Here is a 72,089-nt window from a genome sequence, read left to right as displayed (position 1 = left end):
TCCCAACTTCAAGAGAACCTTCTTTCCATTCCTGTCTCAACCACCTTTCACAAGGTCTTTTCTTCCTTCAGTTTCTCGAATTTCCTTCTGCTGTCCCAGATTTTGCTCCTTTCTAACTTGAAGGTCAGTATCTAAACCACTTCCTCAAAATGCTTTCTTATCACTACACAGCAAATTTCCCCTCAGTACACATTGTGCAGCCAAAGTATCCAGTGCCTCTTTCACCCCGGGCCTACTAGAAAGTCTCTCGTGAGACACAGTGTAAGTAGAAGTATGAAGTCAAAGAACTCCAGATTTTGGCAGCAGCTGCTGAGAATGTGCTGAAAATTCGGAAGTATTTTCATTCTCCAGAGGGAAGACAACTTTGTGACAGGCTTGGAGAAAAAAGGGAGCACTAAAAATCTTGTTACCAACAAGGAAGACAAGCTTTGTTAGTCTATTTTACTTTAACACTGCAATAGTCATAAAAGTTCTTGGGCAGCTATTTTGGGTTATCTGGATGTATCTGGTTATCTGGCTTTACACAGCCATCCACACCCCAAAAAGAGACTGTGATTTCAGAGAAACATTAACTACAGAAGACAACCCTCACTCCTCATTTGAACTTTACCAAAGGCTCTGCCAGGCCTGTGAAAACACAGAGGTTTCCCCTCCCACTAAAACACGCCTCTCTAAATAATTTTTGTATTATTTTCTCAAGCTCCAACTAAGCAGATACTTGGAGGGAGAACCATTCCAAAGGATGTAATAGTCAAGGCTCTTGAACATAAGCTTCTTCCTAGTAATCTAAATCTGGTTCCCGCAGTCCCTTTCCTATATCTCTTTATAAATTTGTGCTATGTAGATACCGTGATGGGTCACCATGTACAGCAAATGCAGTAACCTTGTTCCTAGGCTTTCATATTGGTTCTGGTAGTCTTTACCCTAACATGGAAAGGCATAACCAGGTCCAGCATCTATGTAAAGCTGGTCAAAGTCAACATGGAGACACTTTTTTAAAAATGAGAGTAATTAGCTATCAAAACAACACACCTAGGATCATAGTGGATTTTCAGTCTTTCACTGAAGGTTGTGTATCTTTCTAGAAACTATGCTACTCTGGGCAAACAACCACTCCATTCAACAGCTCTAGAGAGTTTTCTGAATATGTGCATTAGCAACTCTATGGACTGTATCTCTGGTATGTATTGTAAAGGATGTCAGATAAAATGTTCTTATGGTTCTTTGCATTTATTAAAAAAAGAAGAAAAATAACTTATTAAGCCACTTCTTGAGCAGCATTCCTACTGTAAAAATAATGAAATTAATCTTTTCACTGTAAATGTAGTTTATCAACATTTAGAGCAGAGACTCCCAAAAAATCTGCTTAGATACCACGGAAACGGAATTCCAGGGCACTGTGCTAGCTGTACAGTCAGTAATTGCAATGGCTTTTGTCTCATGCACCGGGCACTGTCGTCTCTCCTGAAGTAGGAGCAGAAGCTCTTGGCTATGGGTAGAATAACATAAAGATACTGATAGTCAAGCAACTAAATCTCCATATCCTCAGTGGAACAGTTAATAAGCACATCTTTCTGCCCTAAGCAGGGTAACTTGTATGCATGTGGGGATATCTGTACTAGATCTTACATAGGTTTAGAGAGGGAAGAGTTGAAAGTTTGAAAGCAAAAGCCTAACTTACAAAGGCAGTTCCCCAAAAGAAACAAAAAACCCCAAATGCCATTAATAACAAGATGTGACCAGCTTTGAACAGTTCCCTTATGTTGTGAGCTGTGCAGAATCGCGTTACAGGCCGTGAAGCACCAGCTCCTGAGCTGGTTTGTTCATTCATATCCCCTGTGGTCCAGTTAGACCTTTACAACTTGCTTGGCTTGGATCCTTGAAGAAAGTCCAGCTTCTAAAAATAAATTCCCACTGAAATCTAGATTAATAAATGCGTTTTAGAATATTAAGCTTACTATGCAGTACTATCTCGAGTGTCAGCGTACAGATGAATAAAGTATTCATGTTTAGTAAAACCCTTTATTTTAAAGACAATAAACTTTTGTACCTGAAAGAAGTGCCAGTTGAGCAGAATGACTGCAATCACTGGCTTCGTGAGACATCTAGTGGAAAAAAAGGCTATTGTCATGGATATTCAGTTACTCAGACACACTAATACAAGGAGTTAGATAATCCTACAAACACAACATTAAGCAGAATTGTTGTGAGAAACACAAGGGTACTTGCACCTGAGTGCCTGGGAGAAAAGTAATCTGCTACTTTGAGTGTGTTCCCCAGAGCACAAACTCTTTCCACTCTTCCATTGCAGCCTGGCAGCACAGGTGCAGTAAAAGACGCATTCCCTCTGCTAGCTGTGATCTTGCACCTTGTTATGTTACGTAAAAACAGTTGTGAAGGCAGAGCAGCCCAGATATCAGCATGGGTTGACAACGTCAGCATGTTACCAGAGTCTTGTACAGCCTCTACTCTGCTCTCACCTTTTCCTCTTTGATCCTATTGCTACTTCTCCCAGCCATAAGGATGTAGTAAGCTACAGTGGATTGCACTATAGATTTACCCAGTTCAAAGTGCCTCCCTAGAAGCAGGCCCTGAAGAGTTACAGGCCTTCATAGAATACCTTCCCAGCTTCCAGCTGTTTCTGGCTCAGAAACTGCTCTGCCAGAAATGTTACCTGTGTCAAAGAGCATTGTCTTCCATTCAAGTAATTAATCATATTTTTTAATCCATGTTAACTTTTGGCATTCACAGACCTATGCCAATGTTTTCCATACTTCAGTGCCTGTGATGAAATGCCTCCTTTTGACTTCTAGTCTGGCACTACCTTGTTTCATTTAATGTCTCCCAATTCTGGTATTATTATGAAAAAGAGTGGACCCTCATTCTACATACCTTCTCTGTATTGCTCACAGTTTTATAGCCACCTCTTATGTTAGCCCCTCTAATGCGTCATTTCTGCAGGCAGCAGAATCCTTGCCTGTTCAGTTGATCCTTGAACAGATGCTGTTGCAAATCTTTGCTCATTTTTGCCGCCCTTTGAAATATCTTCTCTTTTTTAGTTCTGTTGTCTTCTCAGTGACAGGAGTTCTGAACTGGGAACAGTGGTCAGGATACACTCACACCATTAATTTCTGTCGTAGCATAATAGTATTTCCTTTTTTGCTTACTTTTTCTTTCCTAGTAATTCTTACTATTCTATGCTTAACTGCCTCTGCAAAGTGAGCTGACATTTTCACAGAAATATGTTATGAATCTCCTTCCTGGGAGATAATAACTAGTGCGGAATCCATCACTGTGCCTGTTGTTTTTCTTCAAATGCATCTCTTCATATTTGGCAGCACTGGATTTCTCTAGGTATTGTATCCTTCAGCCTAACAACAGTATGAGATCTTTCTGCAAGGCAAGTAATCCGTCATAGCTGTTTCTTGGGTTTCCTGCCCTGACTAATCTATTATCATATGCAAAATTTGTCATCCCCTTCTCACTCCCTTTTTCTACATCATTTATGAGTATGTCAAATAGTACAGGTCCTAGGACAGAACCCCAAAGGACTGAAAAAACAGACTTTTATTCCTACTTTTTATTTCTACCTGTAACCAGGTCCATGAAGGACCTTTAATCTCATTCTGTCATACATCAGGGGGTTTTTTGACACTTTGAGAAATCTTGTCAAAAGTCTTTTGGAGACAAGCGCATGCTCAGATAACCAAGAGCTTCTTCAAAGAGTTCCAACACATCCCTGAGGTGCTATTTTCTTCCTGTAAAGTCACACCCATCCTTCTCCACTATGGCATGCAAATCCATGTCTCTACCACATCTAATTTTTTAACCCAGCTTCTATCAACTTTTCTATTAAGACTTACTAAGAGTCACTAGTCTGTTGTTGCTTGGTTCCTGTGCTGTGCTGTTAACATGCTTCCCAAATGCCAGATGTATATATCCCATGAAGTATTGTTAATTACCCACCTCCCAAGCACATGCAAGTGTAAGCTTCATGTCCATTATGCTAAAATGAGTCTGATGTGAACATGAGAGACAAAATGAAGATGAAAATGTCCTGCCTTTATAGCATTGTTCTTGTGAAGAAGAAGTAACATGAAGGCCATTTTGCCTTGGTGCCATGGAGTCCGGACTGAGTTCCCCTGTGCTCTCTGTTCTGTCATGCTTTTTTGTATCATCTCTCATCCCCAGTGGCTGCCCCAGGCAAGAGCAAACCCAGCCTTGCGGGACATACAACCCAAGAATAGAGGGCCAACAAAAACCATCTTCTACAGCCTTGAGACTAGGTTAGATTAAAGATGGGTATTCCTGTCTGAATGCACATTTGATACCTCTGGTCCTTTTAAGGCCCCCATCGCTTGTCTCTTAGAAATAACTTACTATTAAATCAATGACCATTGAGAACAATCACCACTCAGGACAGGAGCCTTTCCCTTGATTTCAGTAAGCTCATAAAATATACATCAGGTTAAACACAGGTAAATTAGAGCAAGGTAAAATGAGAGACCTGTTTCTGTTCTTGACCTTGCACAATTCTCCTTTCAGTCTTGTATATCCCAGTTCTCCTCTGCCAGTTCTCCTGCCCCTAAATCTCTCTTCAAACAATTCTTCTAGAACCATCTCAACCTTCACTGGAAATTCTGCAAAATTTCTCGAGTTCCCAGGGTAACATATGTGTTGGAATGCTCGCCTGTCTTCATGAAACAGCTAATAGTTGGGGATAGAGCCCTTAATTTTGTGTTTATTGTTCAATCAAGTTGCTACTCTACCCTTAATTGGTTTACTGGTGGACTTGGAAATGTTAGGTTAATGGTTGGACTGGATGATCTTAAAGGTCTTTTCAAACCTAAATGATTTCATGATTCTATGATTCTAAGTAAATGCAGGCAAGCAATTTATTTGTTTCTTATTTGAACAATACACCCTGCAAAGACCTTCCTCCCTTGCTTAAAAATACAGTTCATGAAACAGGACAGTTTACTTCATTTTTAATTACCACTGTACTACCCGAGGTTCACTAATAAACACTGATGCGTTAAGATTAAGCAAGAGCACAGCCTGAAAGATCAGCTTTGTATCATGCTTTGAAGGTTAACAACATCTGGCTTTGATGGACTGCCAGAGAAATTCTGGGACAGGTAACAGAGGCTGCCCTGCCTCCAGTTGTGAAAAATATTAATTTACAGACCACTAGCAGAAGAAGAGGAGAATAAAGCATGTTACATCTGCCTTCTTGCTACCAGTCACAAAAAAAAAAAAAGAAAAAAAAAATTGGCTGAGAGATGAATTCAAGTAGTTAATGGAGCACTGGTTGTAATAAGAAAAAGACATAAGAGGGTTTTTTAATGCTGTAAGTTAGCCACGCTACTGCTAGTGAAGGGGAATTCAGAACATGCCCTCATACATCAAATCTCTGCTATGTTGTTTATGAGCAGCAATTTGAGATCAGGATTGGATTTGCAGAGGTATGTGAATTGTAAACAGTTTGCAGAAATGGCAACCAAGATTCCAGCATGCTTACTGTAGGCCTGGAGAGGTTTGTGAGGCATTATTGTTCTTCAAACTTAATTACCAGGTACAGTTAAATCCTAGGCCAGATTTTTATCTTACATCATGCAAGGAAGGCTGAATTTGATATTTTGGAGGCATGTCAGTCAGTTGCTGGGAATATCATATGCATGGTCAGCATCAGCTATGCTCACTTATGCTATTTCAACACTGCTAAAGGAATCTCTCTAACATTTTGTGTTCTACGCTGAGATGAATTCAAATAACTATGGCGAGGTCCTTGCCTAGAGCTCTTTGCAGAGAACACTTCTCACTAATAAAGCTTCAGCAAGAAAGGAAAATAAGAGCTCTCTTATAATGCCTTGGAAGAAACAGAAATGATTTTATGCACTACTACAGTATCAAAACTTGTAAACTCACAAAGTATATGATTTAGAGAAGCAACAAGACTCATCTGCACAACGTGATCACTTCAATATCAGCAAGCGCAGGAGTTCAGACTTGCAGTTCACTGAAAGACCGCTAAGGAAAGCAGGCCTGTTGCTAGTGGGTCTAAGTTGCAAGTGAGAGGTTCCACCTATCAGAAAAGGCTGAAAATCATCATGGTGACATATTACCACACCAGGAATAAAAATTCAGATTGAGGTCAACGTTTTCAGTGTTCAGCATCCCAAGTTTTGGCTCAACACAAACTTGCAGCAATTTCTAAAGATACGAGCTGTCTAAGAAATTCAAACCATCATTCAGAATTTGGGTTGCACTGAGTACAGCTTTGACCAGAAGCGCTCTCAGCACTTCCCCTCTCTGTAAAAATCTACGCAAGTGTGCTACGGCAAGAATATTCAGTCAATAAATGGGGATTTGTAAGTTTAAAATAGCGCCAGCTGAAATAGTAGGCTAGCATCATGTAAACGTTTTTGTACTTTAAATTCTGATGTCAGGCATTTGGCCGTTAACGTGGCCAACATTTTTCCAAGCCACTTACATAACACAGGATAAGTACCGGACTTCACAAAGAAATGGAAAATGAATTTGACAACTGCAAATCGTTACGCCAAAGCAGCACGAAGAGACGCCTAAGCAGCCGTGCGCCCACACAGCTTCAGAACACCCAGTGGCCAAAGCCCTGGCGAGGTCCCCCGCACTCAGCCGAAGCGGGCAGAAGGGGTCCGAGGTTGGGCTTCCCCGCTGCACGCCACGGTTGCAGGGCCCTGCATGGGGTGCGCTCCCGCCCTGCCACCGGGGCCAGGGCCCGAAGAGGGGGCCGCAGGCCCGACGTCCCCTGCGGGCCACCCTCCCACCCTCCCTCCTTCCCTCGCCCCTCTCGCCTCAGCGTTCCCGCCTTCCCCCCGCCAACCTCCCCTTCCTGAGTGCTTTGACTTAACAGGGAGGGGCTGTTCGTGCTGGTTTCAAATGCTAGAGGCGTTCCCTCAAAAGACTGAAGCCTACATCAGGTGGGAGAAGTGGTGGAAAAAAAGGCAGTGTGAGAAAAGCAGACCCTGAGATAAAACAGTCAAAAAAGCCCAACAAGTCTGAGCGCACATCCAGAACCAGGGGTGGAGGGGTGAACAAGTGCAACAGCAGTTCAGCCTGGAGTGCTGTCTTCTCCACTCTTACTAGAAATAGAGACAAAACTAGAAAAAATATCTGAGCGGGAGTATTATTACAGAATTCTTGCAGATGTTAAGTTTTAAGGATGCCTGTTTCCAGCTACTTGTAAAACTTTTACCCTTTGTTCTCATTTTTCTTATATTCACTACGATAGGTTTTTCCTAAGAATCTGATTAGTTTCTGCTGACTATTAGATAGGAGTGCTTTCCAGATATTTTACATGAGGCTAAATAATTTCAAGATAGTTTGGGGTTTGACTTCCCATGGTTGAGATGCTCATAGTACTGACATGGGCTTTATTTTCATTATAACTTGTTTGAAATAAATGGAATTGTTCCAAATTAAAATTATTTTTTTTCAGAAAGAAAATCAGGTCTTTAGACCAGAAAAATAGAGTTAAAAGTTATTAGCAGGATTTTGTGTATTCTGTTCTGTTGCTCTGCTCAAGGAGCAGTCTGTCTGGGTCACAGAATTATGCCCTCCATGGTCCAATGTTTTTTAAATGTTAGGTTAATATATAGCTCTTGCAATTCACCGGAAAAGATACTGAAGATCAGAACGCCGTAATGCAATGATGTCTTCGGAAGTTCTTAAGGTTTTTTTCTCCACAAGTGAACCTAAAAATTAGTTATCAAAGGTGTTAATTGCCCTCTTTACTTCAACAGGTTGAGTCTGAAATCTGCTGTCAACACTTGACTTCATGAACTAATTTCAGTGCTGCTGCACTTAACCTCACACTGCCTAAAGTGCCAGAAGCACTACCTGCCAAAACATCTCCAGCTTCACCTCTCCATCTTTAGTGTTCTAGTTACTGCCTTGGAATAGGCAGTAACTAACAAAATTAGTTGCAAATATAAAATAAATAAATAAATAAAAATACCTGGGCTTACTACTACAATCAGACCAGTCTGGTGAAACATTGTGGAGAACCTACCTTAGATACAGTATTTCCATCAGGGATAGGGCTGAGAAAAGTATGAAGGATTATGCTTAATCTGAAAACCTGCATGTAATCTCACTGTAGTTTATCCTACAATTAGGTGCTTCCTAAACCTGTTTCTAATTTAAGAGCTCTGGACTTCTTACATCTTTGCAGAGACTGAGGTTGTAATAAAGACTGAAAGGAGTGTAAAAGCACAGTCCTAAATATATCAGGAATGTCAATAATGCAGTATGTAATTCCTTCAGTTAATACTGGCTTTCACAAATATTTGTGGTACCCATGCAGCTGAAGTCTCTTTGAAGAGAGAACAGAAGAAACACCGGATACAGCCCTTGTATGCATTGTCTTTCTCAGCCACACTGCCCACTCCAGTCAGTCTCAATTTTTTCAAATGCCAATTAACAGGTGTCAGAAATGCTACTTCTTACCCAGAGACTGATGTCTGCATAACAGCGATACTATCTTGGCAATCCAGCCTGCAGCATAAATATCATGGTGTTTGAGCCCTTGGGGCCTGTGGAGTTTACAACTATGCTGTCAAGATCTCTTCGTTGGGATAGTCCTTGAAGTCCCGCCAAGACGTAGGGGACTCCGGTGCTTTTATGTGCTCCCAAACACAGCTCTGGCTCCACGAGTCAACACTCTCGTCAGGCTGAGTGATGGTGTGAATCTCAACCCGCGAGCTGAGATTCCAGAGGGGAGTGTGACAGTGCATGCTTGCATGATGATGCCAGAGAAGCAGGTGACGCTGGCAGATAGCTGCAAGGAATAGTAACTGGGTGGCTTCTTGTTACATATCCTCAGAACTTCACAGGATGGAATTAGAGAGAGAGGAACAGTTATAAAATGAGGTTACAAAATCCGGATGTCCTGATCAATTCGAGACAGTTGTAAGGTACCTAACACTGCATGCACAAGCAAGAACAGCATTCAGCACTGGGTCAGGATCTGTTTGCATCATATTTTGACTAATCCAAGGATTAATCACATTGCAAGTCAATGAGCTGTTACACTCTTCCAGGCTCTCTAGAGACTGTCTGGAGTGAAAAGAAGGGGTTGGTATGTCAAAATGGTGACATGAAGAGGCGCAGAGCAAGTATGTTTTCCTTGTAATAAAAAACTACACAGGACCAAAGTATTTCAACACAGCTTGGGAAGAAAAACAAGAGTTAAAAGGGCAAAGTTTATCTCGGCCACATCCCGAAAAAATCAGGAGACTTGCATCAGTTCCGAATTTGGCCCTCTGCATATGCGATAAATGGAGAGGAAGAGCAGCAGTTTGGAGTCTGAAGCACTTCACTTCTGGTAGTTCTCAGGAATCCCCAGAGCCTTCAAAATTGACACAACTCTTGCAATACATGGCATCACTGACAGGTTTCTGTGCGTTACCCACATTTGTGCTGCTGTTAAGCCATAAATACTGAGATAGCATGCCTGCTTTTCACCTGGGCCAGAATTTAAAGGCAGGTCCAAACAGAGCATTGAAATGGCAGTGTTCATTCTGCTGACAGCTGGAGCTGATTTTGTAGTTATCCTCAAGCTCTACTGCCTACCACAAATACATGAGCTAAAATCTTTCAGCAGAACCATGGAAGCTCTGCTGAATGTCAGGTTGTTCTGTCACTGTCTTGGTTTTCAGACTATTTATCCAAGGCTAGCATTTAATCCTGTGACGATCTTTGCAGATGCCTGTGCCTGCACCAGTAACCAGCTGTGCAGTCCTAGAACAGTGGGAGACCACTCATTGCTTCTGAAAAGCTTTTCTTTTGTGGTTCACCACTAATACAAGGCACAGTATCCAGATGAGGCAAAAATCAACAGCAGAATCCATATCTGAGAGATATCATTAATGGACATATTGTTCCTTTCTCTGTGCTGACCTTCAGGAACAAATGCATTTAGATAAGTGTTCATTTGAAACAGTTTTGTAGTAAACAAGGCTGTTAAGTGTCACCAATGTCTTTTAAGACTCTATGAAATAAATCCATATTCAGGGTCAGTTCTGCAATTTACTCGATATCCTTAACCTCTGATAGAGCAAGACTGTTACAATGAAACACTTTTGACAGGATTGTCCAGACTCTTCATTAATGTTCAATACTGGAAGGTGCTGAGCACCCTTCTGTTCACTGGAAGTAGCAAAAATTGACATGAATTACAGGTTCAGAGCCAATATGCTGTGTTGCCTGATAAGATTCATTTTGAGCTCAATTCTGCAAGGTATTATCTATTTACTGGAAACCTATAGTTAAAACACGGAGTTGATGGTATTCAGTAGCCTGCCAGTGATTCTAGGCCCCTTGTAAAACTGAGCTCCTACGAAAAGCACTTTAAGTGCTGATCTTTTTACAAAAATGGAATCAAGAAAAGCTGAATTCATCTGTCAAAGTGGTTCCTCCATAAAGCAGCATTGAAAATTATTCAGTTAAGTTAAACCTATGAACTGAAACCAGTGTTGTACTACTCAAGGATAATGAAAGTTATACCAGGGTTGTGTACAGACACCTTTAAATTCCATTTAGAACTTTAAAAGGACTGGTTTTTGTCTTATTACATGGTTCCTAATGAAAGTCACATACTGTCAGACCCAGGATGGAGAGAAACATAGTTAGAGGATCCCTTCAGAGGTAAAGCAGGTTGGTACTACAACATCCTGTACCTTCAGTTCAGTCATTTCAGTCAATCAACATTTCAGTTGATGTTCATAGTAAACACATGTATGCTGATTGCTAAATATCGGCTTTTCCAAGTGACCATCACTCGATGGGTTACATTTATAGGATTCCAACTGAAAGTGTCCCCCCAGCACTGAGAGATGGAAGGATGAGGTTACAAGTTGACAGATTTAGCTAAACACAGATCTTCTGTGAAGTTCTGTGAACAGAAGATTTGGCCTCACAAAAACCCCTGGTCATGTGGTCCTGGAGTTACAGCAGTGATGCTGACACCAAGGACCTGCAGCGCTACTAGGCAGCACTGCATCTTCCTGCTGTCACTTGCTCTTGGGCTACCTCTGTGCCTGTCCAGCACAGCTCCGGAGCTTGGGTACATCCCAGCCACCAGCTTTGCTTTTACATCTGCAGTCAACAGAAGATTGCACTGTGCTGAAATACATGGAACAGAGCTCCTTCCTGCGGGAAGGATGTATTCAGTGTATTCCCTTCCATCTTTAAAGAATTTTATATGAAAAATATTTTTGGGTTTTGTTTTCTTAAAGATGTTTGCAGAGCAATCTGTGCTGCCCCTGAAATTCCTTTTATTTCCTCTTCAGAGTATATGTATTTATTAGCAAATTAAAAGCATTTCCTTAGGTTTCTTCATCACTACCAGATTGTATTCTGCTGTGTTGTGCTAAGTGAAGCATACTGAATGGAAATATTTTTAGAGAGAAGGCAAAACCATCAGCCCATTTCCTAGCACAGTGTCACTCACGTTTGAGCAGCTTATGGACTCAGGTAGCTGTCACCAGCAATCTGCTCTAATCCCATGCCTGTGTGGATCATAATCTCGGGCAGACAACTGCTACTGACACTGTTCACTGTATGGTGTGGTGACTCCATCCTGATGGCAGTGGGCAAATGATACCGCCACCCACAACCACCTGTTCTGCCCACGTGGCATCATGCTACCGAAGTGGTCTGTAGAGACATGGCAGCCACCTCCAAACACAGGACAATGTGCCCTCTGGAACAGGGCCACATCTGTCTGTTGTTATGCAAGTCAAGCATGCCAGTCTGGGTCTCAGTTCAGACATCCAATCTATAATGCAACCCAGACCATTAAAAATGTGTGCACCACAAGCTTGGAAATGCAGATGAACAAATGCAATGCCTGCAAGGCTGAAGGATCCATGGCTAATCTCCATTCAGGATCCTGCTTAGGCCTTGTAAATCCTGATTTTCTTCTCAAGCTGTCCCAGAACTTCAGAGGCTGCTTTATAAAACATTGTTTAGAATCATTATGCTCTTGCCTGCCAGAGCAGGCTAAAGCTGTGGTGGGGAGACACCACTGAGCAAGGTGAAGCTTCACCACAGGCACATAGCTCCCTGCCTTAAGATCCTTCAGATGGTCCTTCTGCCAAAAGAACTGGAAAAACTCTTTCCTTAGAGACATGGGAGTACTGTGACAGTCTCACCACACCATTCCAGATGTTCCCAAATGTAGGGCAAACTTGTTCTCAATATTAGGGCATGACCCAGAAATGTGTTATTACTTGGCTTTGTGCCTGCTACCATTGGATGCAATGCTGAACCTAAGTGGAAAATTCACATTATTAATATATTCCTACAGAAAAAGTTTGCAGGATTCTTGTTCGTTATGACTTATATTTCAGAAAAGTGAATACTGTAAGATACTAATAAGTGATTAAATTTTTTGTCCAGCTTCATTCACCCTATAACATACTTCGCACCACTCTATTGGAAGGGAAAGGAATACGAAACTATACGAGCTTCCAAAGTGAGCAGGTTTTACCTTCAGATACTTCAGGCTGTGGTTCCACCATTCGCAGAAACAAGCATGCAGGTTTTCTAGCACTGGCCAGAGGTGAAATGTGGATAGGGAGAGGAAAGCTGAAAGCTGAAGGTGAATGAGAAAGCAGAGAGGAGGAGTTGAGGACATCAGGAAGTTACGTCTGATGATTACTGAAACTGCACTGTACTCACTGGAGAGAAGCAAAGAAGTTCAGGATGTCTTTTATTCAGACACTGTTTCTAAAGTTTCAAATGCTATGCCTAGCTGAAATCTCTCTTTATCCAGCTGTGGCTGAACCTCTGTAAGATGGTATTAACCAGTGAGCATCACATTACTGCAATTAAACTGTCTGACATTACTTCCTCTGTGCAGGTGTGCAAGGTGCTCCTTTGAACCTATCCAACCCAGCTTGGTCTAAGCCTCAGCTCTCTGGGACACTGCCTTCCCTTAACAGCTGGAGCAATCCCAAAATTTAACCTTTCCTAAGAGTGAGTTAGGCCTAGGAGATTTTCTGGTCTAGGAATTTGATTCTGAAAACATCCAATCAGCTATGGAGTCTGGGATCTTTGGGCCATACCAGCTATTATTTGACACCACAGAGGAATGGTCAGCTGATGAATGGGTAAGAGTTTGCTTTAGGGTACTGTGACAGGGAACAATTACTTTTTTCTTACCAAGAAAAAAATCAGCCCTAGTGCAATCCTGCAATTGCCAACACAAGGAAATTCCTTCGCTTTCAAAGCCAGATGAAGTTTGGCAGTTTCAGAGTGGAGTTATTCTCTATACCATCTGCTTACTAAGCACGTTTCCATGGATAGCTAATGCAGAGCAGGAATGCAACATAAATCACACACTACTTCAGTATGCAGTATCTTCCTTGCCCAGACCAGCCCTCTGCTGAAATGGATGCCTTGCTGCAGTCAGCCTCAGCAGTTAGCTTATGTTAGAAAAGGTGATCAGGTCAGGAAAACAAACTGGCTAACTACAAAGCTAGCAAAAGCAGCCCAGTCCTCAGCTAGAGACAGGTCTAGACAGCGATGTATGCTTAGAATGCAAATTTAATCCTTATTAAGTAAATTAAAAAAAAAATACAACAATGGACTGGATTATCTGAGAGAAAAACAGGTACCATATCTACAGTATTAAAAAAACCCCAAACAAAACTCCATTCAAGATGAGGCTCTGACTCATTCTCTGCATCCAAAAATAAATATAAATCAAGCCTTTCTTTATCTAGTTCTGAATTATTACTGAGTGATCCACTGTGTGTAGTCTTACTGTGGTAGGCCATTTAACTTTCATTGCTTAGAACATGAAAAAAACCCCTCCTAATCCAATTTTCCTCCTAATCCAATTCAGAAATTTGCATTCAGTTCCCAGAAGTGTTCTATCCTTGAGCTTTAGGAAATGAAGAAAGTGTTTGAACTTTGGAAACTCGTTGCATCATTAGTTTTAGCGGAGGCACAATACAGTAATCATCACGAGTGCTGAAACGCTCATGTAGCTGGCATTTTATTAAAAAATGGAAAGATACAGATGGGCTAATCCCTGCAAAGTGCACATGCATCACCACAGATGACTTTTTATTCTTAGGCCATCGTGCCCAACAGAACAAATGTGTGGGCATTAATGATTTCCCCTGCAGTGTGCTCCACTAGGTCATCATCCCAGCACAGTGTTTATTTTGGTTGAGTAAAATGCTCTGGGCAAGTAACATCAAAGAATCTACAAGGGTGGTAGTTGGGGCTTTTTTCCATTCTAAAATGCACCCAAAGTGTCATTAGTATCTGTACACATGCTTGTGTGAGATAGCCCCTGACTGGTAAAATTAATGCACAGGCACTGAATGAATGCTTAGATCTCTTATAGAACTGCTGCTGTGATTTTCAGACATGCCTTCTGACCCTTCATAAGATATACAGCAGGTATCAGTTGTACTTAAGGATACCAGGTCTGTGAAAAGTGGAAACGTGAGTAAAACAGAGGTGCTGACTTTTTGTCTGACATCGTGGATGACACAAGCAGCCAGATCACTAAGTGAATAAACAGACCTTTTTATTTTCCCTGCAGCTATGTGAGCTCTGGTTATTTCTGACACACCTGCAAGGCCTCTGTGGAGCTTAAAATAAGTGTTTCATGGAGAAAGTTTGACTTAAATACACTTTTGCATGTGGGATCTGATTTTGGAAGAGATGGGGTAACGGTGCTATTAGAGAGACATCCCAAAGAACTGTAAGCTTGAATATGTACCAGTAAACATCAAATCCCTTGCTCATCAGGGAAAGTGCACGTGTGCACTCCTCATAAAAAAGCAGGGCTGTATATTAAACCAGACAAAACTCATGTATAGCTTCCCTTGCTCTCTATTTCTGAGAAAATTTAGATTAAAAGAGAGAATCTCTGGTTTACCCCATTGCCTATTCCACAAATAAAATCATCACCACCTGCATAAAGCAGCAGTTTCATTGCTCATTAAGAGCCTCTGGAAAGTACTGGTACTATAACCTACAGATAAGATGCTGCTTCTGCCCAGAGCCATCAGCCTGCATGGTGCACTACTCTTTCCAGCACAGTTCCTGGTCCAAGCAAGGGCAGTGGGTTGACCCCAGCTGGGGAACAGTTGTCTCTTCTCCTTCACTAGATGTTAGTTTGAAGGAGTTAACAGAGCCAAAAACAGCTGAGCTACTCAGGTTGGACTGTCCGTTCCTGAGTATGCCAGAGAACGTACCAGAGGGGCCTTCCTTCTAAGGAAAGATTATGACCCCAACATATCCAAAAAGATTTGGTGCCAGACAAATTTTCCACCTCCCCAGTCATAAGGGAAAAAATTTCCATTGGATTTGTTTATTACAAAGAGACCAATTATTTTTGCTTGTAGTAAAAGGCAGAAGCACCTTCACACATGTATTACTGAGTTCCAATTCCTTTAACATCCAGAGGCAAGCAGGCTGTTTAATGAGGTGACGGTTAACTAAACTTTGTTTACCCAATAAAGCCTCTGGGAAGCAGTTTGAGAGGCAAGAGGATTTAGGCTCATATCGGCTCAGGTGCAAATACTGTTGATGTTAACTATCCTCTCATCAGATAAAGATGTAAGCAAGGAATTTCAAATGTGCAATTTCTCCATTTTTGAATAGGCTATAGGTATTGTCAGGACCTGGAGCAATGGGGAGGGGGCCAAGCCTGGAAGTGTTGTTAGCTGCAAAATCATAGCCCTGCAAATTGTGGGCAGCCCACCATTTGGTCCCCTGTTCACCCTTAAAACTGTAACCAGTGTTTGCAAGAAATGTGAGGTCCCCGAGAGCCAGTGAATTCATTTAGTGCCAGTGAAGCCAGTAGGAGCTCTGCTGTCATTACAGACAAAGTGTCCTGCATAAGATTACTTAGTGTGGGTTTATTTAAAAAAACAAACAAACAAACAAACAAACAAACAAAACAACCCCAACCCAAAAAAACCCAAAACAAACCCCCTGTCTCTTATCTTCCCTTTTAAATACAGCCTGGCAATGACCTATCTCCATGGGAGGCAGGCAGCACTGCCTGCAAGACCAAACTGGTTGTGACTGAAGCTGGACAAGGAAAGGGAGGCTTAAGCCAACTGCAATATTCATTCCCCAGCACTTCTACTTCTCTTCCAATGTGTCTGTTATTAAGAACTTGGTATTTTCATAACAGCTGGATAATGGGCAGTGGGTGTTTCTGTGGCGACATATTAAGAGCTCAAAGATTAATGTGTCATTTTACTATTTCCATCCTGATATCTCTATGCTGATAAATGCTTGGCAATCTTGCCATCCCATTAGTAATATTAAATACTGTAAACCTGGGGTTTAGGGAGATATAAACCATTTTAAAATTGAATGTGACCAATAAAATGCTCTCTGGGCAGTTTTCCAATGCAAGCACTCTCCAAGCTCACTATCAAAATATGGAATAGAAAAGAGCTACTACATATTTCTTTCACAATCAAGGGTAAGAGACATGAGCTTTTGGGGTAGTTCTTTATGGACAAGCACAGAGATGGACATGCAGATATTTCTGATTTCAAATAATATTACAACACCAATCAGTAACGTTTGGAGGAGCTTCATTTCCCATCAATGTTGGATTGAATCTTTGGCAGATGGAAGCATATCTCTTATATCACTCTGTTCTGACAAACTCTGCTCCTCTCATCCATAAAAGATGGCATTGTTTTCTTCAAAGAAAACTCAGAGTAAAGTCCAACAAGCACTGAAAAGAGCTGAACAGGGACGGGGTGGGGTTATCTCTTTGACACAGAAGCCCTTCTTTTACCAGTACAAGGCTGAGATGAGTTAGTCACCAGCCTAATGAAGTCAATCCCTGTTCCAGTACACTTTCTCCAAGGTCATCCAATGAGTCAATGAGTGAACTGGGCTGAGAACACAGGAGTTGCGTTCTACAAGAGCAATAGTTCTACTACATTTGCCCAGGCTCTTGTAATTCTTACAGCTTTTTTTATGGGGAACATCGGCAGGCAGCCCAAAACAGGCATTATTTAAGAGCTCATGCAAAATAAGGTATGTAGCAGGTCAGCATCAGCAGACAGGGAGCAGAGAGGTGGGAGTGCTGCAGAGAGCTTTGGGAAAGGCACAGAAATTCACCCAAGACTCACAATGAACTTTATCATTTAAACATTTGCTGAAGGGAGAAAGAAAAAAAAGGATTCAACCCCCAAATGAATGGGACTAGAACATGACCCCAGGAAAGGTCATTAAAGCACAGAGGCACTTTTCCACTCTGTTTGGTTTAGACACTAGAATGCAATTGGGATGCTTGGCAGCTCTGAGCTTCTACAAGCACCTTAGTAGCATTACATGTAGATGTATATATCCTGCTGCCTTATGTCTCAGCCATAACAGGATCTTTTCTCTGCCCTGAATAAACAAAGCCTAATCTTTTCCCACATCATTTCTATTTCAGTAGAAATACACAGGTCTGGTTATTGGTCTTGACTTCAGTAAGCTGCTTTCCTCTATATATGGCCTGAGGCACACAAAATGCTGATCTTATTCTGGACACAATCTGAACCTGGACTCAAGATGACACAAGCAGAAGCAGATTTGCTCAGACCCACTTTGTAGGGGGACTTCCAAGGAAACATCAAAGAAAAAAGCAAGTGTTTTGAAGCAGCCCAGAGAGAACCCTGCAAAGCACTGACCACCCGTACCCGTAAGGTCTGATGGTGAGAGTGAATGTGTTGGGCATGGAGGTGAACTGTAGATGGCTTAGCAGCTCAGCTGTGCTTAAGTTTAAATAGCCAATACTTACCTTCTCCTCCCACTTACCTTCCCTTAGAGTCATGCATGGTCTTTACTTGAATGTATGGTAGAGTTTGTTGCACTAAGCTCTCAACAAATACAGTTTAGAAACACCACTCATGAGAATCAGAAAACAAGATACAACAAGAAATCTTCCACACAGATTCTAAGGCCACATAAGAAAACTTACAGGTTTGTGGATTGTCACAGGATATTAAAAGAATGAAAAGGATCACAGCAATGTGAGCATTAGCAAAGGTAAACATAGCTTCAATCCAAAAGTATCTTCAGAAAAGCTGCCAGTCTGGAAAAACATTACAATAAAATAGGAGGCCATGTGGACACTAACATGTGGGTCCTGACTCATCTATGTTCCCAGATGACTGCTTAAATGTGGAGCTTCTGGACATTTATAGAATCATAGAATCATTTAGGTTGGAAAAGACCTTTAAGATCATCCAGTCCAACCATTAACCTAACATTACCAAGTCCACACTAAATCAATTAAGGGTAGACGAGACTAAACCATGTCCCAAAGTGCCATGTCTACCCATTTTTTGAACGCTCCCAGGGATGGTGACTCCACCACCTCTCTGGGCAGCCTGTTCCAATGTTTGACTACCCTTTCCATGAAGAAATTTTTCCTAATTTAGATACAGTTAAATATCAATACCTTTGGCTGATTTCTCAAACCCACAAGATTCTAGGTGACCAGATATTCTCATTTCCAAATGCCACTCTTTAGGAAGGTCTCTTTACAGAGGCTTGTGGGAAAGAGTGTGGGGTGAGAAGCAGAGATGCTTACTCTTGTCCTCCACATATCCTTTCTCTAGGATATTCTACCACCCTCTGAAGATAACCACTGGGTTTCACCTATTCAGACAGCAGAGTAACCTGACTTAGCATCTGCTGTTGCCATTCAATAACTGTTTCCTCTCCTGTGTCCATAAGTCATTGTTAAATGAGGACGTGAACAAGGTGGCTTCCTATTTCTGTCCTCCTTCATGACCCATGAATATGAATTGCTTTGATGGCTGATTCAGCCTTTTTCCAGAAATAGGTGTCCCCTGTGTTGGCCTCTCCCAATCTCTTCCTGCCTTCTTTTAGAGCAGGACTGTGGAGGCCATGCTAGTGCTGGCACTACATGGGGAAGACATTGCAGGAGGTGAGTGGTCTCACTGCACACAAGAAGAGGACACACAAGGAGGCTTCTTACCTTACTATTCCCTCCTGAGGACAAGGGTGCCCAGGAGCCAGGTGAGCTCAGTCACAAGCCAGTCTCAGTCTGCTCTGCAAAACCAGCTCATGGCAGAATATATTCGATTAAAAACTGTGCAACACACTCAGCTGCCCACAAGTTGGCTGGGACTCAGGAAGTCCAAAAGCTGGGTTTAAAAACCTGTTCTCACAGCTTGAAAGTAGTGCTCTTAAACCCAGGGACAGTGTCAAATGGGGACTGATTAGCAGAAGTTCACCACTGATTTTGGAATGTAATTGCCTCATATCAGTAGAGGTTAATTTCAGTTAAATAGATCATAGTGTTATCCTTTAGGTCTGGGTAAGCTGATCTAAGATGAAGCTGCCAGTTCAGTGATTTAAAATTAGAGCAATACTCCCCCTCCTTCAGGCCCCCCAGCATCATTCTTGCTACCACATGCTAACCCCGCTGCAATCTGATGCTGTACCCGACCGAAAATTGCTATGCTCAAGTGGGAGGCAATGAGAACACAAGCACCACTGCTACAAAAGTCAAATAGAATTTGCTTTATTACAAAAAGGATGAACAAACATGAGGGTCTGTTTCTGTGGCACCATGACAGCCCTGTGCACATCTCCTATGTACCACCATTTCTTTGTAGGACAGGGATGTGCCCTCGCTTGAGGAAAAGGATAACTCCCCAAAGAGAGTGAAATACAACAGTTGTGAGGGGCTTTTACCATCTGGAAGATAGGAATGGGCACACAGGCACCAAAGGGCTGATAGAGGATAAGCACCCTTTCATTAAAACCAGATAGCTAAAGAAAGGGAGGAGAAATCCAAACAGCACACTCAACTACCTATCACCAATTACTAATAATCCAGCAGGATGAAAAGCAACTCTTGCTCAAATTTGTGGTGGTCTGATTCTCAAGGAAGGACAGGTCTGGTGCCCTTCTCCAACATATCAAAGCCCACATCCTCTGCTCCTCGGGGTTTGATCACCCCTGTCTGGAGATACTAACTCTGCCCATCTGCAAAATAGCAATGTCATGGCTGATGATATGGCCCTGTGGGCTTATCCCTTAAAACCCAAAAACTGAGTTTCAGCCAGGAGAGAACAAGACATTCTGGCTCTTGGGCAGAATTTGGGTGGTTCCTCATTGGCACAAAAAGCCTCTTCTTTTAAACATCAGAGCTCAGCATCCCCTACCTATGTATGCAGACACAGTACAGTAGAGCTGTATCCTAATGCTTCCCAGGTATATTAGACCAATATAACACAGATTCCACTGGCTTTTACAGCTCCTTTCCATTTCCTGCTGTCTTGTTATATGACAGGTCTTAAACTCTTCATAAACTCTAAGCCACATTTTAATCCAGAACAAACAGCTCCAGTGCACCAAAGATAAAAAGGCAGTAAGAGACCATGTCACACTGATTGGAATCAGCAAACTGTCACCCACCTACTGCTCATATGAAGTCAATCTCTGGGTTAACACATATGCAAAAAGCCCATCCAGCTTTTAAAACGATCAATAGCAGTCCATTTTCAATGATGACAGCTAGTAGCCCACTAGCAGTCCTAGATAAATCTCTTCCCTTCTCCCCTTGCCCTACCTAGAATTTGTAAACCACAAGCACTTGCTTTTATGCTCTGCATCATTTTTAAGGATGTAATTTTACCTTTCTCTGTACTGACTTAATTCTGGATCCTTGAAATAACTATTCATTTTTCTATGCCCTGCTAATGTTTTCCTCTTTGCTGAAACTTCTTCCCTAAGTCCCTTTAAAATGCTTATTTCCAAATGTTTTCCTGTCACCTGGTCTCACTCAAAACTTTACTAAATTCATCTTGAACTCCCTTGACTGAGTTATACTCTCATGGAGATCTGAGCAGAGAGATATATGCACTGCAGTTGGTAGAACAATATAAAACTGTCTTGAGAGAAGAGCCAGATGGAGATAGACCCAGGAATCTGAGCATATGAGGACACACTTACAGGCTTGACCCTGAGGGGTTTCAAAGAAGTTAATGCTGTCACTGGATTGAAAACTCTGTTTTATGCTAGTGGCACATAAAGCTTTTCACTCTTCTCTGTGGTCGCCTGCAACTTATCAATAAGCATTTACCATGCATCTTTCACATAAGTGACCTTCATACCCTCAGTTCAGCATGCACAGTAATGCCTTGTGCTGCAAGATGTATCTGTTGTTTAATAAAACTATTGTTAGCAGCAATCTGAGAAATGCATGATCGTGTCCTTTCCTTGGGGATCATGTCCTTTTTCTTCCTTTGTGCTGTAGAGGCTGAAGGGGATACAGCTAGGATGATTGGTAAACTTCCCTACAACTTATGTCAGAAAAGTTTTATCTGTGAACTTAGTTTTACCTTATAATACTTTGGTTTTACTACCCTCTTCACTTACAAATCAAAGTCCCTGCTCCCACCAAGAGAAAATTTGGCCCTCCCAGCACTATGTTATTCTAATGCCAAATGGAAGAGTTTCATGCGAGGAAGCAGCCAGAAATCTGTACATCATATCTAAAATGACATAACTCACAGCAGAGCTGGGCATTTCTCTTGTACTCTCAAAGCAGTTAGGGGGAAAAAGGTTTTGCTTTCTCCAAACTGTATCTGCTGTAAAGCAGTTGCTGCTGAATGTGTCTGGTGGGAAAATAGTTTCATACTGAGAATGAAAGACAGGCTGGCCACAGGTATGGGCCATCAGCAGTGCCAGAAACATGAACTATCAGCTAGACATAGCACAGCTTTGGGGTGTAGATTGGGTCCACTTTATCTGGGCAGCTTCCCCTAGGACTAGCCCTCAGAGAAGCCACCTACCATTTGCAAAGCAGAACAGCAAGGCACCAAGGGGCAGAACCTGCCTGCTGATCGTCCTGAGAAAAGCCTGCAATGTGACACTCCTGCCCTGCACAGCCTGTAGCAGCTCCTTTCCCTGTCGCCAGGGTCACATTTTCCTAAGGTGAACCCCAGTCAAAGCATGGAGCTGTGCCAACCTCAGCAGAATGTATGTTGTGTACTGTCACCTCCCAGCAGGACCTTCGTGGTGTGCAGCTGTACTGCTGTTCCTGTCTCCTAGCTATGGGTGTGCAAGACATTAGGAGGGCAAGACAGATTGCCCAAAGGCCCAGTCTTTACCCAGCAGTCCTCTGGGAGAGAGGAGACATACCTCTCTGCTCTCCTCTCCTTGTCCTGTTTCTGGGCACTGGAGGAGTCTGACCACAGCTTATTGTGATGAGGCTGTTTGAACTCAAAGCATGACTATTTCAGAGCCTGTCTCCCCTCAATAACGTCTGTGATGACTCTTCATCAAGCGTTGCACTTCAGTGCATGACTAAACATGCTAAAATCCATGAGGCAACAGATCATGCATTTGTGAGATGTTAAAAGGGAAAACGGCATGTCCACTCACTTGAAACAGGCAGTCCAAGCACATGCAGAAGAGAAGAGATGAGGACATTAAAGAGTTAATACAGACCAGTTAGGATACTATTTTTGGACTGTCCTCTGTGAAGAGACAGCAGATTTTCCCAGCACGTCAGTGACCTTCTCTTGCCTACACGTATCTAAGGCTGCGCACAAGTCTTTGCTCATGAGAATTATCACTGAAGCCTTTAAAAAGCCCATATACCCAAACATTACCTGGAAGATGGGACATTAAAAGGACAGGGTGAACGATTTTGTTAGTTGATTCATCACTAACACCGTTTTGGCATGTACTAGAGACATAAGATAATAAAATTTGTACGGCACTGTTTTATATCAGAGAAATTTACTGTTTGGGAAAGCTGCCGTGAGAACAGCTCTGAAGAGAGCTGCTGTGAGAGTGGTACCCACAGGAGGCCTGCAGCAGCCCAGCCCCAGCCCAGCAGCTCACCCAGGCTCTCTGCAGGCAGGGTGAGGACTGCCTCTTGCCTCTGCCGGGTGCAGGCAGCATCCCACCAGTAACAAACAAGGTGTTGCTCTTGAGGAACAGGCTGGGATCAAACACTGGGTTGATAATTAAGTAACTAATGTAATTGTCCAAGTACTATTGGACATGAATGATTTTAAGTCATTACTCAATTGTGATGGTTTCAGTTGGAAAGTCCTGGGTCCCATCACAGCAAAGAGCGGTGACTTACATCAGCTGTCCATGGAGCAGGGACAACTGTTGGGAGTTCAATGCAGGATGGCATTTTCAAAGGTGCCTATGCTATTTCAGAGACTAATGTAAGGAAGAAGCTGGCCCCAGTTACTCTGTATTTCCAGAGATCACCATTCAAGCTCAGTTTAGCAGGCTTCAAATTTGGTTTCTACAGGGTTTAAGTAGTATTATCCAGCAACCCCTCTGCATGCAAACAGCCCTTTCAAAGATTTGAAGATTTACATGTTTATAGAAAAATAATTCTTCCATTGCAGAATTCTGCATACTGAGTACATTGCATTGTTTGGTGATTCATTTTGCAATTTGTCTGGATGATGGATACAAAAGACTTCCAGCTGACCACACGCCTGGAGCTTCTCCTCCGCAACCCACGGTGGGTGGCAGCAGAGGCCCGGCAGACAGGGCAGAAGCAGCCTGAGTCACAGAGATGTTTATCGAGACAAGCAGATGTTGCAAAGGGTGACTTCTCGCGTTCTTTTGTCCTGTTTAAAAAAAAAAAAAAACCAAAGGCTTTCTTGTATGTAAAACAAGAGACAGAACCCATTGGCAAATACATTCCTGTTAAGCATCCTGTCCAAAAATGTTCATCTACTTGTAGCAATACGCATAACAGAGTCTGACTTGCTTGATGCTGAACACAAGTAGAGCCTGTAGAGGCTTGAAAGACACTGTACCTGCTATGCAATGGCAGGTATCTGCTTTTAAGCTTGCTATTTGATGCAGCCTGCAAAGTATTCAGTCTTTAGAAGAAATGTTATAGATGTCAATGATAAAAGTTGTCTCAGTGGGGACAACTGATCATCAGTAGCTAGAGATCAGGTGGCTGCTATCAGATGTTAGTAAAACATTCCCATTTCAGCATGGCACTGAAATTTTAATGACAGTTCTTCCTGCAACATCTGTAACACAGAGCACCTGTTAGAGGGAAACCTTCATTAAAGTCAGTGTCCATCAAAGATGAAGTCTTTGAAATGCCACTTAGCAGAACTAAGCACAGAGGTACGTGTTGTCTCACATGTACCTTCAGCATCCATGCTCCAAAGGTTTTGGCCATTTAAACACTTTTTCTCTGTTCCAAAAAATACATGGCCTCACCCACCTTGTGGGAAGCACAGCAACAATATTCTGCATTTTCACAAAGGACGAGATAAAGGCACTGTCTTTTCCTTCTAATTTGTCTTCCAACCCAGGGACCCTGCAGGCTGCTTTGATGTAAGCACTTGGAACATTCAGATCCCTGTACTAAAAACTGACTTCAACAACAAGTAGGATGGAAGAGTCTCCCAAGTATCTCTCCTGTTCCCAAAACCTGGTGGCACATCTGGGACTAGGCAGGCACAAAGGAAAACTGGTGGCTCAGTGAGCCACAGGGAGGTCAGTCAGACCCTAAACCAGCTTTTATACGGAGCTGGCTCAAGTTTACCAGTATGTTAATACATATTTTAGTGAATTATTTCCATATGATTTGTATGCTCATTTTTTCAGAATTGTCAATGTAATTTTCTTCTGGTTTTGTGGATAAAAGTTTCTAAAATCATATGAAAAGCACAATCTCCCCTGCCCCAAACTAAAGAAATTTCCTATTATAACTCCTCTTTACTGGGGTGCACGATCAAAGCCAGCTTTACAAAACACGTACTATAAAAACACTAGAACGATTAATAGAAATAGCAAGCATTAATTATCAAGCATTAGCAGTAATCCAAAGAGAAATATCATATGTCTTCACAAAACCCTATTTTTTTCATTAAAAATCCATCAGAATACACTGCAGCTTGCACAGATTTTAGTCAATTAAAATCCACTGGAGTAAGAAAGGACAAAAGAAATGTGATCTAAATTCACTAAACTTCTGCCTTTCAGTGTGGATGCCTAGTCTACACTAGTAGATTCATTCTGATCCCAGGATCAAGCACATTTTATTCTTTTAAGTATATAAAAATAATAAACTCATCAGAAAAAAAGAAAAAAAAACATAATTTGCTTGAAATTCTGTACGGCAACTCCCAATACTCAAGTATCTGGTGAACAGTTTTAATTCAAATGGTGCATTTGGAGGTGACTTTGTGGAAATCATGCTGTCAATGGCACTAGAGGGAAAAGGAGGTTTAAAATGATTTATACTCTGACTGTTCCTCTGGCTTTTGGGACCACAAATCACAATAAAAGTTTAACTCATTTATAAGGATAAAAACTTTGAACATTGCTTTTTTTTTTTTTAGACTCTCATATTAAAAGGTTTGTAGTGAAAGGAATAAAAAGCAAAAGCAACTCTCAATCCGTTCCTTGACTATTTAGGATGGATGTGCTGCCAAAGTCCAGCATTCTTTTTTAACTGCTTACACGTGTACCCCGGATGAGTTTATTGGTAAAACCTAGGTTTTATTCTTGGGGATATGGCTATAAATTAAAAATACAAAATAAAACGACAGCTTCCTCCTACTCTTGCATGTTAACTTAATCTACTAACTAAACTATTTTCCTTTCGAGCCTCTCTGTTTAAATTTGGCCACATAGGCTAAAAGTCCAAAGCTGATGGAGATAAGGGAACATTAGGAAAGGGTTTCAGTTAAGACTCAGTCAAATTGGAGTAGAGATCAACTGATGATAAATGAGTTAACAAATGGATTTTTGGAAAACATATATATTATTAAGCTGTCTCTGAACTTCAGGGTCCTTGGCACTTGACAATGTAAGGAATCTCAGGCTGTGCTCTTTCTGGAGCTGCCACAACCTTAAGAACTTTGTGCTTAATCAAAAGAAGAGTAAAGTTTTTAAAAACTAAACAATGGCTAAATTTTATTCATAATGCAATTCCATTTACTTTTCTGAAGTTAGCCTAGTAATGAATTGTAACCATATATTTCACTTAGAGGATTTATTGAGTGAAACTGAAAAGGTGGCTTCAAAACAGTCTATTGGGTCAGGTAACATGGGAAAGACCACAGAGTATTGGAAACGCAGCCATGGTCTCCTCAGCCTACTGTTTGCACATACCTAATAACACAAAAACCTCTCCTCCAAATTAACTATGGGAGCTTAGCCAAAACAGTGGTTGTAGTTAACTCCCTGAACAATTTCTGTAGGAATAGTGAATTCTACGCTACTTGAAGATTTTCACCAGGGTCCTTCAGACAGGTACACCTGAGTTGAAACAGAAGGTTGCATGCTTAAGACAAAAAGGGATTGGTTAAATTCTGTGACTTGTGCTAAGCAGGAGTTCACATATGGTCATCATGAATTTAGTAAAGATCATGGATACATGATGTGCTATGATTTTTTAAGACACAAACAGTTCAGGAAAACCGCTAGAGGCTGGCTTCATCTCTCCTACACCTTGTCCTCTGAATAGGTTCATCTAACTCCAGAACAATTCCCATCTATGTCATTGCCTTCTGAATTTTTCAGGGACATATGAAAGCTGACAAGACACAAAATTAAAATGAACTCAGAAAGAATCACATAGGATTTTCACCAGGGTAGCAAGAGAACAAGGCACAGAGTCTCCCATCATGAGGGAACATCTCTTTCCTGTGCTGGCCCCATGAACAATGGGCACATGTAGAGTTTTGGGGAACAGGAGCCAGAAGTTACACCACAGTCTTGCACAATGGCAGAATAAAATATTGGAGCTTTATTCTTCCAGAACAGTTACATGTGACCATTGAAATGTCAGGTACTTTTCTAACTCTAAACCATCTATGACATTTAAGTTAAAATAAAGTGTATTGACATCTATATCACGAAGTCACGATTAAACTTTAATGAAAGGCTTAAAATTTACCAGCAGAATGTATTTTTTGAATGGGTCACCCACATCAAAGACGCCATATTCCATCACAGAGAGAATATTTTAAAAATAACTTCCTAGATTTGCATCCTTCCAACAGATGATTCAGGAAGGGAGGAAAATTATACAGGGTTCAGCCTTGACAAGGGCAGAGCATTCTTCATTCTTGTGCTAATACTGCTGTTTGAAGAACAGATTAAATTGTGGAGGAGGACTGAGAAACAGAGGCAAGACACAAGAAAGAGTAAGCTTACTCTGAGTGAGGACACCTTTTAGATGTGCCAAAATTAATTGAGTGACTAATTAAGACAGTAATTCAAATTAGAACCAGCTGGTAGTTTAACATTCCTCAGACCCTTATTCAGCAAAATTTTTGAGTATTTGCTTGGTTTTAGTCCCACCAAAGTCAATTAACAATCAAAGAGCGGTTCAGAAAGTTTGAAACCTGAGAATCCTTTCCCCTATTTTTTTGGAGACTGATAAATTAAAGATTTCTGGGGCTTTGTCCTGGTGTTAGCTAGCTGGGTCCTGTGCAAAGGTTTTGCACAATGAAACCAAACCACCGCTACATCTTGTATAGCCTACGTATAAACACAGCAGTGCAACACATGGGGAAAAGTTTTGCCTCTGTGAATCATCCTGCTCACATGTTGTTTCCAATGGTGACCAGAGCCACCATTGGAGTGCAAGAAATCCATTCTACAGAGACTCAAATGCAGGAAAAGCTTCTTCCTTATCCATTTAAGGACTGGCAGGCACTTCATTGACATCTGAGACCTTAATAATAATAATAATAATCTCAACTAGTACAGTTATTTCAGATCATGAAGTTTATTTTGTTTCTAGACAACTTGAGGAAGTGAGTTCCAGTGATTAACTACACATCCTGGACCAGGATCTTAAACTTCTGGCTTTGCCCAAGCTGGCCACATCAGCATCAGTTCAGGGATCTTTTTTCGCATCAGTACAATGACCTTCTCCCTACAGAGACACACTAAAGCCAGGAAGCGGAGAAGGCAAGCAGGACTGCAAAACTCTCCTCTAAAAATCCCAGCATTAGTGCATAGCAGAAAGTCTCTTCCTCTAACAGAACCCTTCACAAGAGCTTTCAAGTGAGTCATGAGTCCTTTTTCCTTAACTGTTGCCAAGGACAAAATGCATCACAGTCACAGAAAAACTGAAGTGGTTGTTGGCAATACCAATGAACTCCAGAAGCTTTAGCAGAAAGTTAAAACCTCTCATACTACTGCAGATTAATAATCTGCATTCTCTTCTGCTATCTCAGACCAGGTGGAGTCACCCTTTCCTTTGATGGCCTCTTCAGGTCTTATTTTGGGCTTGGAGAAGGATTTGTGGTGATTTTCTGACACTGCTAACTTGCCAGAAATTTAGACACATCCTCACATTATCTCAAGCAGTTCAGGCATATCCTAAGAAATGTAGCCATTTGTGTATTGGAAAGGTTTTATTGCTGCTGTTTTGGGGAGATACCTTGTATTTGCCACAAAGTTGGTTTTTCTGATACATTCACAAAATTGCTGTATGTGGCTCCCCTGCTGCATTCCAAATAAAGGTTTATTGATGAATCTTTTTGATGCGCACAGGTTGCCATCATCTCAGAGCATGAGATAATGGATGTAGCTTGTGGAATATACTGTTATATATTTGGGAAATAAATCACACCCCAAGTTCCTTAATGTATATTGCACAGCAAGGCATGTGTGTCTTATCTCTTCTTGTACAAACATAGGCAAGATCTGCAAATATTCTTAGCAAAAGGGGAAAAACTTTGGGGGGAGGTAAAATTCCTTCTTGGCTTCCTGAAAAGTTTTGTATGAATTGTCTGAGCAATGATCTGCAATCCAGCAAACACCTTGCTTTTCCATAAGATTAAGCTCCTCAGGAGCATATTCTATTCTGAGAGCAGGGAGCAAGAAAGAAAATAACCTTGCAATATCCTTTAAGCCTTATCCAAACAAGAGTCAGGATTTTTTTAAAGTGACTAATGACTGTAGGTGCCTTGAGACTCCATAAAGAGGTCCGATTTCCAGGGCTTAAGGTGTTCCTGAAAATAGCAGCCTTGCTGGTGCCTCATGTTAGCCAATCTAACACGCAGGCACTCAAACTCACTAGATTTTTCCCTTATATCAACTTCTAATGCAACCTACTGGTGATACTATGTGGCAACTAATCTACAACCTTCATGCTTCAGAGACTCCTCCGTATTTCATTGCCAGCCCAAGACCAAAATATCTGTCCTGGTTGTTTGAATCAAAATTGCTGCAATCCAATTTGTCAGATAGGGAAATTTTGGAGACTCTCAAGACTGAGAGCTTCTCCACTTCTGAACCCCAACTGGGAAGAGGAGAAAATGAAGTGCTTTGCCCCTTTAGATGTCAAAGATAACCTCCAAGCTGTAAAACAATCAACTCATGTGTTACAGAGACCTCAAGCAGAGAGACTAAAGCAAAAACAACTAAGATGCTAATTTCAGCAATTGATCTCAAAGCCAGTGTTCACTTCAAAGGACACTCATGATCATTTGAGTGTTAACATTTCCAAACAACTTGTATAAAAAGAAATATCCTGTACTGGGTCAGACGACTTTTTGAAGGAGTGTAATTCATTCCGACTGATATACCAGAGAACATATGTTAAAAAAAAAACTCTGTGCAGCATATGAAATGTTATAATTAAAATAATGGAAGCCCACCCTCTAGGGTAAAAATGAATCTGCCTTTACCAATGATAGAAAACAGCAGTGCAGCATTTGGAACCAGAAAACTGACATTTCTCCACCACATTTTGAAAGGCACCCCCAGACCACTTCCCAGAGGGGTGGCTTGCCCATGAAGATTTCTCTTGCCAGTGTGCTCATCCCCTTGTGCCTTGGAGTTTTGTTCGCAACAGTAAGGCTGTAGGTGACTTAGGACAGCACTGGGCAAGGATAGTTTTACTGCAGATATTTCCAGATTGCTTGCAAGAGCTAGGAGGACAGGGGATGGGAGACATTCAGTGTTGCAACTGGAAATGTTTACAGCATAAAACTTCATGTACATTGGCCAACACAGCATGATCTCTTGCCTCATTTCTAACTGGAGAATTAGGATACCATGTGCTGTAACTGAAACTAAGGGAAACACGACCATGTCACCAATCACCCAGAGTCTGCATGTAGTGAGCTATGTTGTAGCTTTAAACATAGAAATTAGGTGTGACTTAGTCACTTGTATTCTGACTATCCATATAGTTTATTTTCCTTGTTATAGACGTGTACCTGGCAGGAGAAAGACGCCTGGAAACACAGCAAGAACATTATCCACTGATAGGTCAGTACTTGTCCACCACTTTTATCCAGTCTGCTTTTCTGCAGCTGAGCGGTTCATGCTAGAGGGTCTGTGGAGTCAGACCAGAGAGCAGATACTGGGCTGGATTCCTGTCAAACCCCACTAATAAGGGCACATTCACACTGGCCTGGGAGGAGGCCAGGCATCAGACCCACTGACTATTCACCACTCAAACCTCTTGCCTTGAGCCAGTTCATGTTTTCAGGCACCTCAGAAAGTTCTCACCTCCCAGGGAACCAAAATCCTGCCAGGCCTGTGAAGAGTATCTAAGCTCTCTGTTCAATTGCTATATTTATTGTAAGGTGCTCACACGCAGTGGCAAACCACAGGCTCACTTGCAAGACAGCTCAGCTGTCTAAGTTATGTTCCAGCTGTCCATTGCCAATTCCCAGCTAAGACGAGATAACTGCCATGCAAGCACTCAGTCCACTTTAGAAGCGGAACGGTTTCAAATCAACAGGCAACTGAAGTGACTGTGTTCTGCTCAGCCATGAATCAAAGCACTCACATGAGCCACTGTGTCTCAGCCGAGAAGGGTTAACCAAAAAACTGGAAGATCCCAGCCAATAGTTTTAGTCGCCACAGTGTTCCCTGCCTTGGGATGGAGTTGTAGGAATCAAACCTCTCCTGCTTCTGGGCATTTTACATAGACTGCTACTATGGAAAAATGGCCTGTGCTCAGGCTCAGACTCCTGGACCTGAGTGGACTCACTCCAGCTTATTTCATATGCTAACTCCAGAGCAGCAACAACTGAAGATGAGACATGTGATCCCAAGCCATCAGTCAGGCACAAAGATAACCATAGACAGAAGCCTTAAGCAAACGCATGAGCAAGCGTACAGTAGTCAGGACATCATTAAGGTAATAGGAAACACTGTGGACAAATGTCACTAACTGGCTTCCTTTGGCACAGCACATACAACTGCTGTGGTATCTCTGGTCCATTTGTCCTCTGTTCTGGGCATCACACACAGACCAAAAAGGCTTTTTCTGATTGACAATGCAAATTCTATACAACAGGCCCACCATGTAAAATTACTGCTGTCTTAATCTTTTTAAGATTGGTCAGTCAGAACTTTTTTTATCCTGGTAGCCCCAAACAAACATTTTGTAACATGGCAGCATTCAGTCTGAGCTTTCCTTTCTGCCTTAGCATGTACTTCCTCTGCCCAACCCGCAGGATTTCTGAATATTCCTTTTAAAGGATGCTCAGGCAGATAAGTCAGCCTTGGACTTCTGGACAAGAAATTTTTTATTTCTTGGAAATGTGTTAAAATGTATCCAGGGTCCATTATATATAATACAGGACATTGCTGACTGACATCATCTGCTGACTGACAGCTCCAAGCTGGCTGGTCAGTTCAAGTTGTAATTGGCTCCAGTCCCAGGGAGTGTGGAAGAGACTGTGAAACTAATGATCTGCTGATTCCATCACAAACATCCACAGCTGAAACCCCTTCACAGACTACCCGTAAAAGTCTTTCTGGGCCTCCAGTGGCCAAAAAAGTTGCTTATTGGGAACTCCTGTTCTGGAAGGAAATGCTGCCTGATTTCCACAAGAGGCTTTCCATGTTAACCTGATTCCCATAGCACTGTCTTAGCTTCAATGTCATGTCTGCATGGATCTCTCTTCCCTTGCCACTTCCTCTGGATGCAATGCCAATACAGGGTGCTATGTTTCCTCCTCATAACACAACTCAAGGACCTCAGTTCCCTAATGTAAAAACAGTGATTGCATCTGTATGAGTTGCAGGTAGATGTTGGCAGTTGGATCTCATCTCATTCACTTATGAAGGACCCTACCTCACTTTTTAACTCTGATACAGCCTGTGCTCCGTGAAAGGCTAATAGAGGAGAGGGGAGTTTCTCTTGCCCATCTTTGAGCTGCGCTGCTCAGTTATACACAAGAACTCAGACTATAACGAACGTGTTCTTCAGGCTGTGTACAATCCTGCTGGTTTGCTACATATAGTAACAACTGTCTGTCACACATAGGCAAGATGCATTTGGCGCACTGGCTCTGCACACCAAGGGAGCAGAGCCCTTCGTGGCGGAACACTGGTGTCAGCCAAGCAGGCAACAGCTCGATGCCTTCTGACACAACTTCTTGTTCACCAGCTGTCAGTAAAAGTGAGCACCTTTGCTTGCTTTCCTAGGAATCCCACAAGTCTGGGATCAATGCACAAAGAAGCTGCATTAAGGCCATGTCAATGGTGTAATGTGCAATACAGGAATAAAGCTGGGAGCAGACAATGCATATACCCTCTTCTTGCTGAATGTCCTACCTATTAGGCTTTCCCCTGTCTGGCCACACTCTCACTCTTCTAACAGCACAGAATTAAATCTGACTATATTAAAAATGTTCAGTTGAAAGCTGCAAAGGAACCTAACAAAAGGTCCTTGTCCTTCTCTTCTCCACTCTCATCTTCTTCTTATATCTCATCTCTTCTCTTCTGCCTTCCCCCCCCCCCCCCCCCAGTCAGCATTTTTGCAGTTTATATCATACTCAACTCTGGCATTTCAGCAATGCACTTGGAAGTTGCTCCTAGAGGCTAAACTTTATCCTTCCATATGAGTTTTTTTGTTCCACTCTTGAACAGGCACTTCTTGGAAGGGCAAGTACTCACAGAACTATAGCACACGGCAATCATGCTACATGTCCAGATGGTATGTAAATATTAATATTCACACAGCACTGAAGATTACAAGATAATTAGAAGCAATATAGCCATGTAACTCAGTTTATAATGAGTACAACAGTTACAGGACCAAGTTTTGTCATTCTTCCAGGCCTGAATCTTTGGAATCTCTTTTTTTTTTTTTTTCCTTTGTTTACAAGGAATTAGTCATTTGGAGTCTGATCCAAAAAGCTCTAGAGTCAAGGCAAGTCTTCCATTGACTGCAGCAGATTTTGGTGGAGATCTCCGATTAAGTAAACTCCCTTGAGTCCTTGGCAGCTCAGATCTCAAGCACATTACAGGCTTCCTGCTACCCCATCCTTCAGCAGCAGCATCAAAGCGAGTTATCAGAAACTTGCCACATGAGATTCACCCTTTGGAACAGATCAGAGGGTCAGGAAAAGCCTTTCATTTGGACAGAGGACATGCACATCCTCGAGCACGCTAGGTCACGTACTGACAGAGTGTCATTAGGCTACTATGTCTAAGGGTCTGCTGCCTGGCTCTGCTCCCCCCTGGGAACAGAAGGCCAGCTCCTGCTAGCCAGTGACTCTCACAGGGACTCCAGAGGAGCAGAGGGGCCATGGGGATGTGCCATCGCCAACTCCCTACAAAAGAAGCATGGAGTGGGAGCTGTAAGAATGAAACATGAGCACACTAGGGCAGGCACAGCATCATGAAAGAGTGCTTCCAGCTTCCCTCTCTCCTTCCCAGCCACCATGTTTGAGCAGACTTTGCTTTTCTGGTGGTAACATCTATTTCTCTCTCTGGCTTGCATACATAATGGAGCTAGTCCATTAGCTGTCTGAAAATAGCCTGGAAAAGAGGAGGCTGAGGGGAGACCTTATCGCTCTCTACAACTACCTGAAAGGAGGTTGTAGTGAGGTGGGTGTTGGTCTCTTCTCCCAAGTAGCTAGCGATAGGACAAGAGGAAATGGGCTTAAGCTGCGCCAGGGGAGGTTTAGACTGGAAATTGGGAAAAATTTCTTTACGGAAAGGGTGGTCAGGCATTGGAACAGGCTGCCCAGAGAGGTGGTGGAGTCACCATCCCTGGAGGCGTTTAAAAAACGGGTAGATGTGGCACTTCGGGATATGGTTTAGTCTGGTCTACCCTTGATTAGTCTAGAGTGGGCTTGGTAGTGTAGGTTAATGGTTGGACTGGATGATCTTAAAGGTCTTTTCCAACCTAGATGATTCTATGATTCTATGATTCTATAGCCATTGGTGCATTTGGACCCTATTGCTCTATGGGAGCTGTTTACAGGCACTCTCAGCTTTTTACAGATTTATTCCTTTGACTGTTTTTCTGCTAGCTGTGCTGAAGAGATGCCAATGGACAGGTTTCCTCTCAAATGTTGTAAAAGCCCTTCACAGAACCAAACTGCCAACAGACTACCTCCCTTGCTGAAAAATGGACATGTTTTAAACCAGAAGAAAACTGACTGGTGAATAGCAAACAACAAATAATTAATACTGGCCTTTTTTGTTCTTAGCAAACTGTGGAAAGTCAGTTCTTAATTAATTATTTTCACAGAGGGTCATTTCAGGGAAGTTCACAGATAGGTAACGAGCAATAGCATTACTCTGCTCCAACGAGACCTAAAATAACATTTTATGGCATTCTCTCTAAACACAAAGAACTCACTTAAAATACCATTTTATTGTATTTTCTGCACACATGTTCAGTGAAACCCAGAAATGATACAGTGAGACCTTTATGAGTCTTTTGAAGTGAAAGTGTTTCTCAGGTAGATACATGTGGTTTAGGTGTTTATTATTACAGTATGTTCTGAAGCTGTCTCCATCCTATGTTGCTGGAAGACTAGATTGATACAGATCTTATCTAAAGCCAGTATTTCACCATCAGGTTATTCTATGGTACACACAAGAAAGCAATTCATAAGGTAATATCTAAATAGTCCACATTTTGCAACAATTCAGTTATTGTTTCTTCCTCTGCCCATACACACTCTGTGCCCTGGGGGCTGAGGCTTCACAATACAAGAGCCTACCATGCCTCAGCAGCTTATTCCCCACACCCTCTGCTGCTCCTCCCTGCTTATTTGTGTACCCACCAGAACAAGCTGGGTCATGTTTTGAGCAAAATTTCTTCAGCAAATAATGCTTGAGCTGCAAATAGTTTGTAAAGTAATTGGAATTACCTTTGTAAATACATTATTTAAAAGCTTACATGGTAGTGCTAGAATATGGATTGTGAAGGCTTTCTCCTACCCACTTAAGATACTTTGTATGTATCCATTGTAGGATGAATTCCAAAAAGTTACCATTGACTGCAATTTAATATGTGCTTTTTGCAGTCATTTTAAAAAGGCAAGCAAACGTATCATTCATTCACATGAGTTTTCACAAATAGCAGTCTCCCATTGATCCCTGAAACTAAATACACAGAGCAGGCTGAACGGAATTTTGGCTTTGATGTTGAATGAACATAAACAAAACAGTTTGCTGTTATTAATTCTTAATACTACATTTTTATTTGCATGAAAATGGTTGTTATTCGATTTCATAATTACTGACTGTTCAAAGCTAAAGAAAGAAGTGACCTGAATTACCTCCGTGCTCCCACCAATGCCTTTGCCTGTGTCATGCAATCAGTAAGGGACAGGAAGTGGCCATGGACTGCAAGCTCTCTGCTGCTCTTTCAGCAGTGCGTGGAGCTGCAGAAACAGTGGTAACCAAACCTTTGGAGAATCACTAGCTAGACTTCATGTTTGTAAATTCAACAGTATGGTGAATTTCCCCTGGAGTGTCTGTAGTTGTATGTTTCTCTGAACAGCAGTATGTCTACATTTAAAAAAAAAGGTCTCTATTCTTGGTCTAAAAATTAGGCTCCATCCATGGAAATGGATGATTTGCATTCTCCCAAAAATTGTGCTGCAACACATACATAATGGGTCACAGCATGTTATCAGGTCATTTCTACACCTCTATAAATAAGTAACTGAAGTCACTCAATGCCAACAGCTGTAAAACAAAGTCTTACTTCGACAGAGAGAGATTTTGTGTTCAAAGCTCACTGTAGAGGACAAGCGGGTTACAGCCTTGCATTTGAAAAAGGAGTCATCTCTTTCTACCACGTAAGGGCTCCCAAGGCATCAGGACATATGGCAAAGAACTTGGGAATGAGATCTGGGCAAAGAGGTATCAATGGATATTTTCACCAACTACATACTTAAAAACAGGAAAAAACACAATACGTTCAAGAATATACATTAAAGTAATGAGCCAACCAAACTGCTTCTTTATCTTGATTTCTTACATTTATTTGTATCTATTAGGATATTCAACTAACAGGAAAACTATTAAATTTGACCGTGGATCTGGACAGTGGATCAATAAATGTCATAAATACTCTTTTTGATGATTTTCATAATATTCAGTGCAGCTGTCTGATGGTGCCAGACAGGATGATCCAATGCCTTATCCCAGGGAGGTTGCAGCAAGTATTGCCAGCATGCCTGCATGAGTATTCTCCAAGAGCATGAAGTGCTCTGTCCCTCCATGTGCAAGATTGTCACAGAATTGCTTGGTGACACCCAAGTACAAAAGGAAAACTTTCTTATTATATCAGCTCTCAACCCCATACAACACGACCTTTTGTATAGCATTGTCTCTGTATCTTACTTGCCTCATGCTTTCAGATGTCCATACATAAATCAATTGAAAATTAATTATCTTCAAACGGACCCTATCATTTTTGAAAGACCTAGCCATAGACCTTGTTTGACAGAAAAAAGATTGATATTTAATCTGAGTAAAAGCGAATGTTAGAGTGTCTTTTGAGGGTTAGATTTGGTGTGGTTAAGCATCTCATAACCTTATCCCATGTGGTTAATTATCCCTGTGCCTAGTCTCAGTGTCTAGTGTCTAGACATCTCTAGATGTCTAGTCATGAGCTAGACATCGTCATCACTGATCCTGTTTATGGGTTTAGAGCAAGTGCATTTATTATTATAAAAGCTGGCAGGAAATGCAAAGGCATGGTGGGTGGAAACTGAGCCACAGAAACATACACGCTGCCAGCTCTGCCACCAAAGAAAAGCACTAAGGCCACAGCTCCCGTCTGAGCAATGTCAGATATGTGGAGGACAGTATAAAGCTGGCTCCACTGGAGGCTGAGGGGAAGAGCAATAGGAAGTCTTCACAAGAGAGCTGCTATAGAGCTGCCCCCTTCACCCAGGACAGAGCTGACCCTGAAGAGCACTCCCTGAGCTGCAGATACAAAAGGCAGGAAAAACCCCGACAAGGGTTTTGGGACATTGACAAGTCAGCTGAAACCCAAAAGATCCTGCTAGATATGAGCTTGCTGTGATTAGATTAAGTGTTCTCTTTCTGTAATTTCTTTGCCTGCCTCTTCTATAAACATTTGTAACTGTGTTGCCTATATTGGATGCTGTAAATACTTCTCCTGGCACTCTTCCCAAAACTCTAATTTAAACCAGGCTAAGGTAGCTGCGAAGATCAAAGTGTTTTTCATCAAGACTATGGTGAATTAAAAAAACCTGAGTACTAACAAACCGTATCAAGTATCCAGCTCCCCAACATGATACTTGAAGAGAGCCAAAGAGTAAAGGACCTGCCCTTACAGAAGCTATATGGGCTAATTCAAGACTTGGCACTATAGGGAAGGAGAAGCAATCCCGCGACCGTAACCTTCTCTGGCATATAGCGAGGTGGTGGGAATCAGTCCTGAGCACAAGGAGCCTCCAGGCAATACAGGACATTTTTATAAGGGAAAAGCCTTTTTATTTTCCATGCTTGCACATGGCAGACAGCATTAGACAGCCTGACAGGCCTGCCAAGCTTTCTAACACTTTCAGAAGTCACACACACCTCTTTATTTGCAAAACCAGCCCTGGAAAATCTAAGTGCAGCTGAGGAAAACCTGGGAAAGTTTTGAGTGTGCAAAACCTGTGGTTTCCCAGCCCAGCCACAAAATCAAGCCACTGTTGTGTCAGAGTGGCATGTTTCAGTCCCGTGTTTTTTCTGTTAAGGTTTTCAAACAGGGATTTCAAGTTAAAAAAAAATAGCTGTTTGAACAGTTGTGTTTAATCTGTATGTTGGATTCATGTGGTCAGTTACTATCCCACACTTAGTATCAAACGCAGCAAAATCCTTTGGCCACAGAGTTAGGTTTTGGTGTGTGTTTAAGCCAGCATGCTCCATCTAGAGTTGGATTCCCAAGACACTATCACAATGCAAACAAAGTTCATTGTTACTTATAACCTTCATTTTGCCTTAAGAACCAGTGGAGAATGGGGCTTTGTGCTAGGTGCCACACCAAGAGAACAGCAGACGGGCCCCCCAGAAGGAGCTTATGGTCCAAATAGAGATCTAGTGGTGGGAAACACACAAGCCCTTGGACAGCACAATATACACAAAACAGTAGCACCGTGGCATTGGAGATGGGGATTGGCCAGGAGGTTTAGCCAATGAAAAGGAGAAAGCTGCCATAAAAAGAGGTAGGCAAAGGGATAAGAGTGGAGTGACACTGAGCTGAAGCAGCTGAACAAAAGGGAATGGGAGAGTGGATACAAACAGGCAATCAGCATGGGTAGCTGAGGTCCAGGCAAAACTCCGGAGACCCCGCTGAGTGCCAGAAGTCCCTGGCTGGGGTTGGCTGCAGTCTCTGGCCGGCTCCTTTGCAGGTTTCCCCACGGGCCACGCAGGGGAGCAGGGAGGATGAGGCATCTGGATGGGGTCCTCCCCTGCACACTTCTGGGTTCAGAAGGTTGCTGGCAAGCTCTGTCTCTCTCCTTCCCCTCCGTGCAGCAAGCCCAGTTTTGGCTGCCTTCACAGCTGCAGCTGTTCCTACCAGCTGTAATCAACCGTCCTGGCCCTGTTCCAGCTCAAAAGCAATTACATTCTTGCAAGTGGATATTGCAACTTCCTGTCCTAAACAATCATGTACTGTTCCTCCACACTATTAACCAGCTGCTGCCTTCTACCCAGAGATGGATGCAGGCACAGGGTGGGGCCCTGGAAGAAAGGTGGTGGTATATCAAGTTAAGATCATTCCTGTGTAGGTTCGCCCACAGTTTAGGAAGGTCAGGGAGTGCTTCCTGCCAGCCCTGCGTGCCTGCAGATAGTGTTCAGTGCTCCAGTGCCATAAGGGTGAGGAAGAATAGCATCATCTGGGCTAGAGACTGCAGCAGGAGAGTGCTTTTTCTTGGCCCAAATCTTGCAGGCGAAATCTTCCTCTATGCCTAGACTTCATAAAATAAAGCATCTCCAAGAGCTGATGCAAGAGCTCCCTTGCCTTTGCCAAGCATTTAAAACCAGAGCCTGGCCCATAACACTTGGAAAAGACTTTTCTAAAACATCTTAGTGCAAAAGGTGCTGAAGGCATCCAAATGATTAAGTGGGATTACTGGTCCCAAACTAATATACGTAGTTTCCTGCAGTTAGTCTCCTACAAATGTTCCCCTCAATCTCTAGCTTCTACATTGTGTGTACATGAGAAAAAGAGCAGATACATATATGCCAGAGAAGAACCAGCATTTGTCCAAGCGCAGCTCAAGGCATATTGTTCCCTTCTAACTCTGCTATGTGAGTAGCATGGATCTGAAGTCATCATAAGACTTTGTATTTCTGTAACTTTTTCCACATCCAAGTTCTTCAGAGGCATTGGTTAGTTAAGCTATCCCCCCTATGAAGAAGGTGCACACACGTTAATTAATATGAGTGCAGCACAGAGTAGCACAGAGAGAGGCAAAGTACCTTGAAAGACGGAGTAAACACACGGGGAAGCTGGGAACCAGGCTCCCAAGTAAGAGGCCATGACCATGCTGTAACAGGTCGGGAGGATTTTGGGGACAGCAACTCCCACCCAGAGAGGCACCGTGTCTTGTAACAAACAGTACATCCACACCAACTAGTCAGGACAGTTAAACCACTCATTTCAGCTAAGAATAATTGACCACACATTTGGGGAGGGGGAGGGCTTTTAAATATTGCTGATACTTATCTCCTTATTTCCTTGTGCCTAGACCTTGCTGTCTATAATTACTGGCCTGGTGATGTACCTGTGAATTACTTCTACCCCCATGTCAATGAGACAAAGCAGCAAAGCAAGTCACCCAGAGTTGCCCTGAAAATCTGCGCCGGAGTCCTACTGTAGGCCCGTCACAGCTTAAGGAAACACCCCATCATCTTGCTTGCATTCTTGTATCAGGCTCTGCTTGCAAAATACTGCTGAGCACTAGGACAATTCACAGTAACAAACAACATGTTTTGTCTTGGTGGACATACTAAATATTCCCAACAGAACTGCCCCTTAATACAACTAAAAAAGTCTGGTAGATATTTTCTGAAGAAATTGCAGTAACACCATTTCCCATGCACTTTAATAGCGTAATATCAAGTGATGTACCGACAAAAGAAGCATTTTGAAAAAAAAAAATTTTTTTTAAACTGCAAGTCACATGATTTTTCCACCTAGTGTTTTAGATTTGTGATAGGCTCTGTCTTGGCTGACAGCCAGTCGGTCCTAAATATAGTGTAAAGCCAAATATTTTAAGTGTAAGTCTGAACAGACAGATTTTTTTTTTTTTAACACATTCCCTTCAAGTGCTACAAATTCTGCTGCAGATGCAGCCATAGATAGATATTTTTCCTCCAAAGGAAGTATTATATCCCCTGGATTCCCAAGGTGATGCTACAGGAGAACAAATACTAAAGTACTATTACGTATGGGTTTGAGTGCCATAATTTATGAAAATGTCTCAAAGTGTTGTACAGTACAGAAAAGCACACAGATAAATCATAGAAACATATACATTAGGTACACTATATTTTCAGCATGTGCTGTCTGCCAGCTTGTAACACATACACCTGCATAGGGGAGTGCTAGAAAGCAGTACATTCAACATGATTTATTAACTATGGTATCACAAAACTCTCTGTATCTGCATGTATCACTTGGATACTCTGCTTTGCACAACCGTACTCCATTACAGTTATCTCGCCTGTATGACACTACCTGAGCAAAAGTAGAGTGAGAATGAAACAGGGCCACTGAAAAGAAACTATAAACCAGGGTGTTTTACTGAGTTCCCACATATCCTCTCACAATGTTGAGATCTCACCTAGGATTCTGATTTTTTTCTCTTTTTTGTCTCTTGTAACTGCTGTCTCCAGTTTCTCCCTCTGCTGGCTTTGTGCTGGATGATCTCCAGCCTGTTTCACACATGAAAACACTCACTCGCCCCTTCAATAAGTAATTTTTGTCCTTTCTGCAGCTCTGCTAATAGGCTCTGAAAAAAACCATCTTGTCCCAGGAGACAGCCTTACTGCACAAAAAGGAAACAATTTCTTGCACTAGTGAGCGAAAGAGTGGATCTCCAAGAGCTTGCATTAACCCAAGTCCAATAGATCTCTGGTCCTAAGCCAGGGCTGAGGAAATAGTGTTATGTAAAGACTGCTAATAATGGACCAAATCAAATTCAGCATCAGCTCCATGATATCACTGAAACTTCTTTTGGGTTTTGGGTTTGGGGTTTTTTTTCCCCCTCTTTTAATTAGAAAGCTTTGGGCTTTGTTAAACTTTAAGTACTGGGAAAATTAAAACAAACCGAAGAGAATGTTCTTCACTTCCTCCTATTGCTGGCTTCACACTCCTACATTCACAATTCCAACACTTGACAATATCACCCATATCATGATTATCAATCTCCTTCCAATGCTCCTCTCAGCCTCCTTTCTCACATAAATCATCCTGGTCTCATTTCCGTCACTTGAATAACATGTTTCCCATCTTCATCACATGTTCTGCTTTTTCTTGCCTTAATTAAAGTTTTCTCAGAGCTTGGAGTGTGACCTATTCTACAATATGCATGAATGGCAATTTAAAATTGAAGGAATCACCTCAGTAACAACAACAACAAAAAATTATTTAGTATGGACACATACTGTGGAACAGGGAGTTCCAGAGATCTAACCCTCTTAGTTTTGCAAGTCCTATTAATCAAAGAAAAATAATTATCATGTTACCACAATAATTAAGACAATTGCCATAATCACGAAAGGAATTCCTCCTTTTCTTACTGTCACCTGTGCCTTCGCTCTCCCTGTGCTCCATAGCAATGATCACACAGACTGAAAAGCTTTTGATTTGTTTTCACACTTGCCCATCTATTGCACTAGCTTTATTGGATGCCACCTGTATTATTCTCTTGGAAATTTAGACTGTCTTTATTAATCACCCATTAGTAATAAACAGACGATGTTGATTAAAAGCTGAAAGAAAACAAACAGACAATTCCCATTAGTTTTTAAAGCTTCTCTTTGAGTGTCATATTTAAGTAGTTCCTCAAGGAGTGCTCTTCAAAGTCTGTCCCATTTTGTTGATAAGAGTCTGTTAAAACATACCAAGCATTCAACTGAGCAGAAAAGGATTTAATGGGACTGTGAACCTGCCTAATTTAGGCAGATGCTCCCTTCCTATCTACTATTGCAGGACATTCTATTTTCTCCCCACAAAATCTGATGAGCAAAAAAGAAGGTTCAGGACTTGATGTTTTCCAGGGTTATGCAGCTGTGTTAAATCTATTAAACAGCAGCTAGGATCCCTATACCTCACCATAAATCAGTAAATACCATACAATGGGAAAGAGATTTTTATAGCCATTGCTTTTACTTTGAATTGTGAGTTTACAGCTTTTCAGCTTCGGGGAGGAGAGGTTTTGGTCCAAAGTCATTATTTTTCTGTCATTTTATGTGCCAAATATAAATGCTGGATGCTCCATTCCTACTCCAAGCCACTATCATGTACGCTTTCTCTATCGCTGCAACTGAAAAACAGGAATGCTTTTAATCCAATACCACTTATAGAGTGATACTGAGTGAATATCACTTGTTGACCCGGTATCTTCGTTCAGGTGCAGGAACCTGCTCTACACTGCTTTCCCCAGCAATGCCAGCTCGCTGCATTTCTTGACGGCTTTGTTCTCAGAGATGAGACATTCCTTTTTACCATTTCTAACCCTTCTAGATTTACCTATAAGATGCAGTATGGCCACATGGTTTGCACACACACTGTAACTTTTCTCTCTTCACCTGCCAGATTTAGCATGGGAGAGGCTGATGTTCTCTGTGTGGCCCATGCAGTTCAAGATTAACACATGGCCAGATGGAGGCTTTATAGGATAACATCCCTGAATAGATCAGGGAACCTTCCACAGAATCATAGAATAATTCAGGCTGGAAGGGACCTCTGGAGGTCACCTAGTCCATCCCTCTGCTCCAAGCAGGGCCAACTTCAAATGTAGATCAGATTTCTCGGATTGTTCCAATCTCAAAACGGGCTGGTCTCTGACAGTACACAATAGTGACACTTCCCAGAACAATAACCATGTACAGCAACTTTCTGGTAAACCAGCTACAGAACAAACAGGTTTAATTCCAGCCACTACACTTCTACTGTTGGGTACTTCCATGACAGAGGATACTTTGCTATACATGCATCTTCCCCTCCTACCTACAGAAGAGGGGCAACGAGCTCAATTTGATAGTAGTTCTAGGCAGTCAAAGGGTAAAAATTTTGGTTCCTTAAAGTTACAGAATACACGCATATTACACACATTACTGTCCCACCTTCAACATGCCCAGGTCACCTTCAGTCTGTCCCACCCCTGGGACATCCAACTAGCCCTTCCATTCTGCAGCCAGATAACCATTTGTATCAATGTGTAACACAGCATTAACTAAATCAATCCAGGACATTTTCTGTTGCAGCTTTTCTGCATATATAAAAACAAAGCAGAAGCCTATTAGAAAGCAAATATATTTTACAATGTCTGCAGCATTGAGGCTTCAGGTACAGATAAGTGCCTTATTGATACAGCTGTGATTCCCTTGGGATGAGTCATTCTGGGGGCTGGCAATAGCATGTCTTCAACAAAACCTAGAAGGCTTCCACCACCATGCAGCATTTCTAGTCACTTTCTTATAAAAGACAATTCAAACAGCTCCCAATCTAAGCAGCTTTTAGACTAAATAAGAAACAAACAGGAAAAATGCAGAAAAAAACCCCAAAACCCTAATAAAATCATCACAGCAGTAGGAGAGAGTGATATATTTAGAAAAGAGGTTCAAAGGAAAAATTTTTTCTCGCAAAGTCACGCTTTCTTTCGGGGGATGGGTTGGGTTTTTTTTTCTATTATTGCTGTTGGGCAGGAGAGGAGGAGCTTTTGCATTGTGCAAACAGGAGGGAAAATGCAAAATCAAAATTGATTTGATTTTCAGGTTTCCAGCACTGCAGATTATAAAGATTTGTCCTTTTGTTCCAAACAGCACATTTCACTGGAAAAAAACATGTGAAGAAATGTAGCTATTTCTACCTCCGTTCTTCATAAAAACCTTGGAAGATATTTTTGTGTGTGTGAAAATAAACCTGGAAGAAACTTAAGTCAGGGTGATGACTTGAAAGAAGAGAAATGCCAGATCAGGCACCACTTACATTATTAATGGAGAAATTAGGATTTGTTCCCTTTAAATTCTCCTACTAGCATTACTCTCGTTAGTATCATGGTACACGGGGTTTTAGACAAAGCAGCACAAAGTGTTCACTAAATCCATGCATAAAACTGAGACCAGAGACACTTGCATCCTAATTCCACTTTTATTATTCTCAATAAAATGGAGTCTTTGAAAACCATAAAGGATCAGTGATGCTAACAAATACATCTTCCAGCTGTTTTAGGCATAATGGCTGGATGACTGTTGCACAGGTAAAGCAATTAGAAAACTGAAGCAGTTTAATTATATGCAGACTACTGACAGACAATACCATGCCAATTTCTTACTTATACCAAAAAAGGCATCAAAACACCAGAGAGCTTCTGGGAGGAGCGAGGCAGTCTGCGCAGACTCCTGCAAGTGAGGCAGGAGTCTGTCCATACCCCCTCTCCCCATGAGACCAAGATAATTTAGGGACACTACACAGCAACAAGGACTGCTGCATAAGGAGGTCTGATCTTCCCCCTTGATCTCAAGGACATGCGATCACCTCAAGAAAACTTTTCCATTCCCAGGATACTGTGACCCCATAGATCTCCCCTTGCATAGCAGTTTTGCACTAGGGCTTTACCGGGCAAAGGGAGGATCTTCCTCCAGAGCGGAAGCTGGCAAGCAGGCAGGCAGGGAGGGCAGCTCAGGTGAGGCAGGGGACGGGAAGGGCAGAGGACAGCACAAAGCTGGGCCATGCCAGGCTACACAGGGCAGCCCAAAGTAGGAGTCGAACAAGCATCCAGTATAATATCAGCAGCTCGTCAGTTTGATATCGTTGATCACGCATGTTATTTGGGTCACAGTACTCCAGTGGTATTGGTAGATCAGCCACTACAAAGAAACTCTCCAAGCAGTATGGAGAATTAGACACACAGCTCCCATGAACTTCAATGAGAATGATGCATCTGTCTCCTGCGGTAGCTTTGAAGCTCTCGGCCAAAAGTATTCTTAGCCCTACTGTCATGCATGTCCCCAAAGAGACAAAAAAAGAAGGTGCGAGCATGTGAGACCGAGAGCGGACGTGGTTGAGGAAGTGAGAGACCAAGCAGAGCCTGATCTGGGAACCCTGCAGAGACAGATCATGTCCCTCAGGCTTTATGTTATCAACACTTATTTGGAGGTAAAGGACAGGCCTTTTTCTCTTAGCAGAATGAGGGAGCCAGTCTGGCGCGCTGGGTGGCTGACACTGAGCTGCTTTCAGTGGCATTCTCAGATCATTAGTCAGCTCAGGTATCTCTACCTGACCCTGCAGACACAGAAAACAGAAGCAGCAGGGCAGAGAAAATGGTACAACAAAGATACAAAGGGAAGAAAGCTTTGCAAGCACTGAATTTGCAAATATTCCTCATCAAGTCTCTTCTCCATTTATGAATTGTTTCTATTTTCCCAGCAAGTGCTTGGATGTGAAAAGGGAGAAAACCAGCTCCTACACAGATGAAAATAACCCCTTTGCCTCAGTTCAGCTCAGTATCAATGTATTCCCTTGCTTCCCATTGGTACACACAGGTTTTACTCTGACCTGCTGCACAAGGTTGAGTTTCCTTCCCCAACTGCACCTGCCTTCTTTACTTGTGTGTGGTCTCTTGCCTCACCACAACACTGACATGATCCCCTGCTTATAGTTCAGAAGGTCTAGAAAGTGGTGGCTAGAGCACATTAATAATAAGCAGTGTGTCTCACTGGAGACCCACTGGCTCCCCTGGAGCCTAACCCTTTTTCAATGGGTTAGAAAAGATCTGCATGGAAAAATGTGCCCTGGAAAGACTTGTTGGAACAATTGTGTATGACTGACTTCCCATCATTGCAGAGCTAAACCAAGCAGTCAGAGCAACCTGTGCTGAATAGGTGATACGCACAGAGCAGCTCCTGCACTTTGGAACAACACTCAGTGCCTTGTAAAGGCATTTCAAAGAGAGGAGACAAAAATTACAGTATTTTAGATGCAGTTTACGTAGACCCTAGAAATAAAAAGATGTCTGAAACTTTGGAAAAAGTCAAGGTCAGTAATCTTATATGCTGAGTAATTAACTAACTCACATTTTTTTGTTCTTATCTTCATTGTATCTCCAAGGGCAGAATGCTAGTCCATAGCCTCCATGGCCTGATCTCAACTGAGCATAGATGTTGCTACTGTATATTCTTTATCTTCTGCAACACCCCTTGGAGCTTCACAGTTTGAAATTACATTTTCATGTTGGAGCTGTAGCTTCACAAATCCTGGAAGTTAAATAACTCTTGGAATAACAGAGGAGATATTAGATCGCCAGCTAGAGTTGATATTCATTTTCATTGTTTGTTCCTATAAATAGGTATGATCTTTTTTCTGGAACATAGTCTCATGTAGAGCAATACCTTTTCCTCAGATGGCATCAAGAGACACAAAGCAAGCTTAAAATTCTCCCTACTCCACCTCCCTTCGAAGCTGCACTCACAAGAGTCAGGGCAGATGCAGGGACATGTAATCATGCTGCTAGACAGGAGCCCCAACAAATCTGAACTTTGCAGGTGTAAAATTTGAACTACAAAATATCCATTCTGCTTGAGAAGCCATTCCTACATATTAGGAGTCCCTACTGTTTTACCATCTTTCTGCTGTTTTCCAAAATAAAGTGTACAGTTACTGGATCCACAAAGGTTGCACACACAGAATGGGGGGATTTCCAAAGCCCCCCTAATGCCCAAGAGACTGTCAGCTTTAACAATTCAGTTAGCAACAGTAGTGATGTGTATTGGTAACAAATTAAATTAAATTAAATTGCTACCCAGGATTTCTTTTTGATGGCATTTCACCCTTTAGATTTCTAGCATAGCTCATTTTCAAGATAGCAGTATAAACTTTCATTGCATATGTTTTCTTCAGTGCCACAAACCTCTAACATTCAAAAATCACAAGCTAGGTCCTAATATCACAGTTGGTGTCAGTGAACTTAGGGTTCTTCTGGTTTTCAGCCTGAGGATGCCATTTCCAACACAGTCTCCCTAATCACATGCAACAGAAACTTGCTTTTAAAACAGGCACATTTCTTCTGCAAGCCTGATTACAGAAACTTTGGTTTTATGAAAAACATACAGTGCCCGGAATTAAATTATGAGGTGAATAAGCCAATAGTAACCCTCTACAATAAAGAAATGGTTTTTAATAGCACAATAGACTCTAAAACAATGGCAATGAAAAATGAGAAGTAAATCCAATTTGACAGCATTCTTTAGATTATATGTTCTTTAGACCAGAGACTGCCTCTTGATTTGTACAACATTTGGCAGGTCTCAGTCAGGTCCATGATGCACTATCAGAGTTTATGCACATTCAAATGGAGAACAAAGATGGTTAAATACAAGATTTCTGCCACTGAACTGCAAAAATCCAAATACCCATTTTTGCACCAAGATTAAGGAAAGCAGTCATGGAAACTAAATTCTTTCCAGTCAGTTGATTCAAACTGAAATGTGGTTAAATCATTAATTTCATTAAAATATACTTAGCATAAAAAAAAACTACAGGAAATACTCAGCATGGCAGCCAGCAATGCAAAATAGAACAGAACATTTCCAGCAATATTGTAAAGGAATTGTGTGGGTGTCAGAGTATTTTCTTTTCAGAAAAAAACCAAGAAAAAAGAATCGGGTGTATGATAATCAGAGCTTACCTAACACGTAACAGTCCTGCACTTTCTCACACCAGATCTGCATTTTTCTTTGGAAGTTGCCATTAATACAGCAGTTCCTAGATGGATCAGCTGCTGTCAGTGCACACTTCTGAAGTATCACAAATGTTTAAATAATGCCTAGCAATTTCACGGTCTCTAAAATTTAATGAAGTGAAATGTTCTTTGATTAATTTAAGGTATTGTAAAATTTACTGCTTGTATCATCCCTGGGAAATACAAAGGCAGCTGGATATAGTCACTTTTTGCTCTATGTCCTCAGAAGCAGGCACAACCCACCAACTCGTGGGAAGGTTGCAAGAGCGGGATTTGCTACCACGTATTTGAGGAGGACTGCACAAAACAACTCTCTGCTGTGCCTGTAACAACTCTTGGGATCATTCCACTGAAAAAAAAATTACTTATTTAAATTCCTCCGTGTTTTAGGGCACCAGTACAACTGGAGGGGAGGAAGCGGTAGGTAGGTTTTCCATCTCACAGAAGCCACAGGCACCAGCACTGTGGTAAAACTGGGTCAGGCAGCAGCACCCTGTGCATGAATTAAAGGACTGGTGTCCTCCCTCCCAGACTGCCATTTGTTTAAGCAGATGGAAAATGAGCTCAGGCAACAACAGGCCATCTTCAAATGGCAGCTGCCATTTCCTGGGCATGACACCTGTACAAGAGGCTTGGCACAGTCAAAACTACCCTGTCCCACTGTGGTTTGGCCTCACAGGTGTTGCATTTCAGTTTTCAGAACAACAGACAGGCAAGGTAGGGCTGCAAGCCAGCTTGGTCTGATTTTTACACTAATTTTCTCTGACAGCTTAGCTCACGCACAGGTGTGACTACATGTATACACATATATGAAACTATGAAGATCACTATAAGCCTTCAGGCATATATCAGCATTTTCAGAATAACCTCTGGACTGCACTACACAGACAGCCATGGTCACTGTCTCTGTGAGCTCCTTTGGACAATGCAGGTACTCAGATATCTTTGCCAACAAAGCTAACACTATCATTTTGACATCAGTAGTTAACCACAGATTAGCTAAACTTGACAACCTGGGGTCATTTCTTCACATGCTTAAACTTTTATTCACCCAAACGAGCTTGAAAATAACTCCTAATATTAAGACAGTGTAAGTTATGAACTATAATGTAAAATATGAAAACAGCCAGCACTTATGAAGTATCCTGGCCTAGAAATAGGAAAGAATTTGTTGATGGGATGCATCTCTTGAAGAAGAACATGCATCTTCCTTTGAAAGATTTTCATTGCTGCATCAGCTGTGCTTTATTCTTAAAAACTCTCTCAAGGGAAAATAAAATTTGACTTCAGGGATTTTAAGGTTGCCTGGCTGCCAGACCAGTTTAAATCATCTACACTGGCTGAGAAAACAAGCTCTAAATGTCCTGAGCAGTGAGCAGCCCTGTAAAAGCTGGAGCTCAGGATGGTTACGCTACTCTGTGTTTGCAGTATTTAAGCACTAGCGTACCTCTCTTGCAGTCTGGAGCAGTGACCTCAGCTTGGCTGTATGGGAGAGATATACCCAGGCTAGTATGGACACGTACAGAAGTTAAGCTGTAGCAGGACAGCTCTGAGCGAGGATTGTCCAAAACCCACAGTATATCTACACATAACTTTTGCTGATAGCTCAGGAACAGCCACACAAGCCAACAGAACTCAGGAGGCAACATACACAAGTCTTACAAATTCTGCTTTGATTGGAAAACAGCTGTACTCACAGCCCCAGTGAATACAAGCATAAGATATGGGCAGTAATGCCAAGTCCGAGTTTTACACTTAGGCTTTTCAGTGGTGCTCTTGCCCTCCCAGCCACCTGCAAAGAAGTACAAAGCCCAAAGCATCTCTATGACCTGCACACACTTGGTAGCCGTGATACATTAGCCAGATGCCACTGTTACACTCAAGCAAGCACACTAGCTGCAAAAGACACGTGTTGTGGGTGTTGGTCTCTTCTCCCAAGTAGTTAGCGATAGGATGAGAGGAAATGGGCTCAAGCTGTTGTCAGGGGAGGTTTAGGTTGGATATTAGGAAAAATTTCTTCACGGAAAGGGTAGTCAGGCATTGGAACAGGCTGCCCAGGGAGGCGGTGGAGTCACCATCCCTGGAAGCATTCCAAAAATGGGTAGACGTAGCACTCTGGGACATGGTTTAGTCTAGTCTACCCTTAATTGGTTTAGTGTGGACTTGGTAATGTTAGGTTAATGGTTGGACTGGATGATCTTAAAGGTCTTTTCCAACCTAAACGATTCTATGATTCAGACAGCCATGGAGACACTGATGGTAAGTGGGCATGAAAGGAGGGATTTTAACTGGCAGAAGTAGGGAAGAAACTACCTTTTAGCCATGGTATCTGTACTGACAGGTTAAGGTTTCCTCAAAAAAACTGCCAGTATTTACTGTACACACTCACACTGAAGGACAACTATTTAAACAATTGCCTGAGAGTTGCTTTTAAGAAATCAGCCAGAACTAATGTCAGTGAAAGGAGAACAATCATTAAAACATTCTCAAAGCTTTCTAATATGTCTTGAAATAGTGTTCTTGCATATAAGAATGCTAGGAGATTAAGATCCAATATCTCATGATCTACTGTGTCCAGGAACAAGTACTTTAATACTATTGGAAATGTGCCCTCTTGGATTTTTGACTGCACATTGTTTCCATCTCTAGTTGTAATGAGTGTCAAAGTCCCCTCTCCTAACACATTATTGTTTACCATACATGGGTATGATTTTGGCTTAGTAGGTCACACTTTGAGGAAAAATAGATTATTAGTTTGGGTTTGTGTTTTTTTGTTTTAAGATGACACCTTTTAAAAGCAATTTAGACAACTGGCATATTAGCACACAGCAAACTGCTTCAAAAGTGTAATTTGTCACAGGGCTCTCCTGCTCATGGGTGTGACTTACTCAGCTTTCCTAAAATTTGATATTAGCCATTTGGCCATCATTTGGCCATCAACAGAACTCACAGCTAAGTCTACTGTTTCTGAGTAATGGCATCACTCCAATGCATGCCAGTAAGAATTTGTAGCATAACAGCCCATCACAGATTCTGTTTATAACACTGTTTATTCTTTTTCCCTAAGTTCTCCCACTAAAGCACATGAGCAGTACGAAAATGTCAGTATGTCTGCCACAATTTATTCCCAAACCCTGCTTATTTTGAGAGACAAATCAGCAAGCACCTAACTGCTAGATTATGCAAGTCTATTTGTCTTTGTAAAAAAAGTAAATGAGACAGCTTTTTAAATCCAGCCCACTCCAGCCAAACTTTCTTTTGGATATGCCAATTAGGACTTTCATCAGTAATGTGTCTGGATATGCTTCACTGCATTCAGCCACACAGTCCATGCAACCACTTCACAGGACTTTAGTGACCAAAATAACACATCTTGGATATTAGTAACATGAGGACAGATGGTTTTCAATATTAGTGTGTCCATTAAAGACCACAGGACTGCAGAGACCTCAAAGATCACTAACAATGCCTTAGACCATATTTTATCATTGTTTTGGTCACATCACCTCTTAAAACTCAACAATGATCTTCACCCAAACATGCACAAACCCAAACCCCAGCTCTGAAAATCGTCCAAGATATGATTGCAGTTCCAAAATTTTCTACTAGTTGCTAACATCAAGAGAAGCTGATCCAAACTCAAGATCCAAATGAACATCTTCTCTGATTGCATCCAGGTTTAACTAAAACCACACAGTTTTAATTTTACCTAACTCAAAGGGGAAGGTGCCATTAATTAGTCATCATAGCTACCTCCTTCAATTACATGCACTGACTCCCCTTCCCCTGTGTATTGACAGCTGATCCCACAGCTTTGCAGTTTCTTTATCCAACTGGGAGGTGTATACACACCTAAGGACAAATGGTGCTAAACCAAGACAGGCTGGAACACAACCCCTTGTGACCGTAAGGAACAGGAAATACTTGGATGCCCGTCACCTACAGTCACTGTAGCCATCCTGCAGCCACAGATGCAATCAATCACCTGGCTGGAGGTTTCAGGGCAGGCTGCTAATAGTTTCCATATGATCTTTGCTGGCTTTGAGAGATCAACACAGGCACAAGAAAGTCTAAATTTGGTTCTTGTTGCTTTTTCTTAAGCTACCCTATGATGAACGTTATCAGTGTCATTCAGGCCTTCTCTTACAATCTTCAGTGCTTAAACAGAGATAGATAGCAAAAACATCTCCCAGATCTTCCACATTAACTAGAAGATCGGATCCATGTCCATCTGCCCCTAGCATAGCCATTTGGAAAACAACCTGCAAGCCACCTGCAAATCAGCAGAATATTTAACATTGGCCCACAGTCCATTCCCTTCTCTTTCCTTTCCTGAGGACCTATGGTACTTTCCCTGCTGCAAATGCTCAGTTTTGTACACCACCTAACTACACATCATGCCAAAAACTGGTTCCACCATTAAAGCAGTGGGAATATTGGTTACTGAAAACATTGGACATTCATCTGTGTTGAAGCAGTTTTATGCTGCCCAGTTAGGGAATGTCAGAAGAATGGAAAATCAATTTTTATCATATCCCTAAAATGAAAGCAAAACTGTGCAATTAACTTATATGCCTATTGACTACATAATGAAAAGTGCAATTAGATATATTGCTTCCAAATCCTACCATAGTCAATGGGAGCATGTGGAGTCACTGGAAGCACGTGGTTATATTTGAGTGTACTCCCTAGCTGGAAAACAGCACAGAAAAGGTAATCAAGTTAGTATTAAATATAGTTACACCAGTTCAGTTAGACCACACAAATCATTTCTAGAACACAAATAACTCCCCAAGTGAATGAGATCATTAAAGCCAATATACTTTTAAAATTTATTTGCTGAAAGCATGGGACTGAAAGCTTTACTTAGAAATGAAAAATCTAGCAAATTGCCCACAGAATGTAACATAGGAAGGAAATAAAAATAAATTCAGAACAGCAGGCATGACTACCACAGATAAGAAACAATAAAAGCTAGAAACTAATCCCTGACAACTAAAAACTTACAGCATCGCAAAACGCAAGTGACCACCCTCAGACTATTTTCACTTAGCAGAATACTCAAAAGCCTTTTCTGAAAACAATTATCATTTTCAGAATCAATCACACCCAGTTGAATGTGTGGTGACTTCATAAGTGTACCCATACACACTCATTGGTATCTATGATTTTTTTCTTATATTTTTACAGTAGGGTTTGGAAGCTGTGTGTAAGAACAGGCTCCCCTTTTTGCTCCCCTTTTGCTGGATACAACAGTTATGTGGGTACTCTTGAGATCTATTTATTTCACACCCAGGAGCACTTTTGTGCCAGAAAAGTAACTTCCAGAATTTGATGCACAGGAATGAACATACAAAGACAAATATTCAAAAGAAAAGAAATTAAAAAGCTAAGATTCTCAGAGACACTTTCTTTCAACTGTACAACATAACATTCTTTATACCAATTTTTCCTTTTTAAATGTGTTCATTAATATGTTTCTGCTTATATTACATATATACCATAATACACACAGGAAGTGCAAAGGTATACAGCTTTTTACTATCCAGAGTTGTGTGTATTTAAATGCATGAAGTTAACACTTCCTTAAATGCAGTCAAAAGTAATTCATAACAATCACTTGACAGGATGGTAACAGAGGGTAAGGTAATTAGCGTGGAAACCATCAGGACTCTGTTTGCAGAACCAGCCAGCTTTACTCCTACCAGCTGTAGAAGCATCATCATACTAATAAAGAATCAAGGCCATTTTAGATCTCAAATTTCAGAACAATTAAAGCTGAATAAAAATCTTGCCAGCATCGTATCTCCTGTTATCAGTTCTCATTACTTCTGTACTGTAAAGTGAATGAGGAAAAGATTTATGCAGGTACAATACTACTACAGTGTAACTTCCCCAGAAGATATTAGGTCATTAGCTTTACTAGGCAGAAGCTGTCACAAGAGAGAAATACGGACTGAAACACTGACGCATCTGCCCCATCTGGTCCTGTTTTTATTGTATATACAAATTACATTTATAGTGCAGACTAGTAGCTGGTGGTAAGGTTTAACAGAGGGAAAAAGGCCTTTTCTCTAGGGAATAATATTTACAACAAGAAACTTAAATAAGCAAACATAATTCAAACAGAAAAATAGTGATTCCCCTGTCTGGAAAACAGGGTGAGCCCACTGGCTGAGTCCAGTACTTTCCTAACAGGGCATTTCTTCTCAGAGGCAGAAGACAGCCTGTCTCAACCAGCCTGGAAGGGGACCCAGGCACAGCAGATAATTAACCTCAGGCTTCTTCCTAAGAAGCTTAGTCAGGGCTGAACACCAAATAGGTGCCAGTGGTCTAGTAGAAGGGTGGGATCTTTCTGTCCCACCTCTCAAGGCTCTCCTCATCATGCAGCAAGTGTGGGAAATGCCAACCATCTGGTGGTGTTCCCCTCCCGCTTCCTCAGGAAAGCAGCACTGCATCTTGCACAGGCTCCAAAGGCAGCAAAAATCTCCTGATTCCGTTGGCCATGCCAGAGAAGCCCTTCACAGCCCCTTGGAGGCTGCCATAACCAGATGGAATTGGGAAAGCTAGCAGGGAGAAACAGGCAAAGCAAAGCCCTGCGAAGCACAAGCAAAGCAAAAAAAGAAACCTTGGAAGTCCTCAAAGCCTCAGTTTAAGGTTCAGTCTCTCCCCAGAGGGAACGAAGGAGGCCAGGAGATGCTCCTTCTGCTCTCCGATGACACCTGTGAGGCACTGCAGCCAGCAAGTCTGAGCCTATTCCCCAGCTCCCCTCAGTCTTTCTTGCACCCCAGGAGATGCTTCTCCTCTTGCAAGCAGGGAAGAACAGCAGCGCTCTTCTTTTCACTTGCATGCATTAGCGCCTATTAGACAACCAAGGTGTGATTTTCATTTCTGCATGGTTCTGTCCCCTACATAGAGAAATAACAGGGACACAGCACAAACTACCTCCTTCCACCCTCAGCCCCAGCAGGGCACTGATACACTGTAGTTCCTACAAACCCGGGCATACCTCACTAGCAGACATTTAGCATGTAACTCATGATCTAAAATATGATCATTTTCTTACAAAAATAAGGGGAACTCTGCAAAGGATACTTTTGTCACATTTCATACTATTTGTTGTGATTTTAAACATTTGGGCCCCTGATTTTGTGCTTCAGAGTATTGGTTTTATATAAATTAACATTTGAATAAATAAAGATCATAAGAATGGACAATATGTCCACACTTCAGCCCAGGATATGTAAGTGCAAAGAGCTGAAATTAGAATGTATATCTTCTGCAGGGAAGCATCACTTTGAGATCTACAAACTAACAGGAAAGAGATTTTCATGTAATTTATGCTTAAGTAGATGCAAAATAAATCCAGCAAAATTTAAAAATATTCTCCAAAACAAAGATAAGCACTTCACTTCATCCTGAGCACAGGGATCTTGACTCAAGAGGGAGCTAGGTAGCTGGTTTTATAAGCAGAGCATTTCAATATTCTCACCAATTTTCATTTGAAAAATAAGGAATTAATTAAACCTGCTTACTCTCACAACTAATCTTGTTGACAATAGCTAAGAGTTTTATTCCCTAGGGTAGAACTGATGACTGCATACTGATAGTGACTTTCACTGAAATTTCAACTGCATACTTAAATGCAGTTGAACTGCCTTTTCCTGTAATTGCAGAAAAGTGTTCAAGAAGTACTTTGGTTTCATCTTGCATTTTCAGATGAGAATTCAGAGGATACTCAACTCTTTTCCCAACTAGAAAAAGCAAAAGTAAATACTAGGACTGGTAATGTTATTCAGGTACTCTTTGTTTCTATTAGAAAAGTGTAATGGTATGTGACATATTTTTTTGCTGTAAACACGAATTTTTAACGGAACAAAGGTAACTACTATGACCTGATAGTTTGCTGCATAGCTGAGTTCACTGTGTCTTTTTACATAGTTTTCTAAGCAGGTGTTTTTACTAGACAGAAAATTCCAACACATGCATTTTAAAAAGCTCAGAATGAATTAAAGATGCTCAGCAGGAGACAGGCGTTATCGCAAAGGCTGATAGAGCCAGCAAGCTGCAGCAATGACAAAATTATGAGAAGCCAGATCAAATAAGGAATGAGGTTTCAGAGAAAGATACTTTTATGGAATCTCCTACAGAGTTTCTCTATAACCCTTCTTTTAGGAGTTGGAGTTTGTTATTAGCACTGCCAAGGATCTGGAAAACCCCTACTATAATAAAAAATATCCTGGATCATAGAAAAAATGTAAAATACCAAAAATACTTACTGTGGAAAAGATTTTGAGGAAAAAAACAAATGTGTGTGTGTTTCTGTGCTGGCTGGCAGGGATGCATCTGCCAGCTCCATTTCCTGTTGTAAACAGCAAGTGAACTGAGCCCAGCTCTCCAAGTAGGCAGATGGAGAGCCTTCTATTTATTATTTCTCCAATAAAAAAATTCAACTTTTTAAAAACAATTTTCAACTTCCAGTTAGGACTCCTTGCAAAATGATGATGACGTTTCTCATGAGTAATCCTATTCCAGTCAAAATTGTGTTTGTGCCTTCTGGTACCCTTGAAAGTGCTGTGGGGCAGGGTCCAAAATTGGGAAAGGTGAGGGATTTGCTCTTGACTGGGGCTATCTGTGTGAGAGCCTGTGTGTCAGTGGTAAGACACAAACCCCCAGCTGGCGCTGGGACTGCCCCATACATTTTGACAGAAGAGTCACCCCATAGGATGACCCCATGGTTTCTGTCTGGCTATATTCTCCAGCTCTAAGACTCTCCCCACAGCCAAGAAGGGAACATAGCACACTCAGCCCTCCAGCCTGCCCAGTGTTTGTTCCTGTGCCATGACTATTTATCTCTCCTATTTATTTCATAATAGGTGGAAGGAGGAAAAAAAAGCCTGTTCGCAAAGTGTGGCTTGCCTTTACCTGTGTTATGTAAAGCAAAGAACATCTGCAGTGGGTTGCCTGCGGGAAGGTGCCTCCCCCTTCTCCTTGGCTAATCAGCACCAGGGCTGGGACAAGGAAGAAGCCTCTTGGCCATCTGGCCCTACCCTTTCAGCAGTTGCATCCCCCTTTTTGTCACTGAACTGTAAAATGGGAAACAGTCACACAAGATTTGTTCCTTTCACAAATAAGGAGGGAGCTGGAACTGAGTTATTTATGTAAGTTTTACAGTAAAGGCTTTGCTCTCTGAAGCGACAAGGAATGCTAGTATGAACCAGACAAACTGGTGAAATTTCATGTCTGGACTGAGTCTGCAAAATGGAACACATGAGCCCAAGTCTTATCATCCCCACCCCTAAATTCAAAGCATGTGACACACAGCCACTACACCAAAGTTTACGAAATTTATGTTTAGTTAATTGCATTAGAGTTTATTCACATATACTCATTTAAAGCACCAGGGAAGTCTTAGCTAGCAAAAATGGGCATTGCTCCATTTCTAAACAATGCTTATACCAAAACATGTAAAGAAAATATTGTTTAACTAAGTCAAGGGTTAAACGTTACTACCATGCTAGAAAGACAACCAAGTTCATTCTGCTGTAAATGAATCCTACTGCAGCTCAGCCTGCCTGTTAACAGGCAGTATTACTGTAACTCTGAGAAAAGTTCTTAAATAACCATGTTTGCCATGAATGCATAGAATTATACATTATAAGATCAGTGTCATCCTGCATCTTGGCAAATGTTGATCAGGCATTTGGCAGCTTAGAGCAATGAGTCAAAAATTGAGCTAGTCAGGACCAAAACTTTAAACCTCTTGGCAGCAATAAAAGTAACACCTAGAAAGCTCAAATGAACGCAAGTACACTTTAAAGTGTCATATAAAAAGCAGCAAGAAAAAAATTAACAACAGAAATTCCTGCATTATATCTCCTTGTTTGATGCCTGATGACGAGCCACATATACTGCTACATTATAAATTACAAAAAAACCTACATATGTGATCTGAGCAGGGGATTGCAAGAGAAGCCTGCCCTGAGAGGATCCAGGTGAGCAACTGCTCCCGGTCACCCCAGGCATAAGAAGAAAACCTTGGGCACTGAAGCTTGGGAGCCACCGCGGATGGGAAGGAGAGAGCATGGGAAAAGCAGCCCAGAAGTGCTTAACACAGCCCACTCACCAAGGCTTTCTGTATCATAATTCTCTCATTGGTTTCAGTGGGAGGGAAGAGGTAAAAAAGCTGGACAACATGTCCCTCTTCCACATCAGTAGGAGCAACCACCCTGCTCGCTCAGGAGAAATAGAGCAAAAGGGCAGCAGAGGACAAGCCACGGGGAGGAGACACTGTGCCATGTGCCAGTTGGCCTCGTAAGGTCCTTTATACGGCAGCTACAGAATTGCTAATGGATGCTGCTGTGGTTAAGGTTGGTTTTGATCTCTGACAATACCTGTGGGTTTCCCAGTGGGGACTTAGCTATTCAGCCATCCAAATTCAACCTAATTGAAATTTGGGAAAATAAAAGTTTCCCTTTTGGCATCCAAATATTCAAAATACTTTCCTCCTCACTGTTCTCAAATTATGAGTGGAAAAAGTAATGTGTGCATTCACCAAGCTAAGCAGAAGTATACCAGGACTCCAAAGCCCACTTTTTTAAGCCATGAAGTAATAATTTAATTTTGTTGAAAAGTAGCCAGTTATCAAAGCTGGAAAAAGGACATCATTTAGAACTATGCATCAGAACTATCTGCTGGTTTTAGAAAAACACACAGTCATAAACATCATGGTGTAATCACATTGGAGGTTGATATTGCCAATAACACGTAGACGGCCTGGGCTCAGTTCTGTGTCTGCCTGGTCTCAGCTGAAGTCAGGCATGTGTCCTGTAACCATTCAGGCACAGCCCTAGACATGAAGGCTCTTAAAAGTTTGGTTTGGGTTTTGGTTTTCGTTTTTTTTTTATATTTACCTTTAGGCTTTGAGTTAATTTGAAACTTGTTTAAATTAAAATTTAACAAGTGTAAAATGTCTAATATAAATGTCACAGGGGACTCAACCCACACAAAAGAAGGAAGGAGATTATGTGTCTGTATTGTTTGAACTTTACAGAAGAGAGAAGTAACATGTTCCCACATTGCATCTTTAGAGGTATGATATGCAAATCCCTACATGGAAGCAGCAGGAGGAATTGCATCACCTTCAGAAAAAGAACCATACAACTTAGTGAACAAAATACTTATAGCAAACATTTCCATTGTAATCTTACTTATTTTGAGCAAGCCAGTCAGCTGGCAATACTACTTAATACCCATCTTTGCACCTGTAGAAGCTGACACTCACACAAGCACACGGATTTGGCTTCCTCTCCTCTCCCTCCCTGTAACAATTAAGCAGCTTTCCAGCAAGAGGAGCACAAGCAGAAAAGCTCCCTACATTTAAGACTGAGCTCAGGGAGCTTAGGAAGCAGTCCACATAAGGCAGCACCTACAGTCTTAGACAGCCCAACAGGTCCCTTCCAGCTTTCTCTTCCTACAACAGGGCATCAACACCTACCTAGATATGCCGGTTTGAGGAGAGTGGTAACAGCTGCTTGGCACAAGACTCACAGAGCAAACACAAATTACCTCCTCAGCTAAGTGGACTGAAAAATCATCAGCCTGCCACCAAAGCCACTAGAACACCCCTTCCTCAGCAGCCACATCCCAATTAATCAGCCCATACGTTTGAAATCAGCCCTGAAATTTGTAACATCCTCCCTGATCTCTGACTGGTTCCAATTTCTTCAGCTGATATGCTCAGCTGTCAGATGGCAACTGCAAGGGACCCACTGGCCTGCCTGTCCCCAGCACACCCCTCAATCCACTAATCACTGGTGTTTGCTGGATCTTTCAGCTGAGCTGTCCTGCCCTGCAGAAATACAGGATTCAGATTCTGCTCCTGTTCTCCAGGAGCTTAAAAAACTATCCACTGCTGTGAAAGAGGCAAATGGGTCCTCAAGACATATTCCAAGGCAGGTTGTTTGGGGACAGCTGCTGAAGAAGGCAATGTCAAACAGAGGTTGAGAAAAGGGATTTTTTTCATGTTGCTGGTTCACAGATTTACATGTAATGGGACTGCCAAGTTATTGACTAGACTTTTAAATAACCATCAGGCACCTAAGGTACTAAGTGCCGTGGAGTTGCAATGGCAACTGGACTTTTGGTTATGCCAATTGTCCAACACATTTGACATCCATATTACTAGGAAGCGAGGCAATATTCAGGCTTTAGGTGACCTTCAGAGCAATCTAAATGACAGGGAAAAATAAGCCTATGCTACACCTTAGCATATGTGTACTTAGCACCTTACCGTCCAGTATCATTGCAGCACATGTTTTTACCTGAATGGACAAGACCCAAAGGCCAGGAGCAGGGCTAGCAAGAATGGGGGAAAAAAATGGAAATTACTCCGAGAAATTGGGTGGCTTGCACCAAGTTGCTGAGACCCAGGCGGCCTAAAATCAGCTGAGTACACAAACTGGGATTGGAAGCCAGCTGGGGAAACATTTGAACCCAGTACCATTACTCACTAGGCAATTCAAAATATGCTAGTTAAAACTTTTGTTTGCTCTGGCAAAACACTTTCACTTGAATATCTACAGAAAAGAAGTTAAAGAGGCAGATAATCATGATCTCCACCAATTTTTAAATCACAGCTCATACTTGCAGATACTACTATGTTCAATACTTTCCAAATTCTAGCTAGGAAATCAAACATGAGGCTATGGGGGAAGGGGATTATATGCTTTTAAATAATTCCTTATATATGCTTGAGGTGATTTATGTGAATGCTGTGTGCTGAAATCCACATATTTACTTAGAACTATGCACCTTCCAGAAAAGCATAATTAAGTAATAGAAATTCAATTCAGGTATATTTTTCAGTTTCCTGTAGTGACCCCTGAACAAGAATGCTTGTCTGTAGACAACAAATTGAATTAGGACCTTTACTGGAAGTGGTAGATGACCTCCGCCATTAAGCCAGTTGACATTTTATTGTAATCTCTGACTGAAGGGGCTATTCATGGAATTTTGCTTTCATTTCAGGTTTCTCTTACTTAATCCTCTGTGGTATATTATATATTCTTCCTATAGGAACGTTATGATACTAGGATTTCTCTGTATGAAACACAGACAGCTGGCATTTGCCATCATTTAATTTTAATATGGTCTCCTCAGCCAGACCTTAATTTAAGATGCATTTTTCTCACATAAAAACACTGGATTCTGTATCTGAGAGTCACCTAAATAAAACTCCATTTGTGAGCAGCAGTCTCCGGTGACTACCAAGATTTGGTCTCTTCTTCATTACCTTCTCTATCAATATTCCTCAACATAATTAACTAGCATCTTAATCTGGCAAGTGCTTTATGCTACTGAACTCCATGTTTTGATCTGATATAGTGTAATAGACATTTGTAATACTCCTTTCCTAGCACATTACATATAAAGAGCAATTCACTTGAACTAAGCCTGTAAAATAAGGCTAAATAATAGGATACAGACTGCCTTTAGACTTCATGTTGATCTACAATATAGATACAATATATTACTTTTGACTTACATAACTCCATGCTGTGTTTGGAGCTTTCTCTGTCTGACCCATGACCATGCAGTCAGTATGACTGTATCACCCAGATACCTATAAAACATGTATAGAGTAACTACAAAGGCATGAGATTGGGGTTGGCACCATACCAGTCTGGGACAGTATTTCTTCTTTCCCTTTTGCTGTTGTTAGAAAATGTACTGCATGACAAAAATCCTTATGAAAAAAAAAATCCTTATGAAAAGGCAGAGCATTAAAAACCTTCAGGAAATAAATTGATTGTATTCCCCCTTTATCCTATTTGGAGGGATGGTGGAATAGAGCAGTGTGATTTACTCTTTTTTTTTTTTTTTTTTTTTTTTAAACTGGCAGCATCAGTCTTTGTAAAGCAAATCTGTGTCTGTCCATTATTTGCTGGTTTGGGTGTTTTTTTCAACTGTAGTCTCTGTCTCTCTTCAAAGCAATAAAAAGTGAGTTAACCTTGCAACAACATTTATTGGAATGTCATGGATTGTTCTTGTGAATTTGACATGTCATTTGACTTCAGGGACTGGACCCCTTGTACTGGTTGAAGGACATATGAAAAAAAAAAAAAAACAACTAAGGAATCTGTGTTATGATTTTATCCTAGTCAGTGTTTTGATAGAAATGAACATAATGTAGTTTTATCAGTGAACTAATACTGCTTTCTACATCAGGGCTTAGCATATTTGACATCCTATGCCCACCTCTTTGGATGCTTACATTGTTTTCTTCCTTTTCCTTGGCTGTTTAAAAAAAAAAAAAAAATAAAAAAAAGCCTAAACTACAAGTTTTCTTACAGATCAATTCCTGGGGCCACTTATTTTGTCTTTCCCTCTGCTATCCTGATTGCCACAAATGCAGTTCCTTCCTGGGAGAGTGGCTTTGGAAGCCTGAGCGTATTGTGCTCTCACGATACCCTGTAGGGAGCAGGGGCCCCACTGACTCAGAAGCCCATAAGTGGTATCTTGGAGGAGACCCAACATGAGCAGAACTAAGGCCTCTGATATACTTCTCTGCTTGTTCAAAGAACAGTTGGGATTGCTGTCAAGGGTTATTCAAGGATATCCACATCTCTGGATTGGCCAGAATACCATGTTTTAAATAAATTGATCCTACCCATCAAACAGTTTTGTTTCAATACTTCGAAAGGATATTATGTCTCGGGAAACCAACAGATTTCTGTGTATCCTCACCACACATCCTCCCTACCTAAAATCTCTGCAAATTTGCATAGATTCTGCACGGGCGTTGACATGAAATTTTAGTGAACTGCTCTTAAAAACATCATTGAGAGACCTGACAGAGAAATAAAAAGGGCTCTGTCTTGCAGATCCCTGATGATCCCTCCAGCAAAACATTTAAACAAATCTTTGAAGTTCATTTATGAATTTTCCAAAACAAATTGGTTTATTCATATGCCTGAGATTAAGTAAGTGCTTAAAAAGTCAGCAGGATCAGGTGTTCGGGGCTTGAGGTTTTGAGGTTTTTTTGCAAAGCAAAGCTCAAAGTGGGCACTTTTCTCCTGTCATTCTACATTGTTTTCATCTAGACATGTGAAAACTTTTGGGTTTGCATTTCTAAGTGTTGCATAAATTTGGCATGAACTGCACTCAGACAATCTGATACAATTGTTATTCATTATTCTAGGAATCCTAAATGGTGATGTAATGTAGGAATGTACAGGTCATTTCAGGGGGAGGGGATGGGAGAGGGGGAAGAGGGCTTAATCTCACAATATTTAAAACCAAGGCTGACTTCCAGTACTATAGGGAATTTAAAGGATGTCTTCGCTAAAAGCAGATGCATAGATATATATATATGTGTGTGTGTGTGTGTGTTTACACATGTGTTCACACACAGTCACGCTTGCTACAGGACCTACAGGAATAGGACTGAATTTGGATAAAAGTCATCCCCTAATCAATGGCCAACTGGTCACTCAGGCAGGAGGGTCAAGGCACTGGCTGTGGTCCACACCACATGGCTGTGTTCAGTTGGCTGTGTTCAGTTGGCTGTGGAAACTGAATAGATTAACCATGCTAGTCAAAAGGGTTATCAGGTCAAGGCAGATTAACCTTTTGTTAATCCTAAAAGTAGAGAACAGCATTTCCAGTTCAGTTACTGGGGAGTGTATTACAGCTGTTGTGTCAGCTTTATTCCTTAAACAGCAATCTCCCCTCTGCTCCCAGGTAGCCTTTGCTGAACTGACTGCATCTTATGAAATTATCTTTGAGCTGGACTTGAATTTACACCTGAGCTATAGCTGGCAACAAAAACTCAGTAGCAAAGCTATGTCTGGCCAAACAGTTTCTGTATTTACCTAGCTCTTTGGACAGGTTTAGTTGGCAGGTGTGTTAAACACTGCAGTGTAACCAAGGCTGATGTGAACTGGAAGAGCTAGATTAGTAAGAGAACATTTTCATAAATGTTTTGGTGTAGCCAGAGTTGAATATATTCTCATTTGGGAAAGGCACAAATTAGATCCCATTATTATATTCTCAAAATATTTTAAAAGATTACAACAACTTCTTTCAGCTTTCACAAAAATTCTATTTTAAAATCTGCAGTTTGTACTATATAGACACACAGGAAACTTCTCCAAAATGCTATCAAATACTATGGCTTCTAAACAGTCAATGGGAACATTAATACTTGTATTCATCGCTGCTTTTTGTAATGCTTTCCTTCCTTGGGACTGCCTTCCAAACAATCCAGAAGCCAGATTTACAAGCAGAGCTACAAAAGATGCACCTGAAAAAACAACTGGTCTTCATGGAGCTCTATGGCAATTCAGTTTTTACCAGCCCAGAGTGAGAAAGACAGTTCTGATTAGATACACAGATACAAATTTGTTCTGGAAGCCAAGGAGCCTTTATATTCAACACCTTTTATGCAGTACATGCTGTACAAGCAAGTACTGGGTTCACTGGAGGGGAAGATAATAATGCTAACAGAATTCTGGAAATGTTTTGTTGAATGCTGTATAAATTAAGGCTTTTAGTATAAGGTGAAAAAGAGGTGCCAATGGAAGAAAATTCAGAAGGAGTAGGCACAAGTCAGAAGTGACAGAAGGAATTAACTTACTATTCATACAACTAGAACTGACAAAAGAACAAGATCAGACCTGCCAAGGTAACCACTGGTGAGGTTGCACCTTGAATAGCACGTCCAGTTTTGGGCCCCTCAGTACAAGAAGGACATTGAGTTGCTGGAACATGTTCAGAGAAGGGCAACAAAGCTGGTGAAGGGTCTGGAGCACAGGCCTGATGAGAAGCGGCTGAGGGAACTGGGGTTGTTTAGTCTGGAGAAGAGGAGGCTGAGGGGGAGACCTTATTGCTCTCTGTAACTGCCTGAAAGGAGGTTGTAGTGAGGTGGGTGTTGGGCTCTTCTCCCAAGTAGTTAGCAATAGGACGAGAGGAAATGGGCTCAAGTTGTGTCAGGGGAGGTTTAGATTGTATATTAGGAAAAAATTCTTCATGGAAAGAGTGGTCAAGCATTGGAACAGGCTGCCCAGAGAGGTGGTGGAGTCATCATCCCTGGAGGTGTTCAAAAAATGTGTAGACGTGGCACTTTGGGACATGGTTTAGTAGCATGGTGGTGTTGGGCTGACAGTTGGAGTGATGATCTTAGAGGTCTTTTCCAACCTTAGTGATTCTTAGTTTTTACTTTCATTAAAAAATAATCCAGCCACCAGGCCAGAAAACATGAAATTAATTATTACTCTACCCTTAATTGGTTTAGTGGTGTTAGGGTAATGGTTGGACTTGATGATCTTAAAGGTCTTTTCCAACCTAAACCATTCTATAATTCTATGATTCTATGAAAATAAAAAGCAAAGGCTAAAGGCTTGACCAAGTTTGCCTATGAACTGTTCAATAAATTAAGTATGTGCACTTGCCATATTTCATAGAAGGAACCTTACATTAGAGATTAGATAACAAAAGGTGATATCTTCCCATTTGATGTTCACACTTAGCTTCCCACCTGGAGATGCAACAGACCCTCCCTTCCCATCAATTTCATATTTAAACCCCCTCTGGTAGGAATTTGCTTATTTTTTTAGCATCATAACACATCCAGGAATTTTAATATTAGAACTATTTTTTCTGTTTATTTTAAGCAATTGTATTGCTTTGATATTTATTTCCTACAATATTTGCATTGTGTAAATTAGAAGTATTCACAGAAATCAGTAATTTCAGTAAATGTCTTATAAAACAAGTTCCTTGGAATACTTTGGTTTTTTGAAATTGGTCCCTTGAATTCTTCTGTTTCCAACTCATGCCTGAGGGTCTACAACCTCTGCTTTCTATTCCCACTGCCTAGCTCTGGCATATGGTACACCAACTTGTGATGTGGTCACAGCTGCCCAGCATCCACCTGTAGGTTGGGGTGACTCTGCTACTGACCAAGAGATTTGGAGGGAGATCTGGGCCATAACTTGACTGTTCACAAACTTGCAGTCAGACTTTAGCCAGCTCGCAGTTCTTCTGTGCCTGAATATCAATAATGCCATCTAGAAAATGAAAACAAACCTCAAAAAAAAAAAGCTCCTTTTCAGAATTTCTTTAAGGAGCTCAGTTACAGAGGTGACATACAACAGAGAAATGGATTTTTGCCTCCTATCCGAAAGAAGTGAAGAGGATCAAGCATCTCTTAGGATTTTGCTGGCTGTAAGTTACAGTTAATATCTTAATATTGTATGTTTTGGAGCTTCTAGAATTAGTAGATTAAGAGTTAGATGCCTCTTTTTCCTCTGTTAAATATATGGTAATCATACACGCATCTCACCTAGGTAGCTAGACAGGTACCTCCAAAAGAAAATTATCTCCTTCTAAGATAAGTATCTGATACTGACTATAGAGGGAGCCTAACCCTTAGGCTGAGTTCCTCACTTCTGTGTAGCCAAGTTAGGTGAGGAGATGAAACCCACTCATAGTGCCTAAACACAGTTAAATGCACAGCTTGAATTGGAGGGCTTGAAAATAGATAGGTGATATATAGAGAGGTCCTGATGATTTTCAGCAAAATAAAATGACACAGATTAAGGGGAATGTAAGAATCTGCAGCCAATGCAGCTTTAGCTGGAATGGTGTCCAAGCAATCTGCCATACAGCTGTTGTCAATGGTCCTGAAGCCAGTAATAACCCAAAGCAAACTGAAAACTGGAGATCAAGACACACCCTGGTATTCAGGCAGAGAAAGGCTTACACATCATGACACTCTTCCTTTCAACAAAATGACTGGGGGCACATTCATGGCAGATGATGGGAATCAGTGGGAGACAGCTATTGAAGTATCTCTGAATGCAGGAGCTTATGCGAGTGAGAGATCTGGACTTTTAGCCTGGCACCAAACAGCTACGTAAACAGACTGTCTAAACCTGTAATGACTGATGCATTTCTGATTTATGATCATCCCATGAAGGACTAGGATTAGGCATTCATATAGATTGTGCTGCAGACAAAGGTCCTGGAATATAACTCACCAAAACATAATTTGGCATCTGGGTGATCCCATCCTGATCCAAAAGAGTGCTCAAACAGAATTCTCATCTGCATCATAGCAACTAATTGACAGCAGAACACGTGCTGTCTGAGGACTCCTAGGGCAGCTTGGCCAATACAGGTAAATCAGACTAAAAGGAGACACAAGGGATGCATAACATTCCCAGGAGACGGGCATTCTGTGTCAAATAGCTGTATCCCAGCTGCTGCACAACTGCTGACCACAAGCAGGCTGTTACCATTTCCAACTGTACTGCTGTAGGGCTATGCTCCTGAGGTACTCAGTCCTACACACAAGGTCTGTGTCTGGCTTGGAATCCTACTGTTTAATCTACTACACAAACAATAGCTAGAAGATCTCACAGAAAAGTCAGCTCTACACCACTGTCATTCTGCTAATTGAGTTTCTGTAGCAAAATCAGCTCTTCATTGTCATTACTCTGGTTTGATCGTCATAATAAGATCAAACTGTGAATTTCTCTACCTCCATCACTGGTGCAGTCCCTGGCCCGAGGTCTCTTCTGCAGCCCCACTGACCGAGCGCTGTGGTTTCAACCCAGGTGAAATGAGTACCCAAAGCAAAGTAGGACTCAGCTCAGAATGGCTTGTGGTGCAAAATGGTTTTAGTGTGTCATCTTCTCTTAAAGTCAAGAAGAGAGCAGCCAATTTCTCAATAACGGGCAGAAGGGTTATGATAAAAGAGAATTAGGTCCCTGACACCTTGAAATTTCCAGCTTCAACATCCCCCAGAGATCATCTATGAAATGTTACCATCTTGCTGCACTGAACGTATCACACAGGGCTACCCATGTTTGTGCAGCACAGCCTGCAAACTCCATGGCTGCAGCAAAGATTATTTTCTAATATAAATAAAACAATATTCTAGGACTCCCTCCAGGGCCATTAAGCTTTCCTCTGCTCAGTTAGTTTTGGCTTTGGACAATTACAATAAAAATATGTTAACTGTGGTTCTTCCACTTTCTCAAGCATGTGGGAATTCTGGGGAGTACAAATGAAAAAAGGAAAAAAAATGTTATTTAAAATTCTTCATATATATATATTTACATTCATATGACATTTAAAGTAACTTTATACATAGTTTATATTACATACTGGTCAATCGGTCTGTCTGTCTATCTATCTATCCTAACAAAATTCCCATGAAACCAAAGACCCAGCCACTTGAAAGCTTCCTCACCACCATGTCCCAGGTATTCGTAAGTCCCATGTATGCCTGTTCCAGGACTGAGACAACAGCTCCACCAGAACTTCCTCTGATGTGCCATGGCTGGACTGATAGGCTACATCTGTAATATCAATTAAATACTCCACTCTCTAAGCTGAGACCAGCTAGCATGAAATGACATGAGTCTATGCTATCAAACCCACATTGCCACCAAACTGCCCACTGGAGTTAGCCTGCTCTTGTACTAACTCCCAAGCCACTCACAGAGTTTGGGAGAGTTAACACAGGTAAAAGTCATGCCTGGAGCCATTCTAACAATTTAACAATATAGAAGATCAGGGTCCAGTACCCAGCACTGTTTAATCTACTACATAGACAATAGCTAGAAGATCTCACAGAAAAGTCAGCTCTACACCACTGTCATTCTGCTAATTGAGTTTTTGTAGCAAAATCAGCTCTTCATTGTCATTACTCTGGTTTGATTGTCATAATAAGATCAAACTGTGAATTTCTGTACCCCTGTCACTGGTGCAGTCCCTGAGGTCTCTTCTGCAGCCCCACTGACCAAGCACTGGGGTTTCAATCCAGGTGAAGTGAGTACCCAAAGCAAAGTAGGACCCCCTGGACTCCAAGCCTGTTCACAAAAGTAAGGCTTCTGATTTCTGTAATGGAGACTTCTGCCCTCTCCTTGTCACCCAGGCCAAACCAGAACCCACCACCAATACACCCTGGTTGAGGTACACATCCCAAGGCCTATCTTGTATGGTTCCTTTTTCCTTTCCAGCAGTCAGATGCAGTGAGTCTCTAACCACAGTTTTATAGTCAGAGCATTGACAAATTCCAGATGAAGCAAAAAAACCCAAGTGTGATGTTCTTTGAAGACCTGCAGTTCTTATACAACTAAGGAAAATACATATACATGTGGAAAAATTGCTAGAGGGATGCAGGCAGCCAAACCTGAGAGTGTTTCACTGGCTGGCCTTCCTTTGGAGAGGCATGACACTGGAAAGTGGGATCTGAACAACATCTGAGCTCACACAGTTGGGCTTCTGATCTTGTCCCACATGTGTAGCCATGTAACCAGAGCCCTGATGCAGCTGCCTAACCACACACATGAGATGCACAGCCTGGCTCAGCTACAGGAGACCTGAGAATGAGCTCTTTGTCCAGGAATGATAGCAGTACACCCTCATCCAAACTCATCCAGGTGAGTGAGGAAGGCACTACTGCAAAGAAATGCTGTAGCTCTTGCAAGGAGAAGCAAAAGTAACTGGGTTTCCCCACTAGCACTGGCCAATGTAATAAGCTGCCACACACCAGGGGATGTATGCATGGTGGCACCTACCCTTTATAGAAAAGACTTCAGACATCTGTGGTAATAGGCCCCAGATACCGGACTATGAGCACTACAACACAAAATTGTGCTGCCTGTTAGCAATGAGCAATGAATATTTGAATCTGTTTTCACAAGCAAAACAGAGGTGCAATCAGCTGCAGGCTCTGGAGGACTGGAAGTAAGAAAAAGCTTCCCAGACACAGACCATGAATAAAAAAGACCCCAGAAGGTAGGAGCAATCCATTCACCACAAAGAAATGCATCCCAGGAACATTAACTTCCTGAGAAAATTAAATACTGTGGATTTTTTTGGCACATACTAGAAAGCTAAATACATTTCCTTAACTGCAAACAGTTATTAAACAGAGTAGATTATACAAATAGATTTAAAAAAATTCATAACTAGGTACCTCTTTGATTTCAAAAATGTTCCAGTAAAATGAGAGAGACTTCCCTCACAGCGCAATGGGGTTTTAACACACCTGCAGTGCCTTTAACCACCTTCAGCAGCCTGGCGGTGCTGTGCCATATGAACAGAAAAGGCACCTTTCCCTGCTCAGGTTGTTTAAGTGCAATTTATTTCTTTACAATGCTGAACTATGTAGTGTCAGAAGAGGACAAATGCAATACTAGCACTGCAAGGGCAGCACTTACTACACTAAACTGCATTTGAGTACTGAAAAAAATCCTCTTGAAACCAGAATAAAGCCCATCAACAGGTAGTATAACGCAGTTGGAGCCATTTCCTTGTACTTGAAAGAGAAGTAATCATAGAAATACAAAACACTAGGATCAGACCTTGTATTTACTAATAATGAGTGATTCATTCCTGATATGTTTCCTCCAAAGTGTGTCTCAACCTGAGTGGTAAAAATCCCATAGATATATGTCAAGCATACTCAAGCTCCAAACCTCCCAGGGGGTCTTGATTTTCTGTCATTAATGAAGATCTACTTGAGGAACTAATGCTTCCTTATGTTGTAATAATTTGCACTACAACCAAGGCTGGTGACATCCTATTGCACCGAAGTCTCAGCACCGGTAAAATCAAGGGTTAGCAGGGTATAATGCTTTTACTCCAATTAGCTAATTGTACCCTTGTGGACTCATCCTCCAAATGCTGTCTGCATTTACCTGCTTGATTATGCTCTCCAGACCAAAGTGTGGTTATCCCAAACCAGAGCTCGAAGTTGTGACCCAAACAAGATAGAGAAGTACCAAGGTAGAAGCCCTAGCACTGAAGCCGCTGGTGAGTGAAAGCCCCGAATATTGCACTTTTACAGGATTTGATCCAACTTTAGTACATACTGTACAATTCTTCAAACCTCTGGGACTCTTCAACCCTTCAGGCAGAAGCAACAATGATGGCAATGATGGAATCTTTAGCAATCAAAAAAGACGACTTGTATGTGGTGGGCTGCAAATCACATTCACATTCTGTGAGGACACACAAGGGTGGAGCCGCAAATGCTGTGTATTCATGTCACTCCACAGGTTTTGATGGCAGTCAGGGTTTTCCCCATCTTCTATTCCCTTTTTCACTTTTGGCAATGAGCAATAATTTTACTGCCAAAACAGTTCTCATCTCATAAGATATCATCCTGAGAAAAAAAGGAGCAGCACAGTTGACAGCAGTTTTTCTCCAATTCAGTTGTTTTGCTTTGGTTTCTGAAGAGCCAGGGAAGATGGGGATTTGGGCTGGTGAGACCCCTTTCCTTCCCACAGAGATACTGACATTGATTTTAGCACATTACTGATTTATTCCTGAGGATATGAACCAATGAGAATTGCAGCTTCTGACTGCCTTTAAAAAAAAAAAAAAAAAACCAAACAAAAAACCCTACTCTTAACACACCATTTTGATCACAGAAGTTCAGTCCACTGTATCCTTTCACATGCTTTAGAAAGAAAAACTGTAAAAATTTACAAGACACCATGAGTCGGAGGAAGAGACAATGCATTAGTTGTCATAGGAAACCCACAGTGCCTCCCCTTTGTTGTTTCACCAGTTTAAATCATTTTATGGCTCTCTTCCATTCTAATATTGTTCTTTTGGAAGTTCATTCTATTCCTAATTCCATCTTCAAATGCAGCTGGCTAATGCTGTGTGGATGTTCAGCTGTCTCCTCCGGGAGGGACCCCTCTCTCTCTAACCAAGACATGCACAAGTTTGACAGGAGTCATGAAACGAAATCTACTTTGTTACCATGATGGCTATGTGATGTTTTTTGTGACCAGAACAAAGATGCAATTAGAGTATTAAATGGGGATG

The sequence above is a fragment of the Pelecanus crispus genome, chromosome Z, assembly GCF_030463565.1.
Source record: "Pelecanus crispus isolate bPelCri1 chromosome Z, bPelCri1.pri, whole genome shotgun sequence".
NCBI classification, from domain to species: Eukaryota; Metazoa; Chordata; class Aves; order Pelecaniformes; family Pelecanidae; genus Pelecanus; species Pelecanus crispus.
This window is presented reverse-complemented; position numbering follows the sequence as displayed.